The sequence below is a fragment of the Amia ocellicauda genome, chromosome 6, assembly GCF_036373705.1.
Source record: "Amia ocellicauda isolate fAmiCal2 chromosome 6, fAmiCal2.hap1, whole genome shotgun sequence".
Classification (NCBI taxonomy): Eukaryota; Metazoa; Chordata; class Actinopteri; order Amiiformes; family Amiidae; genus Amia; species Amia ocellicauda.
Window position 1 is genome coordinate 880740 of NC_089855.1, and position 58034 is coordinate 938773.

Here is a 58034-nt window from a genome sequence, read left to right on the forward strand (position 1 = left end):
AGCCGTCACTATAGAGGAGGGTCTTGACATTAACTGGTTGGATATCTTTGAAGGACTTTTACAGGCTTTAAATGAGCCTCCTCAAAAAGGGGGTTTTGTAGATGTCAGCGGTGGGGGTGTTCGGAATGTGGAGGGTTCTGAGACTGATAAGGCTGTGGAGGACATGCTCTGTGAGAATGTAGGGGGTGAAGGCTTTGTTCAAAATGATGATGTGTCCAAGAGTTCCAGTGATCCCGTGATTATAGATAGACCGGCCTATAACAATTTTGAAATGATTCAGCTTTTTAATTTTGCAGAACTTTTAAATTGTGACAATTATGCAGAAATATTTGTCAACATACACGAGGCCTTGCAAAACATGCTGGAACAGGTTGCTGAAAGGGTCAGACCTCGAGATGTTGTACAGTTAGAACTCAGGGGGGATGATTTGTTTAGCAACCTATCTGTAATGCTGAGTGGAGATAATTTAGATGTTGATGAATTTCTGGCTAAAATCGAAGCGTTGTTGCAAAGTAACGCGGCCATCTTAGCTGATGAAAGTCTGTCTCTGGTAATGAATGTGGTTCATAACCCTGAAGGTGGGGCGCTTAGAAGACTGTCGAAATGCTTGAAGAACGACATAATTAGGACCAAGCTCAGGCAATTAGTGGCGAGTTCCAGTGGGGACAATAAGCTCTGTTTTGCTTACAGTTTAATAAAACTACTCACCCCCGACATGCCTGAACCCCAAGCTCTGCAAGAGGCTTTAATGCTTCATCAGAGGGCCGGCTTAAACTCTCAACAGATGGTTGCCTTTTCAGACATTACCCTGTTTGAGGAGTTGTTGTCTTTAAAAATTGTTGTGTGGTACCGTTGTGAGGTAAAGGAAGTATTTGTGAAATTTCAGACACATCCTGAAACCCATACACAGACACTGTTTCTCTTCCTAAGTGATAGTCATTACTTTGGAATAAAGAGTTTGACGGCTTTTTTGGGTTGTTCGTATGTTTGTCATTGGTGTTATAAGGCCTTCAATGATAAGCTTAAGCACCGCTGTGACGGTTACTGTAACGTCTGTTTCAATCCGCAATGTCGTAAGGGTTTGGCCCCTACCATCCGATGTAAAGATTGCTTAAGGATTTGTCTCTCAGCGTTCTGTTTTTCCGAGCATAAGGTACAGAGGGCCGCTGCTGAGGGGGTTAAAAAACGGAGTTATTGTGATCAAACTAAATATTGCCCGCAGTGTTGCCTCCAGTACCGTTTTCATGAGGTTAAACCACACAAATGTCTGGAGCCGAGATGCAGGATCTGTAATGCTGATTTAACCACGGGGTCCGAACACCAGTGCTTTATTCAGCCGGTTAAAAAGGAGCCGCCGCACAACCGGTATGTCTTTTTTGATTTTGAATGTCGGCAAGAAAACGGGGTCCACGTTGCTAATTATATACACTGTATTGACATGTTGGATCGTGAGTGGTCAGCTAGCGGTGAGAGTTGTGTCAGGGATTTCTTTACGCGGTATCGCGGTCCAAAATACCTCAATTACACATTTATTGCCCACAATGCTAAGGTTTATGATTCTTACATTTTGATGAAGTATCTGGTGGAAAATGGGGTGACCCCAAAAATAATAGCTCAGGGTAGCAAGATCATGTGTTTCACCGACGAAGCTTTCAACCAACGTTACATAGACTCGTTAAATTTCCTCCCCATGAAATTGAGCGCTTTGCCTAAAGCTCTGGGTTTTGAGGCTCAGAAGAAAGGTTGGTTCTGCCATTTTTTTAATACTAAGGACACTCAAAATTATCGAGGGTCCTACCCGCCTGCCTCTTATTATGGGGTTGATACTATGATGTCTCATGAGAGGAAGGAATTCTTTAAATGGTACAATACGGTTAAGGGAGGTGTTTTTGATTTCCGAGAAGAGATGGCCGCTTATTGTAAAAATGATGTGGTGATCCTTAAAGAAGCCTGTGTGCGTTTCCGCGCTGAGGTTATCAACACCTCGGGTCTCGACCCTTTGCAAAGTGTGACCATAGCGTCTCTCTGCATGAAAATGTATCGGTCCAATTTCTTGCAGAAAAACACTATAGCGGTCATCACTTCTGACAACTATCGTGCTAGACAAAAGAACTTTTCGACTGTCTCCATACAGTGGCTGGAATACCTGAGTGCCCGGGATAACATCTTCATCAGACATGCTTTAAATCAAGGGGAAGTCAAAATGGGGCCTTACTACTTAGACGGTTTTAGCGACGTGTCCGGGCGGCGTACCGTTTATGAGTTTGCTGGTTGTATTTACCATGGCTGTCCTCAGTGCTTCGACCCAAACACCTTTAACCCCGTAACACAAAAACTCTGCGGTGATATGTACTATGATTTCCAGGAACGAATTGAAACTTTAAAAAACACCTATGGTTTGAACGTGCTGGTGATTTGGGAACACGAGTGGACGACCCTGAAGCAACAGGATGCGGGGTTTATGGAAACCTTGGACTTTCCTGAACGTCTAGAGCCCCGGGATGCGTTATTTGGGGGTCGTACCAACGCCCTCTGTTTACATTATGAGGTAAAGGAGGGTGAGAGAGTAGATTACTATGATTTCACCAGTCTAACCCTTATGTCAACAAGACCAAAATGTACCCGGTGGGGCATCCAACCATTGTTTATCGTGACTTTCTCGACATCGGACATTACTTTGGTTTGATCAAAGTCACCATGTACCCTCCTCGCGAGCTGTTCTTACCCGTGTTGCCTTACAGGTGTTCGGGAAAATTGATGTTCCCTCTGTGTAGAACGTGTGTGGAAACTGAAAATCAGACTACCTCTTGTCTGCACAGTGATGAAGAGAGAGCGCTGACAGGTGTCTGGTGTAGCATTGAGCTTGACAAGGCGGTGGAGAAAGGTTACAGAGTTGGTAAGGTGTATGAGGTTTGACATTTTTCTGAAAAATCTGATACTCTTTTTGCTGATTACATTATGACCTATCTGAAAGGGAAACAGGAGGCATCGGGCTATCCCTCGTGGTGTGTTGACGCCGCGGCCAAAGAGCGATACGTTCAGCAATATTTTGAAAAGGAAGGGATCCGTCTAGAGCCGGGGAACATAACTGTAAACCCCGCCAAGAGACAAATGTCCAAACTGATTTTAAACAGTCTGTGGGGTAAGTTTGGGGAAAGAAATAACCGTCTAAACACAACCTTGATTAAAACCCCTGAACAGTTTATAGAATTTATGTTTTCCAAACAACATGCTGTATCACACTTTCAATTCTTAAATTACCACGTGGCACAGGTCCAGTGGAGGGCCCCTAAAGATTTCCCCACCAAACAGGGGAACGTTAATGTTTTCATAGCGGTTTTTACCACGGCTTATGCCCGGCTTGAACTGTACAACTTAATGGATCAGTTGCAGGAACGCACGCTCTATCATGATACTGACTCTGTAATCTTTGTCACCAGGCCAGGGGATTGGGTCCCTCCCCTCGGGGACTACCTTGGGGAGTTAACGAGCGAACTAGATCCTCAGGACCACATAGTGGAGTTTGTTTCAGGGGGTCCTAAGACTTACGCATACAGAACAGCTGCGGGTAAGACCTGTATGAAAGTTATGGGTTTCACTCTGAACCATTGTAACAACAAGCTCATTAACATCAAGTCTCTGACGACCCTGGTACAAAGTTTTGTAACCGAGAAAGACGCGCCTCCTCGTGAGATTATTACAGCCGGAAATCAGATCTATCGCAATAAAAAGGGGTACACGTTGGAAAATAGATCACTAAACAAACGGTTCAGGGTGGTGTACAATAAAAGAGTGTTGAAGACTGATTATAACACTCTGCCTTATGGATATTAGCGGTGGTTTTGATAACAGACTTCAACACCCTTTCTTCTGTATTATAGCCGGTCCCTCCAATTCGGGTAAGAGCTATCTTATAAAGAACATCATAGAAGATGTGGACGCAACCGTGTCCCAAGCTCTTGACAACATAGTGTGGTGTTACTCTTGCTGGCAACCTCTCTACGATGATTTGGCTTCGAAAAAAAAAAATCTGAAATTTGTGCAAGGTCTCCCCGCCTCGTTGTGTAACGATGACTTGTTCCCGCCCGGTCAAACTAATCTAGTGATCCTTGATGACCTGATGGAGCAGGCCGGTGACAACAGTGAAGTGGAAAAAGCTTTCACAAAGTACACTCATCATAGGAATTTAAGTATTATTTATTTAGTTCAAAATCTATTTTTTCAAGGTAAAAAAAGCCGCACTATTAATTTAAACGCCAATTATATAATTATTTTTAAAAACCTCAGAGATAAACTACAGGTCACCGTCTTGGCTCGTCAAATGTACCCTAACCAGACCAAGTTCTTTTTGGAAGCATTTGAGGATGCCACCAAAAAACCCTACGGGTACTTGATTGCGGACTTAAAAGCACAAACCCCAGAAGACTTTCGCCTCAGAACAGGTTTGTGCCCGCCCGATTGGCCGGCAGTGTATGTGCTAAAGAAAAGGAAATAAATAAGAATGTCTGTTCGGATTAAAAGAAATCTGCCGCTTTTGCAAATGTTATTTGAGGGGAGCCCGCGCCATAGGAAAGCTGTGTTGGCAGGGGCCCCCTCGGATTTGATCGAGACCCTGTGTGAAATAGCTTTTAACATCTTACACGGTAATATACCCCTAACCCCTTCTCAACATTCTAAACTCAAAAAACAAAAAGCGGTTATCAAGATCATCGCTAATAAGAAGTATTCTATTAAAAGAAAAAGAAAGAAGATTAATCAAACCAGGGGTTTTATTGGCCCGCTGTTGAGCATAGCCGTGCCTTTCCTAACCAGTCTTCTAGCTTCCAGAGTGGGTTAATAATGGAATATGCTCAGAAAATGTTTTTGATCCCTCAGGAGCAGCTTGAGAAACTGAGAAAAAATGTTGTCGGGCCAGAGCCCATTAGACAAACGGCCGAAAACAACCTGGACTCTGAAATGAAAGCTATACTGGCCAGGGCCGATTTAAATCAGTATTCCAAAGCCCAGTTGTATAGCAACATGTTACAGCGCTACCTCCGTCTGGTTAGACAGGGTGAAAAAGATCAAAACATTTTAACTTTAACCATGGCCTCTCAAGAAAATGGTTCTGGGGCTGATGCGGGGGGTACGGTTGATAAAGATGTTGCGGTGACCGAACCTGTTGAGAGTTCAGAGGGAGATGTTGTAACGGATGTTTTGAGAAACATGCCGGCCAGAAGCAAAAGACATGCAGAATATATCCTGCACAAAATGGTTCAGAAACCGCGGGTAACGGCTTGGAATGAACAGGGTGAATTTGTTTTTAAAGGACAACTGATCAAAGGTTCACACATGTTTGATTTGTTGAAGAGTGTCACTAGCAATAATAAGGTACCCGATAGTCGCCGACCTGTAGGCTGGAATGCTTTCCTACAGGCGATGGCCTGTCTGAACATGCCCCAATCAACAGTTCCTAACCAGGTAACGCGACAAAAAATCCGTCTGTGTAAAGAGGTGGAGACTGATCTGACTCCGATATCTCATTACTCTGACCGTGCTGAGCGACCATCCTCAGGATCTATCCATCGTTGGGAAGCTTATTAATCTCATGTTTTTATTTGTCTCCCCTGTAAATAATGACCCGACAAACAATTTTTTTTTTTTTTTTTTTTTTCAAATGTTGTACATTTATTTATAACATAACCCCTGCTTTGTATAAGAATTGTGTTGAATAAAAACAAAACTAATGATTCAAAGGCTGTTTTCATTATTTTTTCACCTTAACACGCATGACATCTTTTAAAATCCTCACAAGAACACCCCATCTGTATACATGGCTGGCTAGGGTCGTAAGTCATTGTGTTATAAGGGGGGGTCCACAGTGTCCTGACAAACTCTGCCACTTTTTTATCATTTTGGCCTAAATCCTCACTGTACAAGGCCATAATATCGGGGTATGACCTTCCTTTAGATCTATGATATAAGAAAAACACACAGTGTTGACCACAAGTGAAGGTCTGTAGACTTTGTACTTGACGACTGCTATAAATGGTTTCTTGACAGTTGTTGAGCAGAAAGTTATTGATCTTCCGAGGGAAAGGTCTGAAATCCGGGGGGTTTCCATAGGAATCAAAAAATTCACCACGGTGGTCCTCCCTTAGATAAATAGCCAGCCAATGTTCTCCGGGCATATTTTTAGGTTGTGTGTTGATTATGTACATTATGTACATTTCTCCTCTGATTCACCTCAATAATGTTGTCAAACACAGCATACACGACCATATTTACAGTGCGTGGTAGAGGCTGCTTGAAACGCATCTCCAAACGCATATTGCCCGTCTTCATCAGTGAAAAATGTTGTCCACACTCTTCGTCAGGGGTCAGGTTGAAACCGTACAGGGTGTAACCGCTGCAGTATTCCCGGCGATCGATCAGCAGAGGTTGATCCTTGAGATGGCGACCCATAGCCAGTACTAGACTGTAATATTCACGAACCACATTGCCGTTTTCAAAGTCAGGTTGAAAAGGTCTGGATGGAACCTGCACACCATCGATGTACAACGCTATAAATTCCACGTTATAATGTTTAAAGTTAAAGGGGTTCTTGTTGTAAACCCCAGTAAATGCATCATTATCCACGAGACCTATAATAACCTGTTTTGGGAGCTGTCCTAGAAACAGATTTTCCTGGTTCATCACCCGTGTCCCTGCGGGGATACTGTGGACTTTCATATAGACTCTTTCGATCGGGTACTTGGCGTTTGCCGTCATTAACGCCTGCGCGTGTCCTAGTTTAACCGCCGGGGAGACGGACACTTTTTTCACAAACAGCGAGGTCGATAATATGGTCAGTTTATATTTTTCAGTATCAGGGGTCATCAGACAAAAAGCACTTTTACTACGGATCATTTTAATTTTAATGTCTACCCCGTTGAGCATGAGTTTTTCTTGGAAAAATATGTCTGCATGGATATGCCCCATTAGCTCAAAGGTCCGCCCTTCTGTTGAAAAGGCCGTTCTTTTTTGCAAACCCTTATTGAGTCCCTCTGGATCCTTGTCGTCCATAGCTTCCGGGGTGTCTTTGAAGAAAAGGCCGGGGCTGAACTGTTTGCTTAGGGTCTCCTCACTATAATTAAGGATACACTCCATCATGGCTCTATAGGGGTAAGTATTGCTGCTTTGACTAATGAGCCGATCTCCCAGGGTCACATCCACCTGTGAAAACATGGTGGCCACCGGGTAATTGATGACCCCAGCGTTGGCCGTCTTCTCGATTGCATCGCCATCCTCATCAGTCACTTTACAGTTCATTAAAATAAATGTGTTATTCAAATCAATATAATCCTCTCCATTGCCAGCTATAAAAACTCCAGAGGGGCCGTGTCTGAAATTGCGGAAAGAGGGGGACTCTCTACATATATGCTCTTATCTATACTCGTTTGAGTGTATGGAACTGTAAACAGATCCAGTTCTGATTTGACGCATTCTTCCGATAGACTGTGGACAAAAGACATGTTTAAAAGATGTATCCTGAGGCTCTATTTGTCTTTCTTTGAGACTTTCTTTTTGCAGGTTTTTTCTTGTGCTGCTTCCTTCTCTGAGTGTTTCCACTATATGTTGGAGAATGAGAGATTCTTCGTTTTTTGTTAGCCACGGATCTTCGTCGCCCTGGTGGACACATGCTGTTTCTTCTTTTACCCCCCCTCCTCGCCATTACCATGAGACCCGAACCCTCCTGATGCTCATGGCTAGCTGCCCGGTTCATAACATTGGTGAACACGTCACTAACAATATTTTTAGCCGCTGATTTCAAGTGGGGTCTGGCTATAGCAAAGCCTCTCTTAAGCAGGGGTACGGCCATTCTAAAGAGATCACGAAAGAGTCCTCCTAGACCGGCACCATACATTGTGGGGGCTCCTACAAAACCGGGCAAGCCGTTCCCGGCTTGCGTCTTGTAATAATCCACATAGGCGCTAGGATCTACATAACCCCTCGAGGTAGCCATTTTAATAATGTACACACTGTTTCAGGGGTCGAACATGTAGTTTGACAATAACTTTACCGAAGCGGAAGGGTACGTTTATATTCTGATCCGATTTTACTTCGATCGTGATGTTGTCAAAGTGGATCTTTGAGACTGGTACGTAGTGTGGCTTGTCATAAGTAATTGTGACCATGTCATTGCTTTTACCTTTAATAAGTACATTTCTCAAAAGGGGGACATAACTATCCCCGACCCTCTGGTGGGTTATGATATCCGTATACACATAAAGAGTGTAAAAGCCGCCCCTGATGTCAGCCGGGAAGGGGGCCACCACTTCTGAGAACCTGCTCTCTGTGTCAGAATAGAACCCTTATTTACGCCCCAGTTGGCCACTGGTTTGAATGCTAATACCTGGTTTTGACACCTTGTACACTCTGTTTTTAATAGGGTTGTAATATAGCTTGATGTTGGGGGTGCCTTCTGAGAACTGTTTATGCATCTCATCTAATAATTTATCCACATTGTCATAATAACCTCCTTGTATCGTGAATGTCCATTGACTCTTTTTAACATCATCAAAAATGGCAAAGGTGGCATCCTTTTCTTGTAAAACAGCCCAAGTGTAAGGATACTGTATTTCCGCCAACCCCACTTCCCACGACCCCCTTAGATCTATAGATTTTCCAAATTGTACCGTGTAACTGGATATTTAATTTTTAGGGTACATATCGAGAGAGGCGTTACTGGGTAGAGTCACGTAGAAGCCTCCTGATTCCATCTTGAGTATCGAAAGTAATGCCCCCAACACACCCACGGGCATGTTGTTATAAGGATTGAATATCGCAAACCTGTTGTTCCGGGACCCAACTATTGAACTTTTCAGGCCATCCAAGCCATTTCACCAACACATATTTTTTCCGGTTCTGGGTTTTTTCAGCTAATATCTTTTCAACTCTGTATACACTGTCTTTACCCACAATAATTTTTTGTAACTCGGCTTCGTAAAACGTTCCTTCTATATTCTCCCCGTCATAGTCTTTTAACTGGTACACGGGGGGGTCTCTAGCCAACTGTTCGGTAACTGTAAAATATTCGTCAGAAAATGTTTGTTCATAACCTTTGTTGAACTTATAAGTAGTTTTTCCCTTCTTAATAAATGGTCCGTATACATTTTTATAGACCTTAAAAGAATTACTTTGATCAACATCTATTTTAATACTGGTGTGATACCCTTGGTTGTAAGCATCGATAAAATCCTGAACTTTATCAAAATACTTGAACGTGTTGACCGCTGTAAAATATCTCCACATTTTGGTCTTTATGGTGCGGTTAAACCTCTCCACTACCGATGCCTTAAGCTCATTACCGGTGGTGAAATGATGTATTTTGTGTCTCTTCAGTAGATTCTGAAATTCACTGTTGAGAAACTCTTTTCCTTTATCAGTCTGCAGTTTTTTAGGACATCGACCCTGGGACAATATATCCTCAAAGGCCCTTGTCACCGCCCGACCTGTTTTATTATGTAGAATGCGATCCCCGGCATATTTTGATAACACATCAATACACATCAACATAAATTTGTGACCATTGTTATGTTTTGATAAATTTGACATATCGACTAGATCCATTTGCCATTGTGAGTCTATATCAGTTGCATATACGCGGTTTCGTTTAAAGTTAATCCTGAGAGGTTTATGTAAGGTATAGGCGTCTTGTTCCCGTAACCATTCTGAAACAACCACATCATTAACCTTCACTCCGGCCTCAGCGAGTCCTCTTTGAAAACCCTTCTTACCCACCAAACCCCCAATCTTGGCTGGGTTGTAGTATAGTTCCTGCATTTGGGGAGCTTGCCGAGTCATTCTGTCAAATAACCACACAGACCCACACTATGCGCAAAGTTTTTATACAAGGTTTTTTATTCAACTTCAGGAGAGCAGATACCCCTTTTTAGACATTTGAGAAAAGTATAACATACACAACAATTTTTTCTATGGTCCAGAAAAAAAGAAATCAGATGATTGGTTACTTGATCTATATCAACAAATACCTGTTTCTTTATCTTGTAGGTACACACCTCAGTTACATATGTAAATAAAACAACAATATGACCTATTTTAAAAGTAAACAGAGGTGTATTAAACATGCTCAGTAAAAGGTCATACAGATGTTGATGAAATGGCCTAATATCATTCTTGGCCCCCTTGAGCGCTTCATCCCAGTGTTCGTACCCCCCGGTCTTTGTTACAGCAGCCATTAACTTTTCCAGGTTTGAAAGTTGATCCTCATCGATGGTAAAATCTGTAGAGAAAAGGCTCGCGTTGGCTACTTTTCTGTCAAGCACATGGTGTAATAGCGCTCTCAGGTTAGCTGCAGAGTGTTGATGACAGAACCAGTTGCAGAAGCAGTCCAGAACATTCCCCATGTTCAAAGTCCCTTAGTTCAGGTCAGAGTCTGAATCAGTGGCGTAGATGTCGAATTCTTCGTCGCTGCCCCCAGCTTTAACTTCTTTACGGAAGAAATAAGCTTTTAGCTTGCCAGCGGTTTTTCTACTCGGCTCATCCAGGTCATTGAGCAGCTGACCAAGTTTCTTTATTATAAACGGCTCCTTTTTCAGCTCCAGCAAAATCTCATCTATGATTTTCTGGACTTCTCCCACAGTGACATGTATGTGGGAGTAAGACAGCGCCTTGATTAGTGCTGGTTTCAGCCACGGTTTGTTCAGTCTTCTGTAAAACACGATGAAATAGAACAGGAAATAGTAACGGTCTGGTTCAAACAAACAACTCAACTGACTGGGGTGATTCACTTCACACCCCCGACAGACTTCTTTCAGAGCTCAGTCGATGAGAGCACTCAGAATATACACCAGGGTGCTTTTAACCACTCTGCTTACTTGGTCACATACCCCGGGCATAAATCCTGCATCTTCATCATGCCCCCGGGACAGTCCGATGCTCATTGGGTCGCCTGGTGGTTTGTGGGGTGTTTCTACATCCATTGGACTGACCCCCTCCTGAGACGCACAGACGGTAGACAGTTCGGCAAAATCGAGGCCCTCCATGAGCTCCAGAGGCTGGGGATCCCCGAGACTCATTTGGACATCCATCGCACCGCATGTTGTTTCGTCCTGAGGGACCGGGGTCTGAGGTCTTGGAGGATAACCGCAGTCAGAGGGTTCCGGAGTGTATACAAAATCTGGGGAATAGAACCAGGGGTGATCCCGGGTTTGAAGAGGCCTGTAGAGCCTGTCGACGTCCGCAGCTTTCGGGTAAGACATTCTCTTTAATTTTAAACCATGAATGAATTGTTGCGCCTTTTATCCTATCTCTTCACTACGTCACGACACACCGCCCTCTTAGAAGAGAGTAGCCCCTGAGCCGTCAGACCCCCCTCCAAAACCCCACACGTCTTCTGTTTTATCATTGTCGTCGTCTTTCAAGGGGGATATATAATCCATAATCCAGCATATTCTCCTTCTAACCGAATCCAGTTGCGAACATTTGGTCAAGATGTCAAAACCATCATTTATACAGGTTATGACCTCTTTCAAGAACGGCCAGTCCACGGCGTCAAACATAATTTCAGTAACCTGTTTTTCTGGATCCTCCACACCCCCTTCAATAGGGTTTGTAATCAGGGTACTGCTAAACAAAACCTTACGATCTGTAGTTAGAGATAGACTCTTCACCACTCTACCGTAGTTCTGCAAGCTTTCCCATTCACACCTTTCAAAACCCTGAGTCGGCAAGCCTTCTAGAGTCTTATCCACAAGCCCCAGATCTCTCCAGGCCATCACCTTCAACCAGTCCTCATAAGAGTATTCAATTACCGTCTCAAAAGGTTCCAATGTACCCTCCTTCTCTCCCAAAGCAAAAAGCTCCACTCCAACATAGCTGGGGTCCCTTTTAAAGCGGTAACCCCGTCGAGCACCCCAGAACAACACCCAGGAACGTTCAATCTTCAAATTGGTGAGTACAGGAACCCTTGCCCGGGATTGTTTCTTGCGGGGTTTCATGTTGATGTAGCTGGACATGTTGAAGAAGCGGGATGTTTCAGATGCTGAGAATTAAAGAGGTATTGCCTAAAAGCAGCGCGGGTTCTTAAATAGAGAGGAGAGTTTCGGGGCATTGCCTTCAGAGGGGTGGGGGTATTTATGGGTGGCCTTGTTGTTCAGGGTTTTATGGGTGTACACTTTCTGACGGATATGACGTAGGAATAATTAAGGAAATAACTCTACCTAAAATCACGCCCCCCAATTATGATGTAGGAATATTAATAAGCTTAGGGCATACGTCATAACAAAATAGGCCGCGCCCAAAAAACCCTACTATCTACTCATAATGTTATGGCTGATCGCTGTATATATATATGCTGATTTTGTATGTTTGCCCACTGACAAAGAAATGATCAGTTTATAATTTTAATGGTAGGTGTATTTTAACAGTGAGAGACAGAATAACAACAAAAAAATCCAAGTTATACATTGATTTGCATGTTAATGAGGGAAATAAGTATTTGACCCCTTTGACTTAGTACTTGGTGGCAAAACCCTTGTTGGCAATCACAGAGGTCAGACATTTCTTGTAGTTGGCCACCAGGTTTGCACACATCTCAGGAGGGATTTTGTCCCACTCCTCTTTGCAGATCCTCTCCAAGTCATTAAGGTTTTGAGGCTGACGTTTGGCAACTTGAACCTTCAGCTCCCTCCACAGATTTTCTATGGGATTAAGGTCTGGAAGCTGGCTAGGCCACTCCAGGACCTTAATGTGCTTCTTCTTGAGCCACTCCTTTGTTGCCTTGGCTGTGTGTTTTGGGTTATTGTCATGCTGGAATACCATCCACGACCCATTTTCAATGCCCTTGGCTGAGGAAAGGAGGTTCTCACCCAAGATTTGACGGTACATGGCCCCGTCCATCGTCCCTTTGATGCGGTGCAGTTGTCCTGTCCCCTTAGCAGAAAAACACCCCCAAAGCATAATGTTTCCAACTCCATGTTTGACGGTGGGGATGGTGTTCTTGGGGTCATTCCTCCTCCTCCAAACACGGCGAGTTGAGTTGATGCCAAAGAGCTCGATTTTGGTCTCATCTGACCATAACACTTTCGCCTAGTTCTCCTCTGAATCATTCAGATGTTGGCAAACTTCAGACGGGCCTGTACATGTGCTTTCTTGAACAGGGGGGCCTTGCGGGTGCTGCAGGATTTCAGTGCTTCACGGCATAGTGTGTAACCAATTGTTTTCTCGGTGACTATGGTCCCAGCTGCCTTGAAATCATTAATAAGATCCTCCCGTGTAGTTCTGGGCTGATTCCTCACCGTTCTCATGATCATTGAAACTCCACAAGGTGAGATCTTGCATGGAAACCCAGACCGAGGGAGACTGACAGTTATTTTGTGTTTCTTCCATTTGCGAATAATTGCACCAACTGTTGTCACCTTCTCACCAAGCTGCTTGGCGATGGTCTTGTAGCCCATTCCAGCCTTGTGTAGGTCTACAATCTTGTCCCTGACATCCATGGACAGCTCTTTGGTCTTGGCCATGGTGGAGAGTTTGAAATCTGATTGTTTGATTCCTTCTGTGGACAGGTGTCTCTTATACAGGTAACGAGCTGAGATTAGGAGCACTCCCTTTAAGAGAGTGCTCCTAATCTCAGCTCGTTACCTGTATAAAAGACACCTGGGAGCCAGAAATCTTGCTGATTGATAGGGCATCAAATACTTTTTCCCTCATTAACATGCAAATCAATGTATAACTTTTTTTAAAGGCGTTTTTCTGGATTTTTTTGTTGTTATTCTGTCTCTCACTGTTAAAATACACCTACCATTAAAATTATAGACTCATCATTTCTTTGTCAGTGGGCAAACGTACAAAATCAGCAGGGGATCAAATATTTTTTCCCTCACTGTAGTTCTATTCCTCCTATAGTGTAATTATAGTGGACATTTTTGTTACCTGCATGTATTACCTTGCACTTGTCCACATTGAATTTCATCTGCCAGGTGTCGGCCCACAACTGAATATTATCTAAGTGCCTTTGAATAGCTTGTGCTGCTGAGATTGTATCTGCTGAGCCATCTATTTTAGTATCATCTGCAAATTTGACAAGTTTGCTAACTATCCCAGAGTCCAGATCATTAATATAGATTAGAAAAAGCACAGGCCCTAGTACTGATCCCTGTGGAACTCCACTAACAACCTCACTCCAGTTAGAAGCAACTCCTCTAATCGACACCCTCTGCTTCCTATAAATCAACCAGTTCATAATCCATCTACTTACATTACCCTGAATGCCTACAGATTCCAATTTGAGGATCAGTCTTTGGTGTGGAACCTTATCAAAATCTTCTTGAAAATCTAAGTATATCATATCATATGCTTTCTCCTGATCTACAGCTGCAGTTGCATGTTCAAAAAATTATAATAAATTAGTAAGACATGATTTGCCTTGTCTAAACCCATGTTGACTATCTCCAAGAATATGGTTTTCATTAAGATGCTCCTCTATTTTCTGTCTAATCATTTTTTCCAACATTTTACAGGTGATGCAGGTGAGACTGATTGGTCTGTAATTTCCTGGCTCAGTTTTGTCCTCTTTCTTGTGGATTGGTAAGACATTTGCTGTCTTCCAGTCAGTTGGCACATCCCCTGTTCTAAGTGTCATTTGGAATATTAGAGTTAGCGGCCAATAAATAATTTCCCTCATTTCTTGAAGTACTGTTGGAAAGATCCCATCTGGCCCAGGTGATTTGTTTGTTTTTAATTCTGCTAGTCCCTTTAGTACTTCCTCCTCATTTATCCTGATCTGTCTTAGGGTTTGACTGGACTGATTGTCAACCTGTGGCATGTTATCTGTCTTTTCTTTTTTTAAAACCTCTTTGAAATACTCATTTAGAACATTTGCCACATCTTGTTCGTTTTCCAAGATACTTCCATTTTTGCCCTTTATCTGTTTCACTTCCTCCTTTATTGACCTCTTGCTGTTGTAACATTGAAAAATGCTCTTTGCATTAGCTCTAGCTCCAAGAGCTATGATTCTTTCTATTTCCCTGTTTCTTAAACCATTTTGGACAATATTTTTTGGTCCTCAATTTGCTAAGTTTTGGTATGAATTTCTCCTGAGCCTCAAGTAGTATATTCTTAAAATATACCCATCCATTTTCAACTGACTCTGTATCCAGTGTGCTCCAGTCTAACTCTTCTATGTGCCACCTCATATCTTCAAGGTTTACTAATCTAAAATTGTAGACCATTGTTTTAGACTTCGTCCTTGTTTTTTGAAAGAATGCCTCAAAGCTAACCATATTGTGATCACAATTTGCCATTGGTTCTCCAACTACTGAAAGTCCCTCTCACTCTATCTTGGTCATTTGAAAAGATCAAGTTACATTACATTATTTGTCATTTAGCAGATGCTCTTATCCAGGGCGACTTACATTTGTACCCATTTATATACAGCTGGGTATTTTACTCGAGCAATCTAAGTGAAGTACCTTGCTCAAGGGTACAACAGCACTGCCCAACCCGGGATTTGAGCTCACAACCTTCCAGAACCCAAACCACTACTCCACAGTGCTGCCAAGTCAATACATGCGCTCTCTCTGGTTGGTTCCCTGACAAATTGAGTTAGACAGCAGTAATTTACCATCTCAACCATTTCTATTTCTGCTTCTGTAGTCCCGACTGGGCTTTCCCAGTCTATGTTTGGGAAATTTAAATGCTACCCAACCCCCTCTTCGATTTTGCCTGTCCCTCCTAAACTGTGTGTATCCTTCCAACTTGTATTCATCCCCATTGTTTTCTGTAAGCCATGTTTCTGTTACTCCTACAACATCATAGTCACACGCCAGCACTGTGTCTTCTAAGTCCAACATCTTGTTCCTTATACTCCTGGCATTGAGGTACAAACACTTCAGGACTTTCCTACTAGCAGTTTCCTTTTGTTTTCTTTCCTTAGAGGAACATCTCCCATTGTCAGAACTCCCTACTCCGCTGGTTCCTAGTTTAAAAGATTCTCAATTACTCTGCACATACGCTCTCCCAATGCATTAGCTACCCTTAGTGTTACTTAGGGTTTTGCGAAAATGAATACTGTTTTGCTAATTAGGTTAAGATGGAGATTAAGTTGACCTTAGTTTCATTAAAACTGTCTTAGCAATCAAGAAAAACTGTAATTGATTTTCCATTTTCAATAATTTCCCTGTTTTGCATATTTTTTCTATTGCAAGAAATAAAATTTCAGACCCATTACAATATGCAATGAAACAATATTGTTTTAATTAAAAGGAAAGATAAATAAGTACATATTTTAAAAGGCTGGTGAGTTTACAATTTAAACCTACATTGATCCAGAGGAAATAAACTTTTTATGAAATAGGTATTGTAAAAAAATATATTATTGGATTTGTATAACCAAATTAACCAAATGATTGTATTGTATGAATCAGAGTAAATCAAATCTTAAGAGAACCACATGTTAAGAACAAAACCCTGATAAACATACAACTAACTGAAATAGGATTTCAGTAGCTGAAGTTAGCTGAAATAGATTAGGATAAAGTCTAACACATTTTTAGGCAATACATTCTTTTTTTTAATTATTCATGTGGTGTGTGTGTGCGTGTGCTGCCCTGAGATAGGCTGATGTCCCGTCCAGGGTATATCCTGACTTCACTGCCCGTGAAGTTTGGACCCTGTACTGAATAAAGACATTATTGTGAAGAATTAATGGATAAGGAATTCAAATGGTTTAAGAAAAAGGAAAGTAATCAGACTAGCCTTTCAGATTCCCATCTCTTAATCAATAAAATCCTGAAGTCATTCAGCACCAAATATACATTCAATGTTCAGTCATATCCCATAAATTCCTGTCTCAGGGTTAATAAAAAAACAAAACTACTTTATTGGAAAAACACAACAAGAATGTTATACAGTAACAGTGTATATTTGAACATACAATTACAATCGGCAGGTAATTTCTACACTACATATACGCTACAGAAGGTTTACATGGAATCACTGCAAACAGTATAAAGGTTAGTTTTATTAGGAAAAATTAACATTTCTTCTGTAGGTGTTGAGCACCATTGTTAAGTCACAGCAGGGACTGTGGGTGATTGTGGCATTTTTAACATCCACCTACACACGTCACTGTGGATTTCTGCTCATCCAATCAAGTCTCACCGTGAGATCGGCCCGCCTATCTCTGTGCTTGACAAAGTGATTGTGAAGACAGGACCCTCAGTCCTGTCCATAGCTCTCACCAGTCACAAGACCAGCTGCCGTCAGAGGAGGACAGCGGAGCCGCAGAGATGATCAGACTCTGTGTGACGCTCCTGCTTTTCTGCCAAGTGTGTAAGTACTAAACAGTTTATTTAGACACTATCAGAACACTATGTTACTATTGTTGTGGTGATTTATATTGTCCAATATGTGATGTCATGAAATGTGCCTGTTTTTTGTTTTAGTTTTATGTTTTGTTTTTTACTTTCTGATTAAATTGTATGCTATACAACTGTAAAATTTCAAACATGATTTTGTATGCCAAAGAAGCAAACGTGACACTGGTTGTGCTTTATAGTTGTTATTTTGTTAAGGATAATTTTAAAGATTTGTAGAACTTAATTCTCAACTTTCCCAATTTCACATCAGCTTTAAACAGGTTACCTCACTTCCCTGTTGTTTTCCATGTTGTTTTTAATAACTTTTACACTTCTTGTCTTGTTCCAGACTCGGTTCAGATGGAAGACGTCATCCAGCCCAGTCTGTTCGCAGCAGCGCAGCCCGGAGACTCTGTGACTCTGGAGTGCTACGTACCCTCGGACAAAGTTTCTTACATGTCTTGGTTCAAGCAGACCATTGGACAGAAGCCTCGTCCCATTGCAGTGTCTTATGCTCATGTATCAGATGCCACGTTTTTGGACGAGTTTAAAGGCAATCCCCGCTTCAAGGTGCATACAGAAGACACACAATATCACCTCACTATTTCAAGGACAGAGCCGTCAGATACAGCGACATATTACTGTGTAACCATGTACACAAACGTCGTGAACTTTGGAAGCGGGACCTTTCTCCTGGTGAAGGGTAAAGTCAAATCTATATTTCTGTAGAGCTTATGGACACTTTTACTGTGGTCAATAATATTAGAATACAAATCAAATCCTTATGTCGTATGTATAACTGAATTATTATTAACACAATTATGAAATGCATATTATAATGGATTCATATATCAGAACCTACAGCTCTGGAAAAAATTAAGAGACCACTCCAAGTTCAGAAATCAATGTTAAGTGGTCACTTAATTTTTTCCAGAGCTGTATCTATACATGTGAAGTGTGTACTCTAACCTAATCTGTGTACCACCATTTCCTTAAATAATGTAAAATAGATTTGTATTATATACAGTAGCGATTAGCAACAAATACTATAAAATCATGTACCATACATTTAAATGACACACAAGTAACATATGTAAATGTTACTTTAAATGTTACACAGAAACAAAATCTCAAAGTGATTTTAATTTTAGTTTTCTGTAAAAGTGTTCAGATTTGTGATAAACTGAAGATGTTTCTAGAACACTACAGCAAATGAGATGCTTAATTTCATACGAATATATATGAAGAGAAAAACAGTATTGAAAGCTACATTCTCTGAGACATAACTTTAACAAATATGGAAATATAAATTAACATGGAAAACATATAATCAATGTCTGCTGACATTTCGCACCGTTCAAATCAATAACACAGATCTTTTCAAAATCTTTAAAATGGAAATTAATAATAAAAAATACTCTGGTTTTAATTAATATAATCACATGCTCTGTATCTAAAATACTTTGCACTGCAAAGAACATCAAGAGTGATTAATTCAAGACAATTGTCACACATTTCCATCATCTAGTCAATACTCAGATTAGTATTACTCTCTCAGGCTCAGGGTCCGTCAGCAGGAGAGTGGAGCAGCAGCCGGCGTCTGTCCCCGTCCAGCCAGGAGACAGTGTGACTCTGCAGTGTACAATACACACTGAGACCTGTGCAGGAGAGCACAGTGTTCATTGGTTCAGGCATGGCTCAGGAGAAGCCCTTCCAGGACTCATTTACACCCATGGGAACAGGAGTGATCCGTTTGAGAGCAGCTCTGAGCCTGGGCTTCCTGCACAGGGCTGTGTGTATGAGCTCCCCAAGAGGAACCTCCGCTCCTCTGACGCTGGGACTTACTACTGTGCTGTGGCCACATGTGGGCAGATCCTGTTTGGCAACGGGACACGGCTGGAGTTTGCAGGTAACCTTTAAAAAAAATATTAATCATTAAGAGGCAGTAAATATGATTATTGTGATTATGATGATTATTAAATACAGTTGTACTAAGACATGTTTTCAAATTGTTACAATAAGCATATTATAATAAGTATATATTCTAATGTGAATGTGCACTAAATCAATTGCCCTGTAAGAAAAATCCATCTGTTTGTGGGGATGGTGCAATAGCATATATAATGTACTCAACATGAACTTGAGTAAGACCAAAATCTTGCTCAATAACATTGTTAAAACTAAGAAAATTGAAGTTAATCAAAATATACTAGAATAAGTCAGATATGTCTGTCTTGGACAGAACATTAACGGAGATAGAGATTTAATGGTACATGCAATAATGATTAAAGAAACTGGAAACCACCTATGGCTGTATGCTTGGAATAAGTAGAAAGCACAGACAAATAAATAAATAGAATTGAGAATAAAGAAAAGTATGTTGTAACAAATACAATGCTGTTTACTTCATGTAAGAAGATTGGCAGTATAACTTGGGACATTGTTACTTCACAGGGAGAGTCACTTCAGAAATATTTAGGTATGTGGATCGATGAGCATGTCAATTTTAATCATCATATTGACAATCTGGTTTTAAAGATTGGACCAAAATTAGGCTTTCTTTATAGAAATAGGAATGCCTTTACTTTTTCCAGTAGACTAAAGTCTTTGTATAAATTAGATGTACTGTATAATTCATGTGGTAGATTTGCTTTACAGTGCCCTTCTTTGACACATCATTGTCAACTTTATATTGAGCTGGGTTGGTTTTCTTTATCTAATCGTAGACTATACCACTGGTATTGTTTTGTTTATAAGGCCATCAATGGTTTGGTCCCTGCATATTTGTATAATCTGGTGGTAAAGAATAGCAACACACATAATTTACGCTCTAGTGATACTGCCAGCCTGGTTGTCCCAAGGCTGCGTACATGCAAGGGAGAACTGTCATTTGCATATCGGCTATCAAAGACTTGGAATCAATTTCCAAAAACGTTTAAGAGAGAATTTGATGGACTCTCCTTATCTGGTTTTAAAAGTATTAAACATTTTTCTATAAAATGTTGTACCATACATTCTTTAATGTGTTGTTTGTTTGTTTGTGCTCCAGGACCCCCTTGTAAATGAGGCCTAGGTCTCAATGGGTAAATCTCCTTGTGAAATAAATAAATATAGTAATAAATGTTTTTGCTTTATTTCCCCTTAAGTGCAAACATCTTCTGTAGTGCTATTTTTTGCTATATTTTATACATTTATTATTGAAACATTAAACAAAAACATTTAAAAAGGATGTCAATGATGCAAATCATTGACAAACAAACATGCATAGGTTTAGATTTTACATATATATTTCATGGATGACAGATGGGGGTTACAGGGTGCAGGACAGCAATCGACAATCGTCAATATTATAATGTGCTTTAATGTGAAAAACGATTTGATATTTTATAAACAATTTTTGGAATGGAATGGTATATTTTTTATACATTTAATGACATTTGGGCATATCTATTGGACATTGAAAACACAAAAGTAATGCAAGTAAAACATTTAAATTTAGCAATTTACAAAATATGTGCAAGAAAAATATATATTGATAAATATACTAGCCTAAACATACTCATATACTTTTAGACTAAATACTTTTATTTAGTATTAAATATGTAATATTGATTGTATTATCTGAGCTAAAATTTGTATTTTCAGAGCCCAGTCTAATGCTTCACCCAATGTTCCTGGTGCTGCTGGTGTCCAACTGTGTGTGTGTGCTGGTGATCGCTGTGCTCATGTGCACCAGGAGGAGGCAGTGTGGGCGCGGTGCAGGTCAGTCACCCACATACACACATAATACTCACGTATACATGTGTCTTTAGTGTGTTTCATAGCATTAATTTCCTCTTCACAAAACATTATTTTAATTTTACAAACAACACAACAGTTCCCTTGGGAAAATCATATCCTCTGAATTGTTAAGAATATGTATTAATTTGTATAATTACAAGGTATACATTTTATTTTGAAATACATCTATGGAAGCTTCTTACCGACACCTGAAATATTTCTACAACATAATGATTCTGTATTCATATGCACATTATAATTGCATTGTATTGATAACACACTACTACTTTATTAGGATAATAATAAGGTTAAACACTCAATGATGTCTTCAGTTCTGGGCAATGCAAATGTAGTTCTATGTAAAAGTGTGAATTATGCATGTCACCCAAGTGAAAGAGGACACCCATAAACCCTAAAATATAGGTCTGTGGCTTGCAACCTCAAGCTCTTTTAAATGTAACCAAACTCTTGCAATTGTGCACTATATGCTATATGTATAATTATATGCTATATGTGCTATATGTACAGCACTTGTTAAAGGAATCAGCCCTCTAAATCAATACATAAATACATATAAATAAAAAGAACTGTATTTAATTAACATTAAACTTCTATTCAATTTAAACGTGTTAACATGATCAATATCACTTACTTGTATGATTTTTATCTGCTTCAAACATGGTAATAAAAAACACAACCGACTGCTTTCTGCCACAGCGTAATATAACCAGCCCTCAAGCAACGAGCACTCATTGAATGGGCAACATTTCAGGAAGGAAACAGCAGCTGCTAAAAGCTGTGCTGTTCAGCTGACCAGTATGCCATGTTGTGTATCAGGAACAGCTATGGCATGGTCACTGTATCCTTCTCTACTTGTTAGGACCTGAGACTCGGCAATCCCCCCATCACCACAGCACTGCTGACTGGCCAGATGAACAGGTACAGGTTATAACTACTCAATTACTCTCTTATAAAGGATTGCTTAATTTTCCACTGACCATTTAATAACTGTATTACAGAATGATAGCAATCATTGTTACTGGTTTTATACTTGTAAACAATTCACTGGTACTTAAGTAATGAACACATGACCTCATGTTTTATAATAATTGTTGTTCTTTTTCTCAGAGTCAGGACACAGACGTGTTGAATTACGCTGCCTTGAGCTTCACTGGCAGCAGGACGAAGCCCGGGAGGAAGAGGAGGGAGATGGACAGACAGGCTGTGTACGCTGATGTCAGATGTCAACAACGGGACTGAAACAGAAATCCTTCTCAGAAATGCAAAAACTAATATTGTACAGATATAGTGTAGAGGGTGAGAATGAGCGCTGGCCACACCCCTGTAATAAGCTGTGTCTCTGAGTCTCTGTACCAGCTTCTGAGGTCCCTTCTTCTTAGTGTCCCCTCACTAACATCCCATAAACCAAAGATCTGTGATAATACAAAGACATTATGGAAACAGTTTATATTAAGATTTTTTGTTAATGATTTATAAATGCTTAATATGAAGTCAATAATAATGTTAATTATTAGAAAGATATCGCTGCTCTAGAGGCAGTTCAGAGGAAAGCAACCAGACTTATTCCAGGTCTGAAGGGAATGTCCTACTGAGAGACTGAGGAACTGAACCTTTTCACCCTGGAACAGAGGAGACTACGTGGGGACTTGATCCAAGTCTTCAAAATCATGAAGGGCATCGACCACATCAAACCAGAGGAGCTTTTCCAGATCAGCAGGGACACACGCACCCGGGGACACAAATGGAAATTGGGCTTCAAGACATTCAAGACAGAAAACAGGAGACACATCTTCACATACAGAGAGGCGTCACAATCTGAACAAACTCCCCAGCGATGCGGCTGAAGAGACAATTTGAGAACATTCAAAAACAGACTGGATATGATCCTTGGATCACTTAGTTATTAATGGACACCAAACGAGCATGATGGGGTGAATGGCCTCCTCTCGATTGGACACTTTCTTATGTTCTTATGATTGAGATGCAGATGGAGTCCTCACCTGCAGATGGATCACATTAGGTTACTGTAAAATAAATATTATCGATCAAGTCAGCATGAAGTTTTAACACCTACTCTACACCTACACCTACTAAGTTATGGAAATCATTCCAGTGTGGCATTGGCCTTTTACTTTGAATTACTGTCCTGCAAAAAAAAAAAAATTCTACCTAGTATTGATTCTTGGCTGACTCAAGCGGGTTTTTCTTCAGGATTTACCTGTACTTTGCAGCATACATTTTTCCCTCAATCCTGACAAGCTTCCCAGTCCCTGCTGATCAGAACTGTGCCCATAACAATACACTACCACCCCTATGCTTGACAGTTGGGATGGTGTTCACTGGGTGATGTGCTATGTGCTAAGACTTGTGTAAGATAAGAGCCAGAATTAATTAATTGGGATAAGTTCAATATAGTTGCTGATCAATACTAGAAATTCTTACAGTGTGCACAATATGAATAAGCACTGTACATAGTTAAACATAATTTAAACATACTTTAATGACTGACTGGCCCCACACATCCTCTATAAGCCCGGATGTTCACCCACCACAAACATCACACCTCCGGACTCTGCCCTCACTGTGACGACGGCTCCCTCCCCTTCCTGCACGACACTTTCAGTCCCATCTACTGTGTTACCTTCTGTGATGGCAATGGAAACTTTTAATTCATGACACAGTTCACTAGAGACAATTATTAACATATGTATGTGTGTGTGTATTTGTGTGTTTGTGTGAGCATTTATGTTACTGTTCATTCACACATCAAATTAAAAAGTGGGAAAATGTTTTTGCTTTATTGCTTTACAGTGTCTAATACAGTCCTCCCATTGCTTGATTTTCCATGTTCAGTCATTTCTCCTTGTTTCCTGTACATTTGCTTTAGAGAATATTAGTTTCAGGCCCACTGCAATAGGCATGACACAGTAAAGTTAAATTAAATAAGTACATTTGTTTTTCAAATGGGTGAATACCCCATAGGCACATAGGAACACGTTCAAGAGAAAACAGAAGCAGACACTTCTGCTTCTTATTAAATAATCATTAAAACAATATATCTTATAACCAAATAATACATTTGTAAAATAATTGTGATCTTTAGAAAATTAAATCAAAACATACCATTAAATCCTTTCAATTAGTACATTCAATTAGCTGTAGTCAAGTAGACAAAGTTAATATCTAACTTTTATTCACGCATTCAAATATTTAAGTATTTTTACAAGTAATTTGACGTGGAACTGCAAAGGGAAGTGTAACTGTTTAATATCTGTATGCAATCATGTATTTTGCATTAAATATGGCAAGTTATCAGACTAGCCCTGTCAATTGCATATCATAATGAATAACAGCATTGAAAATCCTAAATTGAAGTCAGTCAGCACCAAATATACAACAGCACAGGTACACAGAAACCAGTCAAGACAACAATAATTTATTCATACATGTCATGAGTGAGTCTGTGTTTATGCATAGTGCATCAATGAACATTCAGGACTGGTTTCACTAACCTAAATTAGTTCTACTCATGGATTACCCAACGTTACTTTAGGTAGAGCAGTCTGAGAGTAGTGCTAACCCTGGTCTGTGAAACCAGCCAATAACGTTCAGACAAATTTCTGTGAAGCACAGTTTGAGTGAACTGACAGGTTAAATAAGTATTAAACTTCACTGTGAAGAGTCTTTTCAGTCTCTTAAGTCTTGCCAAGAAATAGCCACAGGCTCAAACAGGGCTCAGTGCAAATCTGTGTTACTGTGTTGAATACTGGATGGATGTGGCAGTTTAATTTTCACAATACATCCAATAGAGACAATAATAACAACAACAACAATAATAATAATAACAAATATAATAATAATAACCCAATTTATACATTAAATAAAGAGTAAAAACACACAAGTATGTTTTTCATAAGAAACTATCAGAAATACATACATTTAGTAATTCCTGTATCAGCTATTAAAACATGTAATAGCAACAGTCAATATATGAACATACACTTACAATTGACAGTTATCCTGCACACTATATCTAAGCTACAGATGGTTCACATGGAATCACTGCAAACAATATAAAGGTTAGTTTTAATAGGAAACATAAATATTGAAATCCTGACATGTCCATTGTTTCTTCTGTAGGTGTTGAACACTATAGTAAAGTCACTCCAGAGACTGAGTGATAGTAGTTGTTTGAACATCCACCTACACACGTCTCTGTGGATTTCTGCTCATCCAATCAGGTCTCACCGTGAGATCGGCCCGCCTATCCCTGTGCTTGACAAAGTGATTGTGAAGACAGGACCCTCAGTCCTGTCCATAGCTCTCACGAGTCACAAGACCAGCTGCCGTCAGAGGAGGACAGTGGAGCCGCAGAGATGATCAGACTCTGTGTGACGCTCCTGCTTTTCTGCCAAGTGTGTAAGTACAAACAAAGTGCTGGTGTAAGTGGTGTCATGGAATGTGCCTGTTTTCAGTTTTAGTTTGTTTATTTATTTCTTTTCTGATAAAAACATATGCTGTAATTTTTTTAAATGTAAAACATTATTTTGTATGCAAAAAAGGCAAAATGGACACAGGTTGTGCTTTACTGTTCTTTTTAATTATACTTTTAAGGATAATTTAAAGTAATTTCAGGAATTAATTCTCAACTTTCACATCAGCTTTAAACAGGTGACCTCACTTCCCTGTTGTTTTCCATGTTGTTTTTAATTACTTTTACACTTTTTGTCTCATTCTAGACTCGGTTCAGACTGAAGACGTTGTCCAGCCCAGTCTGTTTGCAGCAGCGCAGCCCGGAGACTCTGTGACTCTGGAGTGCTACATTAACTCAGAAACATTTTCTTATGTGTCTTGGTTCAAGCAGAGCATTGGACAGAGACCTCATCCCATTGCAGTAATTTATGCTCGTCTATCGGATGCTATGTTTTTGGACGAGTTTAAAGACAATCCCCGCTTCAAGGTGTATAAAGAAGACACACACTTTAACCTCACTATTTCAAGGACAGAGACGTCAGATACAGCGACATATTACTGTGGAAAATCTTACATAAATGTTGTGCACTTTGGAAGTGGAACCTTTCTCCTGGTGACGGGTAAAGTCACATTTATATTTCTGTTGAGTCTATGGACCTGTTACTGTGGTCAATACAAGTTAAATGGAGTTTCAATCAAAATGTTATCACGGTTATCGCTAATTTCACAATATATTAATATATCAGAACCATACTATCAGACCTGTTCTAACGTGGAACAAAGAGCAATTTATATAGGGTATAAATGCAAAGTGTGTACTCTAACCACATGGTTTCTTAAAATATGTTATAACTGGTATTAAATTAAATATAGTAGGTCCACTGCAATTAGCAACAGATAATATACAATCTTCTAAATTGAAATGGTAGACAAGTAACATCTGTAAATGTTAACTTCAGTTACACAGCAACAAAGTCTCCTAGAAAGTGATTTTAATTTAACTTATTTGGTAATAAAAAATAGAATTGTGATCAACTAAAGGATAAGTTTCTAAAAACACTACCACACATTAGATGCTTCAATTAATATCAATATATATGCAAGAGAAAAAATAAACTTAAAGCAACATTCTCTGAGACATCACTTTTACAAAAATGGAAATATAAATTAACATGGAAGTTGTTTTTCTCAATTGCTGCTGACATTTATAACACAGATGTTGCCAACGTATTTCGAGTGATATTTGTATTTGGACACAAATGTTTTTTCATGATTGTATTTTCTTAAAACTCTGATTTTAATATGATCACATGCTCTGTATCTAAAAACACATACACCGATCAGCCATAACATTATGACCACTGACAGGTGAAGTGAATAACACTGATAATCTCATTATCATGGCACCTGTGGGTGGGTGGGATATATTAGGCAGCAAGTGAACATTTTGTCCTCAAAGTTGATTTGTTAAAAGCAGGACAAATGGGCAAGCGTAAGGATCTGAGCGACTTTGACAAGGGCCAAATTGTGATGGCTAGACGACTGGGTCAGAGCATCTCCAAAACTGCAGCTCTTGTGGGGTGTTCCCGGTCTGCAGTGATCAGTACCTATCAAAAGTGGTCCAAGGAAGGAAAAGCAGTGAACCGGCGACAGGGTCATGGGCAGCCAAGGCTCATTGATGCACGTGGGGAGCGAAGGCTGTCCCGTGTGGTCCGATCCAACAGACGAGCTACTGTAGCTAAAATTGCTGAAAAGGTTAATGCTGGTTCTGATAGCAAGGTGTCAGAACACACAGTGCATCGCAGTTTGTTGCGTATGGGGCTGCGTAGCCGTAGACCAGTCAGGGTGCCCATGCTGACCCCTGTCCACTGCCGAAAGCGCCTACAATGGGCACGTGAGTATCAGAACTGGACCACGGAGCAATGGAAGAAGGTGGCCTGGTCTGATGAATCACAAGTTCAAGGTGTTGACTTGGCCTCCAAATTCCCCAGATCTCTATCCAATCGAGCATCTGTGGGATGTGCTGGACGAACAAGTCCGATCCATGGAGGCCCCACCTCGCAACTTACAGCACTTAAAGGATCTGCTGCTAACGTCTTGGTACCAGATACCACAGCACACCTTCAGAGGTCTAGTGGAATCCATGCCTCGACGGGTCAGGGCTGTTTTGGCAGGTGGTCAAAATGTTATGGCTGATCGGTGAATATTCTTATCATTGTGTGTGTGCATATTTATATATTAATTTTTGCACTACAAGAACAACACAGTATGATTTATTCAAGACAACTGTCACTCACATTTCCACCATCTAGTCAATGTTCAGATTATTATTAATCTCTCAGGCTCCGAGTCCACCAGCAGGAGAGTGGAGCAGCAGCCGGCGTCTGTCCCTGTCCAGCCAGGAGACAGTGTGACTCTGCAGTGTACAATACACACTGAGACCTGTGCAGGAGAGCACAGTGTTCATTGGTTCAGGCATGGCTCAGGAGAAGCCCTTCCAGGACTCATTTACACCCATGGGAACAGGAGTGATCCGTGTGAGAGTAGCTCTGAGCCTGGGCTTCCTGCACAGGGCTGTGTCTATGAGCTCCCCAAGAGGAACCTCCGCTCCTCTGACGCTGGGACTTACTACTGTGCTGTGGCCACATGTGGGCAGATCCTGTTTGGCAATGGGACACGGCTGGACATTGCAGGTAAGCTATTTAAAAATTATGAATCTACATTTTTGATAACAATAATGCACATTGATATAGAGACAGTAAATACAATGATGATAAACTAGGGACCAGGGGGGAGGGAGCTCTGACAATGGGGAGATGTTCCACTAAGGAAGGAAAACAAAGGGAAACTGCTAGTAGGAAAGTCCTGAAGTGTTTGTACCTCAATGCCAGAAGTATAAGGAACAACATGTTAGACTTGGAAGCCACAGTGCTGGTGTGTGACTGTGATGTTGTAGGAGTGACCTGGCTTACAGAAAATGATGGGGATGAATACAAGTTGAAAGGATACACACAGTTTAGGAGGGACAGGCAAAATCAAAGAGGGGGTGGGGTAGCATTTATGTCAGAAAGGACATTAAAGCAGGAGAACTCAAATTAGATCCCAGTAACGAAACAGAATCTTTGTGTGTCAAACTTTTGAACAAGAGATCCGGAGGATTAGTGGTAGGAGTGTGTTACAGACCACCAAACTGATGCTCAGATATTCAGCAAGAAATTACTACAACAGCAAGAGGTCAATAAAGGTGGAAGTGAAACAGTTAAAGGGCAAAAATTGAAGTGTCTTGGTTAACGAACAACATGTGGCAAATGTTCTAAATTAGTATTTCACAGAGGTTTTTACAAAAGAAAAAACAGATAACATGCCACAGGTTAACAATCAGTCCAGTCAAACCCTAAGAGAGATCAGGATCAATGAGGAGGAGGTACTAAAGGGACTAGCAGAATTAAAAACAATCAAATCACCTGGGCTAGATGGGATATTTCCAACAGTACTTAAAGAAATTAGGGAAATTATTTATAGGCTGCTAACTCAAATATTCCAAATGACACTTAGAACAGGGGATGTGCCAACTGACTGGAAGACAGCAAATGTCATACCAATCCACAAGAAAGGGGACAAAACTGAGCCAGGAAATTACAGACCAATCAGTCTCACCTGCATCACCTGTAAAATGTTGGAAAAAATGATTAGACAGAAAATAGAGGAGTATCTTAATGAAAACCATATTCTTGGAGATAGTCAACATGGGTTTAGACGAGGCATTTTTTTAACATGCAACTGCAGCTGTAGATCACGTGAAAGCATATGATATGATATACTTAGATTTCCAAAATGCTATTGATAAGGTTCCACACCAAAGACTGATCCTCAGATTGGAAGCTGTAGGCATTCAGGGTAATGTAAGTAGATGGATTATGAACTGGTTGATGTATAGGAAACAGAGGGTGTCGATTAGAGGAGTTGCTTCTAACTGGAGTGAGGTTGTTAGTGGAGTTCCACAGGGATCAGTACTAGGGCCTGTGCTTTTTCTAATCTATTGTAGCGTTATGTTGGCTGTATTTGGATAAGAGCATTTGGGCTCTGAGCTGAAGCACTGATCTAAAGAAGACCTCTCCCCCCCCAAAGTTATCAGATTTCCTTAGCTCATCAGCTTGGAACTGGTTTGCATCAAAGTGACAGTTTTGGGGAGGATGGCACCGAGAATGGGCCGAATGGTTTAGAGTCCTTCTGTGAAATGTCTGGAGAAAGGGGCCTGTAGGTGATAAAAACTCTTTGAAGTGGATGAGAGCCGAAATCCCGACATAGAGCTATGAACCCAGGCCAACCGGCATTTCCAAAAGATGGCATGGATTGACATCAGTCATAAATCAAGCCCCCCTCCAATAGGACACTGGGGGCTGAAACCGAAATCCAATCTCAAGAACTCAGGAACCAATCACCTATTGATCTGACAGATTATAAGGAACAGCGGACGGACTTTCTCTCTCTCTCTCTCACCTGAACCAGTAACTCGCTGCCACAGCTCAACCTGTAGCTCTGTTGCCAGAACCGGAACCAGAAACCAACCAAGTCTTTTCCAGCAACAGAAGAGTTAAACTGGGAGAAGGAGATTGAGCCGTACGAAGAATTCTTTTAAAGGACTTTATTAAATAAAGAACTTTACAGACTGCGCTCCCCGCCTGTGCCCACCTGATCAGTGGAGTTTTACAGCTGGACAATTGACTGTCGACTGTATACGAAAGTGTCAGTCATTTAAATAGCTATTTGAGTCTTAAGAAACTTGACCCTTGGAACGAACAGGGCCCTGCTTTCTTCAAAGACTTTGTCTTTAAATAAGTACGGTGAGAGATCCTGCTTGCCAAGAAGATTTTGTGCACAACCTTGGAGCCTTCAAACCAGTGGAAAATCTGTTTGGAAACGACTCTACTTTCGCAAAACCCCAACTTCCAGGTGCATCGACTGAGTGGAAGTTCTTGGACAAAGCCGAACCGGACTGCCTTTGTTCCAAACCACACGGACCTCGTGCCGTGTGCTGTTATCTGAGCCCGAAGCCAGAGAGGCCTCTCTGCGACGAAGTTCAGATAAGTTTAACAGTTTGGAGTTCATGATTCATGACATTTGAGAAATCAATTAGAAATGTTAATCTGTGATTCATAACTCTAGAATGTGTAATATCATTTAGTTTTCTTAAATATAAATGTGTGTTGCATTAAAATGTTTTTATTTGATAATTGTAGAAATAAAATCTGTCAACGCCGAGAAATATCTTCTCATTCCTGTTTAACTGTTTAGTCTTAAATTGACACAAGTTAATATACATTAGATTATTGGTGGCCCTGCCTATCCTGAGAGATTCTATATATATGAGAGACTCACCTTCGTCTTACTAACCGGTATTGTAGTCAATGTGTGTATAACCTTTTTTTGTTTAACGATTTGTGTTATCATATGCGATCCCATGGTCTTTGATTTGGTCACGGAAGTGATTTGTATTTGATTTGTTGATCTAGAGTTGAATTTTAATTAGTTTTTCCCTTTTGTATAATTAGTGTAGTGCTACATTTAGTCTTTGTTTTGAATAAATTTGACAATTTATATCTTTGGAATTGGTGTCTGCGTCCAATTATTACAGAAATTGAGTTCTACAAGATTCCAGGATTCGTGATAAGGTGATACTATAAATTCACTTCTTTAATTGAAATTTATAAGTGTACCTTACGCTACACTATATTAATGATCTGGACTCTGGGATAGTTAGCAAACTTGTCAAATTTGCAGATGATACTAAAATAGGTGGCTCAGCACAGGCTATTCAAAGGGACTTAGATAATATTAAGTTGTGGGCCGACACCTGGCAGATTAAATTCAATGTGGACAAGTGCAAGGTAATACATGCAGGTAACAAAAATGTCCACTATAATTACACTGTGGGAGGAATAGAACTAGATGAAGTAACGCATGAGAAAGACATAGGAGTCTATGTGGACTCCTTACTTTCTCCATCCAAACAATGTGGGGAAGCAATAAAAAAGGCAAACACAATGCTAGGGTATTTTGTCTAAAGTGTAGAATTTAAAACAAGGGCAGTGATCTCTGGATACTGTGGACAGTTCTCGGCTCCACACTTCAAGAAAGATATCGCTGCTCTAGAGGCAGTTCAGAGGAGAGCAACCAGACTCATTCCAGTCTGAAGGGAATGTCCTACTGAGAGACTGAGGGACCTGAACCTTTTCACCCTGGATCAGAGGAGACTACGTGGGGACTTGATCCAAGTCTTCAAAATCACGAAAGGCATCGACCACATCAAACCAGAGGAGCTTTTCCAGATCAGCAGGGACACACGCACTCAAGACAGAAAACAGGAGACACTACTTCACACAGAGGCATCACAATCTGAACAAACTCCCCAGCGATGTGGCTGAAGAGACAATTTGAGAACATTCAAAAACAGACTGGATAGGATCCTTGGATCACTTAGTTATTAATGGACACCAAACGAGCACGATGAGCTGAATGGCCTCCTCTCGATTGGATACTGTCTTATGTTCTCATGTTATGTTCTCATGATGATGTCTATTACAATTTCTACTAATAATGATACTTCAACAACTAATAATAACAATACATGTTTAGTATTTATGTATGTATTTATTAGTAGACGCTCTTACCCAGGGTGATTTTCAAAGTGTTACTAAGTACTAAAAAGAAAATAAGTGCAATCCTTTTACTGCTGGTTGGGGGCTCAATTTTCTTACAGAGAAGTTACAATTTATTTTAAAATAATTTTCTTTCATGTAAAATCCTCAATATATATGTATTTATTTTTTAAATGTAGCTATGAAACAGTATATTTTAGGCGTGTTTAAAGACTTATTTAAACATAGGGCATATTTATTTTTAAATTTAAAATGGCAATATATATGTCCTATGCATAAATGTATTAATAAAGTGGTCCTTAGTATAGTAACCTAACATAGTTATATGCTTTAGAAATATTTAATATTAAATATATAATATTGATTGCATTATCTGAGCTATAATATGTATTTCCAGAGCCCAGTCTAATGCTTCACCCAATGTTCCTGGTGCTGCTGTTGTCCAACTGTGTGTGTGTGCTGGTGATCGCTGTGCTCGTGTGCACCAGGAGGAGGCATTGTGGGCGCGGTGCAGGTCAGTCACCCACATACACACATAATACTCACATATACACATATGTCTTCAATGTATTATACAGCATGCAGTTCCTCCTCATAAAACCTTATTTTAAATATTCAAACATCACATGTGTTGTACTTATTTATTTGTATATTTACAATATAAACATTTTATTTTGAAAATCATTCACAGAAGATTCTTTCGAAACCTGACATTTTATATTTACAGTATACAACATACGATCTGGCATTCATACACACATTATAAATTCTTATTGATAAAACACTACTGTATTGTTAGGCAATTACAATAAAAAGGCATATGTCAAAGTGTGAATTATGGCACAAAGTGAAAGAGGTCACCCATAAACCCTAAAATACAGTTAAGGGGCTCAAAAGTAATTGGACAATTGGCTGCTCAGCTGTCTCAGCTGTTCCATGGCCAGGTGTGTGTTATTCCCTCATTAGTTTAATTACAGGTAAACAGATAAAAGGTCTAGATTTGACTGAAGTGTGGCATTTGCATTTGGAATCTGCTGCTGTTAACCCTCAATATGAAATCCAAAGAGCTGCCACTGCGAGTGAAGCATGCCATCATTAGGCTGAGAAATCAAAACAAACCAATCAGAGAGAGAGCAAAAACATTAGGCGTGACCAATTCAACTATTTGGTACATTCTTAAAAAGAAAGAATGCACTGGTGAGCTCAGGAACACCAAAAAGCCTGGAAGACCACGGAAAACAACTATGGTGGATGACAGAATTCTTTCCCTGGTGAAGAAAAACCCCTTCACAACAGTTGGCCAGATCAAGAACACCCTCCAGGAGGTAGGCGTATCTGTGTGAAAGCGCTTCACAGTGCAGATGGACAATGACCTGACACATACTGTGAAAGCAACCCAAGACTTTTTTAAGGTGAAGAAGTGGAATGTTCTGCAATGGCCAAGTCAATCACCTGACCTGAATCCAATTGAGCAGCATTTCACTTGCTGAAGGCAGAACTGAAGGCAAAACACCCTCAGAACAAGCAGGAACTAAAGACAGCTGCAGTGCAGGCCTGGCAGAGCATCACCAGGGAAGAAACCCAGCATCTGGTGATGTCTGTGGATTCAGACTTCATGCAGTCATTGACTGCAAAGGATTTGCCACCAATTTAATTAATGATTATGTTAGTTTGTCCAAATACTTTTGAACCCCTAAAATTGGGGGGACCACATATAAAAATGGGTGTAATTCCTACATTGTTCACCCAATTTGGATGTAACTACCCTCAAATTATAAATAAAAGTCTACACTTTAAGCACATCTTGATTGTTTCCTTTCAAATCCATTGCGGTGGCATGCAAAGCCAAAAAAATGTCAATTTTGTCACTGTCCAAATATTTATGGACCTGACTGTATATATCAGTGCCTTGCAACCTGAAGCAGTTATTGCCAGCTATTTTCAATATATGAAAACTCTTGCAGGGCTATATGAAATCTGAAGTGTTTGTATAATAAGAGTTTTTGAAAAATGCACATCATGGGAACGCACCTTTCAGCCACCGTACTTTTAAAACACTAAAAGAATCTCTGCCTCTCATGCCTCTCGTGCCGCTCGTGCCTCTCACTACTGCAGCTCCAGTGTCACTTGAGTGAAAACAACAACCAATAAGAGTTATAATGGTGGGTCTCAGAAGGACAAGAATCAACATTTTCACAGTGTACAGTAATACAATGTATCTTTGCGTATCAAGTAAAGAAAGGACACACAGCATAGCAGCTGTCACGGCTACCATCTAGCACTTCCACTTTCCACCACCATCACCCTGCCTTATCAGTCACTTCTCCCAGCTCCCTTCAATCAACATTCCTGGAACGCTTGTGCACTCCTGTGATAACCCCCTGCTCCCATTCGCCCTGCACCTCTCATCTTGTTCCTCTGCTCCACATTTAAACCCTTCACTCACAGTTACTGCAAAGTTTTGTCAGTACTATACTACATCTCCAAGCAGTCTACCCGTGCCTTGATTATTGCCTTGTTCCCTCGATTCCTTGCCTGACCTCCCGACCACGACTTTGGACTTTCCTCTTGACTTTGTTTGCCTGATCGCCTGACCCTTGCCTGTGAACACTGAAATACCTGAGGTCTTGTCAAATTTAAATACAATAAATGACATATCAGCTCTGCATAAATATTCATTTTTTTCTGAATATGTATATATATTTATTTGAATGGAATATGTAAAATGTTGTATAGTTCTGTCTGTCTGTCTCTCTACCCCTGCACACCCACTTTTCTGGTTCCACGTGTGAAACAACTCTTCCCTCCCCCTGCACAGCGACTTTTCTCTTTGTCTGGTTCCACGTGCAAAACACGTCGAACCACTCTCTCCCCCACAGTCCTTTGCGCATCCCAGAATACTTTGGGGAGGAAACGTTGACATCACCCCCAGTGCTTGGTAACCCTACACTCCAAAGGGGGAAGAGGAAGTAGAGAAGCAGAGGGCTGAGCCAATCCACATGCACATCCAGGACACTGCCCTCTGCTGATTGGACATTATTCACCTTTTGTTTACTACTGTATAAAATGTAAAACCCGGAAGAGATCAGTAAGAAAGCAGTCTGAACACGAGTTCGCTCTGTTCTTCTTCCGGGCTGGCCTGATTAAAATACTTCTTTTCCATTTGCAACACAACTCCTGCGCTGCCGTTTTTCGTCAATTTAAGAGGGTTTCTTCAACCACAACCACGTCTTTGCCTTGCCCTTGATGGCCTTGTTCTGCCGGCACCCGACCCACGCCTGTCTGACCACCTCTACCACGCACGCAATTGGGTCCCCTGTTCCCATGCCCCGCGGTACGTTACAGCAGCATTTAGCTAAATAACTTCTATTAAATAATATGTCATTATATTCGTATTTAGGCCTACATATTTTAAAGTAAAAAAACAACATGACACTCACAAGCAGAATTTGCTGCTATCGGTCTGTTGAAAGAGATTGTTGTGATTTAAAATATGTATTATTATTACTTACTATTATTACAATGTATTCAAGGTGACATACAAAATTAAGGAAAAATTTAACTCAAGTTATGCAAAATAATTAGTTAGAAATACAAACTGTCAAAAAAAGTACTTTATCGATATTCAGATTATGAACTGCGTTGCTTGTGCGTGGCTTCTTCTCGGCAGCTACTGGTAAAGAGGTCGAAGAGCGCACCAGTGCACAATCCGACCCGCTCTGTCTGCCCATGCTCTTTCTTTTTCTTGTTCATTTGTATAGGAATAAAATAAAATATTAATAAAAATGGGTGCTTGAACGTCGAAAACAAAGTACACAAAAACGTATAAAACGCATTCTCTTACCCCTCTTACATGATCCATATCATTTACTTTTTATCTGCTTTAATGATACAAAATAAAACACACCCGGTGGTACTGCTTTCTGCCACAGTGCAATATAAACGTCTCTCAAGGAACGAGCTCCCAGTCGAATTGGCAAACTTTCAGGAAGGAAACAGCAGCTGCTGGAAGCTGTGTTCATCTGAACAGTCTGCCATATTATTATTATTATTATTATTATTATTATTATTTTTATTTCTTGGCAGATGCCCTTATCCAGGGCGACTTGCAACATAAGTGCAAAACAAAGTCCAGAAATACAGTTAAGTAAAAGGCATCAATCATTACAACTTCAATTTAACTAAAACATACTAATTCAAAATACATTTTACACATTCCAATTTACAATTTACAAAAGTACAGTAAGTGAGGTCTTACATCCTGGATAGTAAAAGCTAAGTGCTGTCAAGATGTAGGATCACAGTCAAGGGCTACGGGAAAGGGAGCAAGGAGGAAAACAATCAAGAACGCGAGAAGCATAATAAGAACTGTGAAGTGCTATCTAGCAGGGATAAAAGGACTAATATTACAAGTACAGTCTGAAAAGATGTGTCTTGAGTAAATGCCAGAATGAGGTCAAAAACTCTGTTTTGACTTCGGTGGGCAGGTCGTTCCACCATTTAGGGGCCAGGGATGAGAACGAGCGGCTCTGGAGGAAGGAGAGTGGAGAGGAGGTAGAGTTAGTCTTCTGGCACTGGAGGAGTGCAGTGGTCTGGAGGGGATGTATGGGGAGACGAGTGACTGAAGGTAGCTTGGTGCAGTGTGGTCGAGACAGCAGTAGGTGAGGGTCAGTGTCTTGAACTGAATGCGTGCCGGTATCAGGATCCAGTGGAGGGAGCAGAGCAGTGGAGTAGCGTGTGCGAATTGGGGCAGAGAGAATACCAAACGAGCCAACAACAAACCACATAAACAATCAATGTAACTTAAATAAACTAGGAAACGCAAGAGAAAAAGCGATACTTAGCTGCGGCGACTTCAGTGACTTCTCAGCTGGCTTACCATATTGTGTATCAGGAACAGCTACGGCATGGTCACTGTATCCTTCTCTACTTGTTAGGACCTGAGACTCGGCAATCCCCCCATCACCACAGCACTGCTGACTGGACAGATAAACAGGTACATGTTATAACTACTCAATTACTCTGTTATAAAGGAATGCTTAATTTTCCTCTAGCATTGTAATACCTGCATTATAGAATTATTGGAATCATTGTTACTGGTTTTATAATGTTGTTAAATATTTGTTATTCGGGTTTTTTTTAATACAGTTTATACTGGTACTTAACTAATGAATATGTGACCTCATGTTTTATAACAATTGTTGTTCTCTTTCTCAGAGTCGGGACACAGACATGTTGAATTATGCTGCCTTGAGCTTCACTGGCAGCAGGACGAAGCCCGAGAGGAAGAGGAGGGAGATGAACAGACAGGTTGTGTATGCTGATGTCAGATGTCAACAACGGGACTGAATTATTTTTGTTTTACCCTATTATTTCATATATTACATATTTAATAAACATGAATAAGCGTAACCTCAATATAAAGTGTTACAGTAATGTCATGAACAAATATAACATTTGAATGTCTTTAGGAAACCTATGTAATTATTATTAAATATCAACAATCTGACTCAAGACAATATCAAGATTTGCTCAGTGAAATCAAGGAGATACAACCTCTCCAAAAGTTAAACAAAGCTTATTTTAACAACTTTTAACATCGTTATATTTGACAACACACCAGAAGACCTGCAGCTTCAAATTCGAGAACTCTCTGATGCAAGCAAGAAAACTGGACAGAAAATGTACTTAAATACAAACAAACAGCAATAGCTTTGCTACATTGAAGTAGAACAATTAAATAAAAAGTTATATTTACCTTGAACAATAACTCAATGTTGTGTCTGTACAATGGAATGCATTTGGAAGAAACAACACGCTGTTGAAAATAAATCTATCCATATGTCATTCAGTGCAGAATATTCGACTTGCATGAATATAGTATTATTTATATTCTATTGAAAGACAAAATAGGGCATCAATGGTAGAATATGGATGGAAAACAGGGACATCCAGAGGGGAGGGGGGAGGGTATAGGTGCTGTTAATAGCCACTGCTGATTCGTCCGCCCTCTGCCCGTAATTTCAACCACAGCCCCACACTATAGTCTGCCACCTGCCACCCCGTTGTTTTGAGTATCTGCACGTCCCTGTTATTGTGTGGTCTTGGCTGTTGAAATAAATATAAACACATATAGTCTACATAAAGGCAACTTTACACAACACACTTAAAATATAGCCTATCCATTTGTCCCCTCGATAGGATCACATAAAATGTGAGAGACGGAGGCTTTAACACATAAACTGAGACCAGAAAGGCTAAAGCAATATGGGCTTGTGATGGCGCAGAGCCGGAAGGCTAAAGCATGCCATGAAGCTAGAACCTAGAAGCCTAGAAGCTGCGAGATGTCAGGTTTAAACAAGGGCATATCGGCTTCTGGAGGGGCGGAGTAGGTGGGCTGAAGCATGCCGTGTGCGGCGCCTGGGTGCTGAGAGAAGTCAGGCTGAAGCAAGTGAATGCCAGCTTCTGGGGAGCCAGGAAAGTGTAGGTTAAAGCAGAGTTTGTATGCCATCTGGGACTAGCAGGGACCTGCGGTAGTTGTTCCATACACTACAATGGGAGCTATATTATGAAGGCTCAATGAATGTGCCTTTGTTTCCGGGAGCTACAGGGGCGGCCTCCACTCGCCTTGATTGCATACAATTTTCTTCTACTAGCCGCTTCAATGCATGTAGAATCACAAGGATCGGGTGCACACTAGGCAGTTTGTTTCCAGCAATATCAGTACCATTTATATGTAGAATATAAGCTAGTGGTGATACATGTATCACCATAACTATCAGCCCATATCAATCCACTGCTGAATGAAGGCTGCACAAGATGTTTCACTTGCTTTGAGCTACAGCTTCTCTTTTCCATGTCACACCTGTAAAGTGTATGATTCCCATCTTCTAGGTATTGTTTCATCTCTTGGGATCCATTCATATTATATTGTATATATATATATATATATGTACACATACACATACACATACATTCTTATGCCATTTTTCTTTCTTTTCATTCTTCTCATTGCAATAATCGGCATTATGCCAAGTTACATTTTCTTGTAAAGAATCATACTTATTTACAAGCTAATCACATGCACTTCATGATTACAGCCAATAATTTTAAAGTCATGAATTATTCATGTTATTTCCTAATGAACACTGCATGAGCAGACCATTATAGTAAAGTCATACACTATGCATGGTCTTTCCTAATGAACAGTACATGATCAAACAATTACAGTAAACTTAAATATGTGGGTATAGCTGCTTCATGCTATGCCACATATGTCAAACACAAGGCCCCACATTTCTATCTGGCCCAATGATATGAGTTTTAAATTGATTTTGGGCGCTTCCATACCTGCTCCGCCGCACTCACTACAAGTCCCAGCAGCGCCATTTGTGTTACGCAGTTCTGCCAAAACCACGCCCCGTTTCTGCTAGGGGCGGGTTCTAGTCTTATGGGTCCGCGTCATTGGTCAACAGCTCTAGCGCTGAGTGGACAGACTCGGAGAGACTCAGCTCGAGATTCAGTACAGTCACTGGTTGTGGTGTTTTATGCGAGTGCAACAGCTGAGTGTTGCAGGGTCTCTATATTACTGTGCTCTGTGCTTGTCAGATGTGATTAGTGACAGCCGCCATCCCTTAATATGGGTCCTTCATATACACAGTTAGTGCGCTTATCAGTCTTACATCTTGTACACTTATTGCTGATGGATCTTCAGTATTTGAACATCATATAACTTTTCCTGTCCTTATAAGCTCCAGACACAGACAGACATGTAAATGTTAGACAATGTCTGATTAAAACGCAGGTGTTGTGTTATAGCTTGGCGTTTACGGTGGTGTCCGATCCGGTAGTGTTTGTTTACAAAGTGTAAATAATTTTCAGTTCATATGGTTCAACAATGGCAACGAGCTGAAAGCAGCACTGACTGATGGTCGCACTGCAATTGACCTGCCCAGCAAAACTCACTCATTGACTCACTGACTGGAGTCTGGCTGATTCGTTCGTTTTAAAAAAAAAAAGCAAGCTGCCTCTCAACTCCTCAACGCCTCGTTCTTTCCGATTTAAATTAATCTATCTTACAATCCTGTTTCGGTCTGCATTGGTTGTTTTGATGTCATTGAATCAGTTAATGGAATTAACTAATTCAATTGACTAACCAAACTGAACTGAATCAAATGAATCGAGGTGAAGTGCCCGTCACTACTGTACTATGAGTCTAAGAGAAGCTCTCTAGTGTGCTGAGTCTGTCCAATCAGCGCTCTCAAGCTGTTGACCAATGACGCGGATCTATTAGGCAAGAACACGCCCCCAATATAAACGAGGCGTGGTTTTGGTATAAATGCGTCCCAGCAAGCATTGCAAACATGCTGCGCGCTGAACATCAGAGGGCTGTACTACGAAGCGAGGTAACTGGCTTATACAGGTAAGTTCAGGAGTAACTTAGTGAGGTCGGGTGTAACTTCCCGGTTAACAAAAGGTGGATAAGTTTTACCCGAGGTATGCTTTCATGGCAATATATGTGGCATCTCTACACTGCTCCGAGCAGGGCATGTTCGTGGTTAACCCGGTGTTACCCTATATAAGCACCATCCTCCGCCCACGGTCTTGTCGGGACCCAATCGACATTGGGCCCGGGTTGTGAGAGGCTTACTGCGCAGGGCGAGGGTGTGTAGAGACCGGGCAGCTCCTCTAGCTCACCCCGATGATGCTCTCTAAGAAAGACAGCGATTCTCATCCGAGTGAATTCAGTGTCTTTGCCGCTTCTAGGGCCAGACATGTCAATGCCACTCCGGAGTGATGCCGTCACTGTTGAACAGACAGGGTGTCTTGCTGTGCGGTATTTTGTCAGCGGGCACTTCATGTATCCCATCAGTGATGTTACACATCTGTAGCGTAAGGTACACTTATAAATTTAAATTAAAGAAGTGAATTTATAGTATCACCTTATCACGAATCCTGGAATCTTGTAGAACTCAATTTCTGTAATAATTGGACGCAGACACCAATTCCAAAGATATAAATTGTCAAATTTATTCAAAACAAAGACTAAATGTAGCACTACACTAATTATACAAAAGGGAAAAACTAATTAATTAATTAATTATTAAATTAATTAATTCAACTCTAGATCAACAAATCAAAGACAAATCACTTCTGTGACCAAATCAAAGACCATGGGAACGCATATGATAACACAAATCGTTAAACAAAAAAGGTTATAAACACATTGACTACAATACCGGTTAGTAAGACGAAGGTGAGTCTCTCATTAGTATCGTTAGTCAGACATTAAATAACTACGCAGGTTAGTATTTATGTCAGGTAACTTCTCGTTATATATATATATCAGTCTCATTTACGTTTAGGTGCCGAGAAAGATCCTATCATTACTTGTTACCACAATTTCCCTTAACTGATTATTATTCAATGATTAAGGATAGGCAGGGCCACCAATAATCTAACGTCTATTAACTTGTGTCAATTTCAGACTAAACAGTTAAACAGGAATGAGAAGATATTTCTCGGCGTTGACAGATTTTATTTCTAAAATTATCAACAAAACAGTTTAATGCAACACACATTTATATTTAAGAAAACTAAATGATATTACACATTCTAGAGTTATGAATCACAGATTAACATTTCTAATTGATTTCTCAAATGTCATGAATCATAAACTCCAAACAGTTAAACTTATCTGAACTTCGTCACAGAGAGGCCTCTCTGGCTTCGGGCTCAGATAACAGCACACGGCACGAGGTCCGTGTGGTTTGGAACAAAGGCAGTCCGGTTCGGCTTTGTCCAAGAACTTCCACTCAGTCGATGCACCTGGAATTTGGGGTTTCGCGAAAGTAGAGTCGTTTCCAAACAGATTTTCCACTGGTTTGAAGGCTCCAAGGTTGTGCACAAAATCTTCTTGGCAAGCAGGGTCTCTCACCGTACTTATTTGAAGACAAAGTCTTTGAAGAAAGCAGGGCCCTGTTCGTTCCAAGGGTCAAGTTTCTTAAGTTGGCCTGGGTTTGTAGCTCTATGTCGGGATTTCGGCTCTCGTCCACTTCAAAGAGTTTTTATCACCTACAGGCCCCTTTCTCCAGACATCTCATAGCAGTATTCCAAACTACTTGGCCTCTTCTCGGTGCCATCCTCCCCAAAACTGTCACTTTGATGCAAACCAGTTCCAAGTTGATGAGCTAAGGAAATCTGATAAGACCTCTCCCCCCCCAAAGTTCTTTAGATCAGTGCTTCAGTGCTACACATCTGAGCAGGAATACTGTCTGCCATGCAGCTCGCAAGGTGGCACTTGCTCTCACTGAACTGCTGGATGCATTTGTTGTGTTCCCTGGCCGTTTAAGCCTTCTAAAGATCTAAGAGGCTTTTTATGTGATCGCAGGTAATTCGCAATATACAAATACTTGGTCTATTTTTAATATGCATAGGCTGGGCCTATATACAGAACACATTTTTTTCATAGGAGTCCCAGGGTGATTGGTGCGATTGACTGTACGCACATCCCCATTAGAGCACCCCTGGGAGAACATGAAGGGGATTATGTGAATAGGAAGTCATTTCACAGCATCAGCGTTTTTTTGTCCTTAAAACTTCTACTTATATTCAAGACAACTAAAGAGACATGAGGTGGTGAGCCACGACCAAGAGTGGATTCACGAAATATGTGCAAATCATGCCCTCCTCCAGTTTTCACTATCTCTGCCTTTTTTCTGTTTACTGTGAACACATTGTAGCGTTATGTTGGGTGTATTTTGATAAGAGCATTTGGGCTCTGAGCTGAAGCACTGATCTAAAGAAGACCTCTCCCCCCCCAAAGTTATCAGATTTCCTTAGCTCATCAGCTTGGAACTGGTTTGCATCAAAGTGACAGTTTTGGGGAGGATGGCACCGAGAAGAGGCCAAGTAGTTTGGAATTCTGCTATGAGATGTCTGGAGAAAGGGGCCTGTAGGTGATAAAAACTCTTTGAAGTGGACGAGAGCCGAAATCCCGACATAGAGCTACAAACCCAGGCCAACCGGCATTTCCAAAAGATGGCATCAATTGACATCAGTCATAAATCAAGCCCCCCTCCAATAGGACACTGGGGGCTGAAACCGAAATCCAATCTCAAGAACTCAGGGACCAATCACCTATTGATCTGACAGACTATAAGGAACAGCAGACAGTCTTTCTCTCTCTCTCTCTCTCTCTCTCTCACCTGAACCAGAAACTCGCTGCCACAGCTCAACCTGTAGCTCTGTTGCCAGAACCGGAACCAGAAACCAACCAAGTCTTTGCCGGCAACAGAAGAGTTAAACTGGGAGAAGGAGTTTGAGCCGTACGAAGAATTCTTTTAAAGGACTTTATTAAATAAAGAACTTTACAGACTGCGCTGCCCGCCTCTGCCCACCTGATCAGTGGAGTTTTACAGCTGGACAATTGACTAAGTCGACTGTATACGAAAGTGTCAGTCATTTAAATAGCTATTTGAGTCTTAAGAAACTTGACCCTTGGAACGAACAGGGCCCTGCTTTCTTCAAAGACTTTGTCTTCAAATAAGTACGGTGAGAGATCCTGCTTGCCAAGAAGATTTTGTGCACAACCTTGGAGCCTTCAAACCAGTGGAAAATCTGTTTGGAAACTACTCTACTTTCGCGAAACCCCAACTTCCAGGTGCATCGACTGAGTGGAAGTTCTTGGACAAAGCCGAACCGGACTGCCTTTGTTCCAAACCACACGGACCTCGTGCCGTGTGCTGTTATCTGAGCCCGAAGCCAGAGAGACCTCTCTGTGACGAAGTTCAGATAAGTTTAACAGTTTGGAGTTCATGATTCATGACATTTGAGAAATCAATTAGAAATGTTAATCTGTGATTCATAACTCTAGAATGTGTAATATCATTTAGTTTTCTTAAATATAAATGTGTGTTGCATTAAAATGTTTTTATTTGATAATTGTAGAAATAAAATCTGTCAATGTCGAGAAATATCTTCTCATTCCTGTTTAACTGTTTAGTCTGAAATTGACACAAGTTAATAGACACCAGATTATTGGTGGCCCTGCCTATCCTTAATCATTGAATAATAATCAGTTAAGGGAAATTGTGGTAACAAGTAATGATAGGATCTTTCTCGGCACCTAAACGTAAATGAGACTGATATATATATAACGAGAAGTTACCTGACATAAATACTAACCTGCGTAGTTATTTAATGTCTGACTAATAATACTAACGAGAGACTCACCTTCGTCTTACTAACCGGTATTGTAGTCAATGTGTTTATAACCTTTTTTGTTTAACGATTTGTGTTATCATATGCGATCCCATGGTCTTTGATTTGGTCACGGAAGTGATTTGTCTTTGATTTGTTGATCTAGAGTTGAATTTTAATTAGTTTTTCCCTTTTGTATAATTAGTGTAGTGCTACATTTAGTCTTTGTTTTGAATAAATTTGACAATTTATATCTTTGGAATTGGTGTCTGCGTCCAATTATTACAGAAATTGAGTTCTACAAGATTCCAGGATTCGTAATAAGGTGATACTATAAATTCACTTCTTTAATTGAAATTTATAAGTGTACCATACGCTACAACATGAATAGGCTATTACGTGTAGGCTATACAGCACATCTGTACTGTGTATTACTGATGAGAAGTATTAATACACACCACTTGATAGAATATTTTTATATTTCATCCGGACTTGTTGCAGGTGCTCTTTCCACTGGGGCTGCAGCTGAAATGATGGTTAGAATTAAGTTATTCTGAACACAATAGCATTAAATTCACACAGGCAGCCCTACAGCCTGGGTGCTTTAGTAGATCTTAATTCATTAACAGTGAGTAACGGGTCAATTTCAGAGATGTAGCCCATGTGTAGGCTATAATTGAATTATCCTAATTGTTGTCACATATTTAGATAGACTATTTTACGTGTCCTTACATCTCAATCATATTACAAATATAAGAAGAATCTGAAAGACAAATTAGAGAACATATGACAAGAACACTGTTCTTACGAATTGACTCTGTCGGCAATGCGTTGCCAACAAGCTTCCCTGGCTTTGTTGGCGCCACGGTGTTACCTTTCTTTAAACCCTCATATCCTGACATTATCAGCTGCATTATTCCGGGAACAGTCCGGTGCACAGACACTGCGCACACACTGAGCATGCGCACCCACTTCATGCGAACGCGCACAAACTCCAGTGAAGTCACACCGAGTCAACTAGCCGACATCTTAACCACCGTCGTAGTACCGGTTAACACCAGTTTAGGCAATCAGAGTTTGTCAACCCTGACTGTAAGCAGTATTTAGATGTTTATAATAATATTTATTGAGTGCCAATTAAACCATTTATATTTGCATTGATAAATGCACTAATAACACTTATAAACTGTTATTAATTGTGTATTAACAGTGTTAAGTGTTAAGTGTTATATAAGAATGTGATAAAACTCTAGAAACATTAGAAGTGTAATGAAAATTCGGGAGGTGCAAATCATTTGAGTCAGATCTCGACATTGTCACAAACATTTATGAAAGATAGAGACACTTAAACATTTTTAAAACAGCACATTCTACAGAATGATTAGAGAACTGAGAGCCCCAATCTCAGGTTCACAGTGTCTGGAAAGGAATCTGAAGCTGCTGTCTGACACTGTTCCAATACAGCTCTACACATTGTGGGTGTCAGTGGGTGTTTAACCTTTAACACATTTAAATAATGACTGGTTACTGCTCCCCCAATCACAACTCACCCAGAGATCTGCCCGCCTATCCCTGTGCTTGACAAAGTGATTGTGAAGACAGGACCCTCAGTCCTGTCCATAGCTCTCACCAGTCACAAGACCAGCTGCCACCAGAGGTGGACAGCGGAGCCGCAGAGATGATCAGACTCTGTGTGACGCTCCTGCTTTTCTGCAAAGTGTGTAAGTACAAACAAACATTTATGCTTTATTATTGTTTAGATTAATATCCTCTAAAGCAGTGGTTCTGTTGTTTTTTGTCCCAACTGAGCTCTCAATTACTTAATTGAACCTTAATTGAAGTAATAATTAATCATTAATCTGTTAAGATTTGACTTTAAAATGTGTTATAAAAACGTTTTTACATCTATATACATACATACAAAAAACATACAGTTTCACCTCCTTCCTGTTCATCTTGTCTGACTCTTCTCTTCCCTATTTCAGATGTGAATGAGGGCACCGTCAGGTCCACTGTGCTCAGGACAGCCCAGCTGGGAGACTCGGTGACTCTGCTGTGTGACTTACAGGGGTCTTACTTGATCTGGTTCAAGCAGACCACTGCTCAGACACCCCGGAGCATAGCAACATCATACAACTACTTACCAGAGATCACATTGTTTAACGAGTTCAAGACTGACGCCCGCTTCACTGTGAAGAGGGACGAAGAAGGTTTTAACCTCACTATCGCCAGAACAGAGCCATCGGATGAAGCAACGTACTTCTGTGGAATATTGAGAACTAACCATGTGCATTTCGGCAACGGAACCTATTTAACGCTAAAGGGTAATTTGTATCAACTCTTCCATCTGAAAAGTTTTGTGAAAGTGTGCATTATTACTATGTTCCATAAAATGACAAGAGATGTTACCAAAAGAATATTATCGATATAATGAGATTTTTTTTTAATTAAGGACCCTTACCACAGATACAAGATGTCTCTCTACAAATCACAGGATAATTAAAGTGTTTGCACATATAGTTGATACAAAACAATATACTGAAATACTAAAGCTCTTACTGTAGCAATACATCTGAGTTCTTTCTTTGGAAATCACACGTTAACAGTGAACTAAGTGATTCATAACTGTAGCAGTTTCACTCTTCATTATCCTATAACAGGAAAAAAGTCAATTATAAAGCATAATTTTACAGAAAATCTAAATAATCTATAACATCTCCTTGAGATTGATTAAATAATTCAAATGTAGTATAGTAATGCGTGGTGATATATTAAAGACACATTTTATTTTGAGTAACGTATTAAAAAAATTGAATGACTTTTACATACGAAGAGCATTTAATACTTATGTAATTATTCATATTAATATTGATATAAATGTATCCTGGGTGACTTACAGGATTCAAGAGCAAACCAGAAGTGAGACAATACAGTACAGAATTACAAATCAGGCATAATGCAAATTACAGTTTCAAAATAATAGAAGTGCAGGAAAATATATAGTTAATACACAATATAAGTAATATATCCTAGTTCTCAAAGGTGAGAAGTGCAGATGATAATGTGTCAAAGATAAGAACCTAAAGGAGTACTATCAAAGTAAGAGTAAGCAGTATAATGAAACAGTTACACTACCGGTCAAAAGTTTTTGAACACCCCCATTTTTAAATTTATAATTGAAATTTATGCAGTTCAATAATAACCTGAAATGAAAAAGTTAAGCGATTAACTCCAGTGAAGTCCAGTGAATAACCTCAAATGGTATAAAAAAAAAGGTTACCAAAAACTGAAAAATAATGTACATTTATAGTTATGTACTGTGTGACTACACCCTCTTAAGCATTATTTGGCAGTATGACCCGCAGCTCCTGTGCATAAGACAGTGTCCAGTCGAGAGGAGCCCATTCGCCCCATCGTGCTCGTTTGGTGTCCATTAATAACTAAGTGATCAAGGATCCTATCCAGTCAGTTTTTAAATGTCCCCAAATTGTCTCTTCAGCCACATCGCTGGGGAGTTTGTTCAGATTGTGACGCCTCTCTGTGTGAAGAAGTGTCTCCTGTTTTCTGTCTTGAATGCCTTGAAGTCCAATTTCCATTTGTGTCCCGGGTGCGTGTGTCCCTGCAGATCTGGAAAAGCTCCTCTGGTTTGATGTGGTCGATGCCCTTCATGATTTTGAAGACTTGGATCAAGTCCCCATGTAGTCTCCTCTGTTCCAGGGTGAAAAGGTTCAGTTCCTCAGTCTCTCAGTAGGACATTCCTTTCAGAACTGGAATAAGTCTGGTTGCTCTCCTCTGAACTGCCTTTAGAGCAGTAGCATAGAAGTTACACTGTATTACTATACAATTTGAAAGCTCATTCTCTTGGCCACAGATCACTCAGATTTCTTTGCAAATAGGCTTGTTTAGTTCAGAGCAACCTAACAATTAATCCAGTATATATGATTTGAAATTCTATCAAACACAGAGAAGTTCAGATCCAATTATGTAAAATTGTTGTGTATTAGTACACTGTAAACAGAGTTTCCCATCTTGACATGTTGAGGTCTCTATGGGTGTGTGTTGCTTCTACCAAAACGTGGATGCTCTTGTTTTGATCAGTAGACTGTCTGGTTCCAGAATGTGTCATCATTGTCAATATTTTGTGAGATGTTTTATTCCTACTCAGACCAAGTATCCCCCCACCCCCACCAATTCAGAATGCGGAGGGGGGTATAAAAACCAAATTTTTCACATCAGAGAATGCTTCACATCATTAGAAAGCTGAGAGTCTCAGATTTCATGGGATACCAAACACTTGCAAACAACATGACAGTGAAGAGGACACATGGGATTAAAGAGAAGCGACCAGATTTGGTGCCTTTTAAGGGACCAGAGGGGTTTGTCAGCTTAAGGGGTTAAATTTTGTTAAACAAAACGGTTCCATTTATCTCTAATTGTTTATTTTTTCTATGTTTTAATTTCAGAGAACATTGAGACATTAAACTGCGTACATTTCAATAAAAACTGGAAATAATTAGGTGTTTTAAAACTTTTGACCGGTAGTGTATAAAAATGTAAGCACTCAGGAGAATAAACTGCTAAATTATAGTCGGAACAGACTTGGGGTGGTGGTCAGTGACTCTGCTGTATTTCACAATGATCTGCTCACAGATAAGTCAACATGAACATGTATATTACTCTCTCAGGCTCCAAGTCCGTCAGCAGGAGAGTGGAGCAGCAGCCGGCGTCTGTCCCTGTCCAGTCAGGAGACAGTGTGACTCTGCAGTGTACAATATACACTGAGCCATGTGCAGGAGAGCACAGTGTTCATTGGTTCAGGCATGGCTCAGGAGAAGCCCTTCCAGGACTCATTTACACCCATGGGAACAGGAGTGATCCGTGTGAGAGCAGCTCTGAGCCTGGGCTTCCTGCACAGGGCTGTGTCTATGAGCTCCCCAAGAGGAACCTCTGCTCCTCTGACGCTGGGACTTACTACTGTGCTGTGGCCACATGTGGGCAGATCCTGTTTGGCAACGGGACACGGATGGACATTGCAGGTAAGTTTCTAGTCCAGCAAAGAAGTACTGGAATAACACATTAAAATTAAAATTTAATTTATATTTCAGATGAAAGCAATGATTAAAACAAACTTTACCCCTACTGACTTTACTAGTAAGAATTCAACATTACAGTCATACATTGTAGTATTTCTATTTAAATCCATGGAATTTAGATTTTCTCTCTATATATATATATATACAGTACATAAAATGACATGTTAAAACATCACGTGAAAATGTACTTGTTGGGGAACAACTTTTTGCCATGAATTTGTAACATACAAAAGGAATGTATGTATTTTAAAAGGATAATCGGCCTGATATTCATATTTTGCGCAATTTCCATGCAAATTGTGTGCCTCACAAAAAAATGCAATTTGCCAAGAAAAGAGAGATATTGTGGCACAAAGTCTTGCATGGCTTTGCAATATAACATTTTTTTCCTGTGCCTCGCAAATCAGTTTCCACCTCGCCTGCACTCTCCACTGTCTGCTGATATTCCCACAGTTTGAGACAACTTTCCGCAGTTATTGGATGAATGCGCAGTGCAAATATCGTACAAAAATTTGAATCTAATTCAAATTCTAATTAAAATTTGATTGCGCTATGTGCATGTTCAGTGTCTCCCCGGAATACATTTGCATGTCATCTTTCCATTTACTGAGTCATTACCATATGTTAATAAGCCACAACATTAACAAACAGACTCTGCAGGTGGATGAATGCAGGCAGTGTGCAGGATAGAGGCGAGGGCCATGTTTCTGCACGTTTTAAATATTCAGTTATTTGTATAGATTCAAATATATGAGCCACCAGCATTAGGAAATAGATATGCATTTCCCATCACACATACATACACGCATACACTCACTCACACAGGATGCGTACATCTAGCATCAGTCCAGACTGTGCAGTGCATTAGATTCTGGAAACATCCCTAATGCATACCTCCTTAGTAACATAGTGCTCACCTCTATGCCATCTTCCTGACAGGGCATACAATGAGGTAGTATCGCAGTACAAACACAATATTGTGGTCGTAGTAATAATACATATTACCCAATACCCAAAATTGTCTTATGTATGTAGGCAGTTTTACTAATACCCATTACAATTACATAAGTAATACACTATTTCTTAGCTTACTTACTCAAAAAGTTAGTTTATTTAAATGTTTTGACAAAAGAGTTCTTCAAATTCTTCTGACAAAACTAATTGATGATTTATTTATTTATTTTACTGGAGTGATGTTATTTAATTTGGTGCATAGTTGTATGTCCTATTCTCAGTACTAATAATAACAATTTATTGTTTTGTGTTCGTACATTTAGTTTGGCTGAATTCAATTAATGATCCACTCTAACTGGATATCATCAATTAGTTAATTTGCCTTGCTTTGTCTTACATTTGCTATTAGTTCACATTCCCTGAACCATGTTATTGAAACACAATTCTAATTAAGAAAAGCTGTGAAAAGTCTTATTAATTGCCTAATAATTGTCAGTCTACACAGTACATTCACCAGTGTTGAATTAACTCCAACAGTGTTAAAATTAACTCTAAAAAAGTGTTTATATAATCCACACTCATCAGAGTAAAATTAACACTTTCAAGAGAGTTGGCATTTTTGCACTGCCTCAAAGTTCTGCTCTCAGGGAGTTAAATAAGCAACTCTTATAAGTGTTTATTTTATTTTATTTAACACTGCACTACTCCCACCAGTAACCAGTAACTCTGTTACTCCATTCAATTGTTAAACCCCTGTTTACTCTGCTTTTATCAATCAAATGAAACTAGCAATACGACAAGATTTGCTTCTATATACTGTGGATGATCAGAAATGTGTGCATGTGTATAATTGATACTGTGTATTAAAATCTAGCAGTCCTTTGTTTGAGAGAGAGAGTGTGAGAGAGAAAATACATATTGGTATACAATTTACTTTTCAGTAAATAAATACCCAGACCCAATTAAACACACAAACAGGTCAGGCATATACAGGTAATGCTTACAAGCACCACCTCAAACTGATAAATAGCCAAACGTTCTGGTTTGGGTTTGACTCAAAGACACAAATATAAGTATATTGGTGGGTAAAGATACATTTTACCTTCAAACAATACTTAATGTACAATAATTAACATTTATACAATTAAGAAAAGAATAAAACCATAAAACAACAAATTTTTGGGAAACAACCATAATGCATTATGGGTGTGGTACATTCTTTGGTTTTACACCAGTACAGTGTAAAATCAACACTATTTAAATTGACACCCAGTATTAACACTGACTATCAAGATGGTTTAACTCTCAAAGTGTCAACTGAATCTTGAAACAACACTGATTTTAACACTATATTATTAACACTGGGATTTCAACACTACAGATTTTGCTGTGTACTCTGATACCAATTTAAGTCAGGAGGAAAAAAGAAAAAAAAATATATGAAGTATGTGCTAAAATATGTTCTTTCAGAGTCCAGTCTAATGCTTCACCCAATGTTCCTGGTGCTGCTGGTGTCCAACTGTGTGTGTGTGCTGGTGATCGCTGTGCTTGTGTGCACCAGGAGGAGGCATTGTGGGCGTGGTGCAGGTCAGTCACCCACACACACACACAATACTCAGGAGGATGTGTATCTTATTGCAAATGTGTCTGTCCTCTTTGCAGACACAAGTTTGAATCTTGGCTCTACTCCATAGCCTGAGATAGCACATTGTAGCAACATTTAATTGCAATGAAAGTAATATAAAACCAATCAAAGTAATTTTAAAATGTATTGGCTGTCAATGTGGAGATTTGTTTCTATTCTGCTCTGTACACCTTCACTTGAAAGTATGATCTTAACATGTACTTTATCTGACTGCAACTCTCCATCAGATAATTCCCAGTCATTAAAATGACAAGCAATCAGAAATACTGAGCAGAGTGTTGTGTATCAGGAACAGCTACAACATGTTTGTTAACTGTATCTCTTTTCCCATCAGGACTGGTGTCTCAGCATCACCGCACAACCACTAAACATAAGTTTACAAATGAGAGGAGGACATTCGACCCATCGTGCTCGTTTGGCGTCCATTAATAACTAAGTGATCCAAGGATCCTATCCAGTCTATTTTTAAATGTTCCCAAATTTTCAGCTTCTACCACATCGCTGGGGAGTTTGTTCTAGATTGTGACAACGGTATAACCCTGCACTTCTCTTGTACAAATAGCTCAAGACCAAAGGGGTTCAGTAGATTTCTACAGCCCTACAGAAAGTCAAAGCCTTGAGACAGTGGGTCTGATCTCAGTCAAATGTTTCGCCTAAATGTAACTGGAAAATGTGTAAAAAGCTGAAGGTTAAGTTCAAATAGAAAATACTGACCATTATTAACCTGCATTTGACATTATATTCCTCACACCCCATTCTATGATCCACGTCACCAATTTGGGAGGGATGCTTGCCTTTTCACTGAGGACAGGAGGAGCTTGCCTGGGTGTGGCAGCTTTGTTTTGCTATATATAAATATACACTCACCTAAAGGATTATTAGGAACACCTGTTCAATTTCTCATTAATGCAATTATCTAACCAACCAATCACATGGCAGTTGCTTCAATGCATTTAGGGGTGTGGTCCTGGTCAAGACAATCTCCTGAACTCCAAACTGAATGTCTGAATGGGAAAGAAAGGTGATTTAAGCAATTTTGAGCGTGGCATGGTTGTTGGTGCCAGACGGGCCGGTCTGAGTATTTCACAATCTGCTCAGTTACTGGGATTTTCACGCACAACCATTTCTAGGGTTTACAAAGAATGGTGTGAAAAGGGAAAAACATCCAGTATGCGGCAGTCCTGTGGGCGGAAATGCCTTGTTGATGCTAGAGGTCAGACTGATTCAAGCTGATAGAAGAGCAACTTTGACTGAAATAACCACTCGTTACAACCGAGGTATGCAGCAAAGCATTTGTGAAGCCACAACACGTACAACCTTGAGGCGGATGGGCTACAACAGCAGAAGACCCCACCGGGTACCACTCATCTCCACTACAAATAGGAAAAAGAGGCTACAATTTGCACAAGCTCACCAAAATTGGACAGTTGAAGACTGGAAAAATGTTGCCTGGTCTGATGAGTCTCCATTTCTGTTGAGACATTCAGATGGTAGAGTCAGAATTTGGCGTAAACAGAATGAGAACATGGATCCATCATGCCTTGTTACCACTGTGCAGGCTGGTGGTGGTGGTGTAATGGTGTGGGGGATGTTTTCTTGGCACACTTTAGGCCCCTTAGTGCCAATTGGGCATCGTTTAAATGCCACGGCCTACCTGAGCATTGTTTCTGACCATGTCCATCCCTTTATGACCACCATGTACCCATCCTCTGATGGCTACTTCCAGCAGGATAATGCACCATGTCAAAAAGGTCGAATCATTTCAAATTGGTTTCTTGAACATGACAATGAGTTCACTGTACTAAACTGGCCCCCACAGTCACCAGATCTCAACCCAATAGAGCATCTTTGGGATGTGGTGGAACGGGAGCTTCGTGCCCTGGATGTGCATCCCACAAATCTTCATCAACTGCAAGATGCTATCCTATCAATATGGGCCAACATTTCTAAAGAATGCTTTCAGCACCTTGTTGAATCAATGCCATGTAGAATTAAGGCAGTTCTGAAGGCGAAAGGGGTCAAACACAGTATTAGTATGGTGTTCCTAATAATCCTTTAGGTGAGTGTATGTATTGTATAGCCCATTTACTGCAATGGCAGTGTTGCCATTTGGAAATATCAAGGATCACACATGTCTGTCATATATTAAACAGATGTGAGTTCTGTATGGGCTCTTCAATCTGCATTAGTACTAGTAGCAGTAGTATCAGTAATAGTAATGATAATACAAATAATAACATGAACAAGGATAAGCATCTAAGAAGTCTGCTGGGAGAATGAGGCTACTGTGCCCTAAAAATGAAATGTGCTTGATGGCCTACGCAACAAGAAGATTCATCAGTTTGTTTGACAGATAAAATAAATAAATAAATAAATAAATAATAACTTTGTACAATATCTACTGCAAATTGTGATGCTATGAATTCAGCATGTGCCAATAAATAAATAATACAATCTACAGAAACACTCATGAATAAGTAATTAAAGATATTGCAGATTAAATCTCATCAGCTGTATAATTGCACTTCCTCAGCAACAGGGGTGTGAGGTTCTGCAGAGCTGCCACAACCTGCTGCCTGTCTGCACAAAACCGCATGTGTGGAGACATCATTGTCTCGCTCACTATCACTGCTACTAAGAACAGCCCCTTCCTGTCCTCTCAGGGCCGGACTGTGCTGCCCAGCTGAGTGTGCTGGCATGGCTCTCCGTGGCGAGGACGGGAGCGCTGCTGCTCTGTGTGGCCCTGCTGGCTGTGATCTACTGCAGAGGACCTGAGCGCTGAGGGCTGATCTGATCTGGGACCCTGAGGAAATACACCTCAACAACATGAATGAGTCCTTAAAGTGGACTAACATGTGTTTAACAAGTTACACGTGAAAGCTTTTTGTTGTGTCAAAATAAATTAGTTGGAAAAAAGTTATGTTTTACAAAGACATTACTTTATTTCACTGTATTTTAACACCAGTCTCAATTGTTACGGTGTCCTGAATTTATTTTGTGCTGTGTTTAATATTTTATTTTTCCGTGGTTAGCAGCTCACACTTGCTCAGCTCTGCCCGTCCCTCTCTCTCTCTGTCCCCACAGCCAGGCAACCCAGTGGACTCTTCAATCGTGGAGACAATGACAGGTGTCCACAGACATACACATTTACACAACACAGTTATCATCATCTTAAGTGCAAAGAGCGGCATTTTGTTTTTAAAATTACATATTACTGTTAACTCTGAATTAAAGTGATTTTTTTTAAGTGAGCTGGCTTGTCTTTTTGCATCTATTGTCAAATAACTCTGTTGTGTTGCATGAACAGGTTTCTGCACTTTGCAAAAATGATTAGCTGGTACTTTAAATGCTTGATATTAAAATTACTATTTCAGAGTAGTTTTCTTCTTACAACAAAGAAGTCAGCAAAACAACAAACCTGAAAAGGGTATTTTTGTGGAAGTCCGTCAAAACAAATGCAGCAATTCTAAAAGTGTTACCCTTGTGTGAACTGCATACTGTGAAAAATATTATTCAATTCCCTTTTTATTTTGAAGCAAAATAATGAATGCAATGTACATTCTTCAGTCTTACATTGAAGGTGAAATAATATGTATGAAGACTCTGGAAACCCTTGTTAACCACACACAGACTGAACCTTCAGTGTGTTCGAAATGTACGTCAGCTCAGATAGATAGTGGTTTTAAACCACAAGCAGCCCAGTAAGAAAGCAGCACAATTGTAGAGTAGATTTTTTGTGTTGAAAAAAATATTAAAGGAGGTTGAAACTGGTGAAATAACTGTGACGTACCGCGGGGCACGGGAGCAAGGGACCCAGTTGTGGTGTGGGGTAGAGGTGGTCAGGTACCGGCAGAACAGGGCAAACAAGGGCAAAGCAAAGACGTGGTCGTTGTCACAGGCAAGGGTCAGGCGATCAGGCATACAAAGTCCAGAGGAAAGTCCAAAGTCGTGGTCGGGAGGTCAGGCAAGGAATCGAAGGAACAAAGCAATAATAAGACACGGGGCAGAAACCCCTCCCCCTTGGGCAGGGGTTCCTTTTTCAGCTAATCGGGGTTGCATTCACAACCTATCGTTTTCTTAAATATGTTTTTATTAAAGTAGGCCTACAGTGAGGGAAAAAGTATTTGATCCCCTGCTGATTTTGTACGTTTGCCCACTGACAAAGAAATGATCAGTCTATAATTTTAATGGTAGGTGTATTTTAACAGTGAGAGACAGAATAACAACAAAAAAATCCAGAAAAATGCATTTAAAAAAGTTATAAATTGATTTGCATGTTAATGAGGGAAATAAGTATTTGACCCTTTCGACTTAGTACTTGGTGGCACATATATCACAAACTATTGAGATGAAAGGAATGCATTATTAACTAAAACATGAGCAGTACTACACTAATATACAAAAATAATAAAACAATAAAAATATGCAATTTTTCATGTAACAATCATGTGAAGTAGATAGGTATGGCCAGGTGACCAATGATGTTAAAAATGCAGCAGAGTCAGCATTAATGTCCAAAAACACCAGGGTTTATTGAATTGGTGAAAGACCTGGCCACCAAGAAGCTTGCAGCCTAGTAAATGGAAAAAACTAACAAACTTCCACAAACTATATTTACAAAAAAAAAATCATACAAAACAAGCAAACAAAAGAAGCAAATTCTTGGCTTGCAACTTTCAGAATCAAACCGCTCTTTCTTTGAATATTCTGACCAAATTAGTACACGTCTTGACGCAACCAACTCAACTGAGCTAAGACTCAAAGAACTCCCCCATCGGGCCCTAAGGTTGTCCTATAAGCTTTCCGATGCCCCTCCCCCTATCTGGACCGGTCCAAATTTCACATCACGAAAGTAGGCTTCCCATATGGCAATACATATTATTAGTATATTATCTTAATATAAATTAAATTCGATAAATACATTTAAACAGAATTTCATCCATTTTATACATCACTTACATTTACATGTTCTGAATTACATATGTAGACTGATACTTTTACCAGCAATTCAAGTCCCCCCCGTTGACACATATTGGTTTGCTCCACTGCATGAAAGCCTTCTCTGACGCTGCGTGCCGCCCACAAAGGACACGTCAGAATAAGCCTCAACCAGGAAGGTGACTGTGGATAAGATTAAGTAATAACTTCACATAAAAATAAAATGATTTAATTAAACACTCTTAGAGGTTGCAGTATTTATAGGAGCCTTTTAAGCCTGTAAATGCCCTGTAGCAATGGATAAACTGACAGACCACAACAATGCATAAACAGACACATACGTTTGTTTTTAAATGCAAATGCACCCCGTTAACACCGTAGATTACCTTTTGACTGGCTGTTTCTTCTGCAAAGCTTGCATAGCGAGGCAGGAAATACGTTCATCTCCCTTTATGGTTTAACCATTTAACAGTGTACTTCTAAATTAAGTTACATGCACAACTCGGTAAACACCCTTCATTTAAAAGGCATATAATCCTGCATTAAAAACACGCATTTGCTTCCGTGATGAGGTCTGTCTAACCGCATCATCACAAATCAAGACAAAAATTACAAAAAAAAATGAAGGCGTCAATTTAAACAAATCCGTATTTGCCCACAAAACAGCTAGAAACACTAGGCTGTGTACTATCACTACTACTACTACATTAAAACATACACTGAGCATTATATACAAAGAATCACTTTTTGTTTCTTAATATAGCAATTTAAGCAAAAAATAACGAAGGAAGCTCTGCTTTCCAGCCAAATGGAGCTGCTCAATTAAAGTCAGAGGCTGTGAAACCTCACTCTCAGCCGTGGCTTCCTTCTGCTGATGATCAGCTGAAATTGGGCTGCATTCTGCGGGTTACTGAACTTCAGATTCAGA

The 58034-nt window shown here is 40.1% G+C and overlaps 3 protein-coding genes across 3 annotated transcripts; all 3 read left to right on the forward strand.

Moving 5' to 3' along the window:
• Positions 1 to 17224: 17224 nt before the first annotated feature.
• Positions 17225 to 22811, forward strand: LOC136750724 (uncharacterized). Its single transcript, XM_066705762.1, has 6 exons — positions 17225 to 17316; positions 17692 to 18045; positions 18901 to 19251; positions 20988 to 21104; positions 22003 to 22061; positions 22251 to 22811. Exons 1-6 carry the CDS (start codon positions 17274 to 17276, stop codon positions 22380 to 22382), a joined length of 1056 nt encoding a protein of 351 aa, XP_066561859.1. The 5' UTR covers positions 17225 to 17273; the 3' UTR covers positions 22383 to 22811.
• Positions 22812 to 23680: 869 nt separating this feature from the next.
• On the forward strand, positions 23681 to 37624 carry LOC136751673 (uncharacterized). The gene is made up of 7 exons (XM_066707465.1): positions 23681 to 23795; positions 25883 to 26263; positions 27959 to 28309; positions 35094 to 35213; positions 35481 to 35609; positions 37213 to 37271; positions 37493 to 37624. Exons 1-7 carry the CDS (start codon positions 23681 to 23683, stop codon positions 37622 to 37624), a joined length of 1287 nt encoding a protein of 428 aa, XP_066563562.1.
• An 8358-nt stretch (positions 37625 to 45982) lies between these two features.
• LOC136750726 (uncharacterized) lies at positions 45983 to 55384 on the forward strand. Its single transcript, XM_066705764.1, has 4 exons — positions 45983 to 46197; positions 46462 to 46800; positions 49162 to 49512; positions 51994 to 55384. Exons 1-4 carry the CDS (start codon positions 46155 to 46157, stop codon positions 52215 to 52217), a joined length of 957 nt encoding a protein of 318 aa, XP_066561861.1. The 5' UTR covers positions 45983 to 46154; the 3' UTR covers positions 52218 to 55384.
• Positions 55385 to 58034: the final 2650 nt, after the last annotated feature.

What these genes read in the sequence shown, in the direction of transcription:
- LOC136750724 (XM_066705762.1), top strand. Translation starts at nt 17,274, where the DNA reads ATGATCAGACTCTGTGTGACGCTCCTGCTTTTCTGCCAAGTGT. An exon ending in CCTGCTTTTCTGCCAAGTGT is followed by an intron (nt 17,317 to 17,691) that starts GTAAGTACTAAA and finishes GTCTTGTTCCAG; the next exon opens with ACTCGGTTCAGATGGAAGAC. An exon ending in CTGACTGGCCAGATGAACAG is followed by an intron (nt 22,062 to 22,250) that starts GTACAGGTTATA and finishes TCTTTTTCTCAG; the next exon opens with AGTCAGGACACAGACGTGTT.
- LOC136751673 (XM_066707465.1), top strand. Translation starts at nt 23,681, where the DNA reads ATGTTCACCCACCACAAACATCACACCTCCGGACTCTGCCCTCACTGT. An exon ending in CACATTTATATTTCTGTTGA is followed by an intron (nt 26,264 to 27,958) that starts GTCTATGGACCT and finishes TTAATCTCTCAG; the next exon opens with GCTCCGAGTCCACCAGCAGG. An exon ending in CCCTGTTCCCATGCCCCGCG is followed by an intron (nt 35,610 to 37,212) that starts GTACGTTACAGC and finishes TCTACTTGTTAG; the next exon opens with GACCTGAGACTCGGCAATCC.
- LOC136750726 (XM_066705764.1), top strand. Translation starts at nt 46,155, where the DNA reads ATGATCAGACTCTGTGTGACGCTCCTGCTTTTCTGCAAAGTGT. An exon ending in CCTGCTTTTCTGCAAAGTGT is followed by an intron (nt 46,198 to 46,461) that starts GTAAGTACAAAC and finishes TCCCTATTTCAG; the next exon opens with ATGTGAATGAGGGCACCGTC. An exon ending in AACCTATTTAACGCTAAAGG is followed by an intron (nt 46,801 to 49,161) that starts GTAATTTGTATC and finishes TTACTCTCTCAG; the next exon opens with GCTCCAAGTCCGTCAGCAGG.